At 52.8% G+C, this 60948-nt stretch overlaps 5 protein-coding genes across 5 annotated transcripts; all 5 read left to right on the forward strand.

Annotated features, from left to right (window-relative positions):
* Positions 1-27499: 27499 nt before the first annotated feature.
* LOC311164981 (avidin-like) lies at positions 27500-29584 on the forward strand (the record flags this gene model as incomplete). The annotated part of the gene is made up of 4 exons (XM_084224688.1): positions 27500-27611; positions 27707-27917; positions 28310-28430; positions 29539-29584. Exons 1-4 carry the CDS (start codon positions 27537-27539, stop codon positions 29582-29584), a joined length of 453 nt encoding a protein of 150 aa, XP_084080814.1. The 5' UTR covers positions 27500-27536.
* An 11763-nt stretch (positions 29585-41347) lies between these two features.
* On the forward strand, positions 41348-42770 carry LOC311165429 (avidin-like). Its single transcript, XM_084225396.1, has 4 exons — positions 41348-41464; positions 41547-41760; positions 42177-42297; positions 42627-42770. The coding sequence occupies exons 1-4, from the start codon at positions 41393-41395 to the stop codon at positions 42667-42669; spliced, it is 450 nt and encodes a 149-aa protein (XP_084081522.1). The 5' UTR covers positions 41348-41392; the 3' UTR covers positions 42670-42770.
* Positions 42771-43821: 1051 nt separating this feature from the next.
* On the forward strand, positions 43822-56345 carry LOC311164982 (uncharacterized protein; the record flags this gene model as incomplete). The annotated part of the gene is made up of 11 exons (XM_084224689.1): positions 43822-43891; positions 44359-44369; positions 44541-44788; positions 44996-45057; positions 45153-45258; positions 46159-46271; positions 54555-54663; positions 54708-54828; positions 55341-55554; positions 55973-56093; positions 56246-56345. 11 exons carry the CDS (start codon positions 43822-43824, stop codon positions 56343-56345), a joined length of 1275 nt encoding a protein of 424 aa, XP_084080815.1.
* LOC311165428 (avidin-like) lies at positions 48171-50138 on the forward strand (the record flags this gene model as incomplete). The annotated part of the gene is made up of 5 exons (XM_084225395.1): positions 48171-48245; positions 49133-49225; positions 49328-49541; positions 49894-50014; positions 50105-50138. The coding sequence occupies 5 exons, from the start codon at positions 48171-48173 to the stop codon at positions 50136-50138; spliced, it is 537 nt and encodes a 178-aa protein (XP_084081521.1).
* Positions 56346-58224: 1879 nt separating the features above from the next.
* Positions 58225-59733, forward strand: LOC311165083 (avidin-like; the record flags this gene model as incomplete). The annotated part of the gene is made up of 4 exons (XM_084224822.1): positions 58225-58296; positions 58846-59056; positions 59154-59286; positions 59700-59733. The coding sequence occupies 4 exons, from the start codon at positions 58225-58227 to the stop codon at positions 59731-59733; spliced, it is 450 nt and encodes a 149-aa protein (XP_084080948.1).
* Positions 59734-60948: the final 1215 nt, after the last annotated feature.

Raw genomic sequence — 60948 nt, forward strand, 5'->3', positions numbered from 1 at the left:
GGCAAGAGCATCATCAGGGGCTGCTCCTTTGGAGGAGAAGATTCATGCTCTCCCCTCCCCAATACCACCAGCAGGACATGACACTCACTTCTCATGTGCTGCCCAGCAACTCTCAACTCCTTGCCTCAGCCGCTCTCCTGACACCATCCCCAAAGAGGGTGCCCTCAGGGAAGTCATGTCCCCACTCCTGGCGTCAGGCAAGCGCTGAGGAACGGTGCCAACCCCAAGCCCTTGCACCCCCATCCTCTGCCAGCTGCCTGCAGGCAGCACCCCACCATGCAGCAGGGCTGCACAGCCTCCCCAGCAGGAGCCACGGCAGCAGGGCCAGCCCTTTCCCTTCTCCCAGGCAGAGATGGCCAGGGTGAAGGGGTTCATGGGCGGGCAGTGGTGCAGCAGGACCCCAGCAACCCGCTGGCCGTCCTGCTGGAAGGTGAAGGGCTCGTTCCAGTGCCCGCCGCTGCCGGCCTCCTTCGCTCCCGGGCCGTTCTGCAGGCTGAACATGATGGACACCTCCACGTCCTCATCCCTCTCGTTCTCCACCTCCCAGATGAACACTCCCACTGGCAAGCTGGAGTCCTGGCACAGACACAGAATGCTGCCTGCAGGGCTGCTGCTCCCCAGGCAGCTGCCCCAGCATCATTTCCCCCCTGATCGGAACACCATGCAGGATGCAGCGGCCAGAAGAGCACCGGCAATAATAACTTGTTCTGTGAAATGTCCCTGGGCTGCTTCTAGCTGGATAGCGAGGACAGTGCAGGATCAAGGTGCCTCGGGCAAGCAGTCTCGGGCCAGGCAGCTCAGCCTTCTGGATGCCGGGTGTCTGAGCCCTAAGTGCCCTACAGCCTTGGCTACCTTAGCGAGCTCAGTGATTATCAGCTCTTAGTCATTTTCAGCTCTTTTCTAGTCTCAGCTCTTAGCTTGCTAAGGTGCTTGGCCAGCAGTGGCTTCCACAAAAGCAGAGAGAGAGAAGGCAGCCCCAGTGATTCCACTATGGTTTTATTTGCAGGGTTCACGAAGGGTTCTGTCGGCAGCTCTTCTACCAGAATGGGCTAAGGTAGCCTCTTATATAGGGTTAGGGGGACTCAGGAACTGACCACTTGTAAGGGTCAGGGAGAACGGCCTATGGGGTCACAGAGATATAAGCTAGGCCTGCAGGACCTCAGTGAAGACTTCAGGCTTAGCTACTATGATTTAGGATTCCCTTATCTCTAAGCCTCCACACGCCATGGGGCTCTAGCCATCTCAGCATCTGCTACATTGGTCTTGCAGTCTCTTGCCAAGCTGAGGAGCAGCAGCAGGAGCAGAGGAATTTGGGAGGAAGGCAAGACAAAATTCCAAAGAGAAGCAGCCCTGGGATGGCAAGCACCAGGCCGGGCAGCAGAGGGACGGAAAGCAGCCTTTAGGGCTCAGCCGGGTGTCTCATCACTCATCTGCTCGGCAGGCTGATACCGGCTCACGTGCTGCTGCAACGCCGGGGTAAGAGGAAGGTCAGACGTGTCAGCAGCACAGCTGCCACCCTCGCCTGGGGCTGGCAGCCGGCACGGGCAGCGCTGAGCCATCCCTTGCTGCAATGCCGAGCTCCCGCACGGCTGCGGGGCTTTCCCCGCCCGGAGCGCTGCTGAGTGCGGCCGTGGGGACACGCTGGGAAAGCGGCGAGCGAGCAGCTCTGCCCTCGGGAGCGGGGAAAGGCTGGGAAAGGCGCTCACAAGCAGCTCTGCCCTCGGGAGCGGGGAAATGCTGGCAAAGGCGCTCACAAGCAGCTCTGCCCTCGGGAGCGGGGAAATGCTGGCAAAGGCGCTCACAAGCAGCTCTGCCCTCGGCGATGCCGTCCCCGCCTTACCTTATAGTCATGGGGGATGACGGGCGAGACCTGCCGGCAGGTGAGCACCACCTGCTGCCCCGGCAGCTCGTAGACCAGCCAGACACGGGGGTACAGGGCATGGTAAAAGGCGCAGTGGCCGCAGTAGCCCCAGTTCCAGCCCTGCAGGCTGCCGGGTCTCTCCACCGACAAGACCTGCTGGTGAATGGTCTGCCCCTTGCACCACAGGCACACTGTGAACTTTGGGGGAGAGGAGCACGGCAGGGGATGAGAGGAGCCCTGGGGCAGATGTCCCAGCCGCCCTGGCTGCTGCAGTGACTGGCACTCCCCTCACAGACCTTGCTGCACGCTGTGCTTTGCAATGATTCCATCGTAGCAAAGGCCAGGGTCCAGCTGCCAGAGGCACAACACACCCCACCAACACTTTATCCTTTAGAACAGAATAAAAAGTTGTTGCAACTTTACACATCCTATTTGCTGTCTTAAAAAGTCCTATATGCATAGGAAAGTCAGCTGAGACTTGTTCAGTAACTTCAAGGCTGTTGCTCTTCAGTTGCAAGAGGAGAATTGGCTGCAGACTCCTCATGTCAGCTGGGATGCTCAGAGCAGCTGCTGGATCTGCAACACCTTAAAGGGAGAGGGGCAGTGCAGAACCATTGGGTTATTTACACCCCGTGGGCTGCTGTCACTGCAAAGCTTTCTGGTGGACATGGGCAGGCAAAGGCCTCAGCTGAGTGAAGGGAGGAGTGGCTTTGTCTGTTGGAGGCTGACAAACCACTGCACTGTGTGTTGGGAAATCAGAGGGGAGCTTCAGGTGACTTTGGCTGCTCATTCCCTCCTGTGTTTAACCCAGTGCTCCAGATTGCAAGGCAAGATGTATTCTATTGCCATCTGTATGGCAGCTGTCTTTGGTCAAGGGGACAGTTTTCCTTCTCTCTCTCTGAGTGATCACAGTCACTCCTCCCTGGGAGGGGACATCTGCTGATAACAGGATATTGAATGTCACTGCATGCCTGAGAAGAACTACAGCGTCCCATTGGGAGATGCTCTGCCCAGAGGGAGGAGCCAAGAATTGCTACCCAGATATAATCTGGAGACTCTGGAATACCAGCATGGCTTCCCACTGGATTTCTCAGAGGAACAGCAGCTGCCTCTTCTTCCATTGGATATTCAGAGGAAGAATACAGCCTTTTCTACAGGACTCTCTGCTCCAACAGAACTGACACTCCAACAGCTCCTGACACTCCAGGAAGACTGCAGCCACATTTCCAACTGGACTGTCACCAATACCCTGACCAACAAAGTGTAAGGTTGTGTTCTGACTCTGTCAGTATTGTTTTAGTTTACTGCATTGTTTATTTTTTCTTTTCCCCTTCCCTATTAAAGAACTGTTATTTCCTGCTCCCATATTTTTTATTGCCTGAGAGCCCCTAAATTTAAAATTTATAGCAATTTGAAGGGGGGGGGTAATTTTTCACCATTTCAGGTGAGGCTCCTGCCTTCCTTTGCAGGCACCTCTCTTTCCAAACCAAGACACCCATTGTGGGGCTGTGGCTGTGCCTGGGCTCCAGGCAGGGTGTGGCCCAGCCCTCCTGCAGTAAATCCCTCCTGCAGCTCCTCTTTGGGGAGGAAAGAGTAGATGTGGTGCAGTCCAGAATGTGGCCTGCCTTTCCCCAGCTTCAGCCTCGTGCTGCTGAAGGTGGCACTTGTCCCTGCTCTCTGGTGAGCTCTTTGCTGACTGCAGGTGGGACTGGTGAATTCCTCTCCTCTGTTGACACAACACTTCATGGATTTTTTCCCATGCATTTTACTCCATTGCCTGGCTGGCATCACTCCTGTCTGTGAGCTCATTGATGTGGTGTGTGCACAAGTCAGCAGTGAACAAGTCAGACATGCAACATAAGGACCGCCTGTGATCCAGTCCGGAAGAGAGTGTGCCCAAAAGCTTCTGCCAGAGCAGGGCACCCCAGCCCTTCACTGATTCCCACAGCATCTCCTGGCCTTATGTCCAGAGCCACACTGGGGAAAACTGTCTGCAGATATGCTTGGCTTGAGCACAGAGAGAAGGGATTTGCTGCTTTTGCTTTGGGCTGCCCAGCCTTCCCGGGCAAGGTCCTGCCTGGTGTCATCCCAGCCTCTGCTTCCCCTGACTCTGGTGTCACCAGACTGACAATGAGTGTCTGGCATGTCCCTGTGCTGTGCTGATGAGCCCCATGGCTCTTGTCTCTCTTGTCCTTTGATGCTGTGGTTACTCCATGACTTCTGCAATAACATTTCCTGTCTTATTGGCAATACTGAAATTGTTGCAAATACTTTATTTATATTCAGCTGTGTGCAGGGGATTTTAATCTCATTGTAGTCCTCACTGTGCCGCTGCTCTGCTGCTTTTTGCTGAGCCTCTCAGGTTGTTTCCATGCTCAGAAGCTGAATGGTTGGTTTTGGTTTCTTTTTGTTTGCAGGTTTGCAGCTTTCTTTTTGTTTACTTTGAGGTTCTTTGTTCTCTTTTTCTGTTTTCACAACAGCTTGCACAGTGTGATACTTCAGTCTATTCTGGCAAATATTTTTAATTCTTACTCCAGTTTTTTGATTATGTTTTTCCTTCTAGTCAGAGAGAAGTTTTTGCTTTTTCCTGATAATCTTCTGAAAAAAGTACTTAACCAGCAAGCACAGCTGACCTTTCAGAAGCCTTTAAATTTCCCTTAAGAGAAAAGTTTCAGGTACCTGCAGCCAGACACAGAAAACCACCAGGGGTCATGTGTACCTCAGTCTGACCTCTTCATCCCCAGGCTGCCTCTTCTCTCTCTCCAAGTTGCCCACTCTCAGTCCCAACCGGTTGCATCATGATCCAATTGCAGAACTGAAAGGATTAGAGTACTTTTGGAACTCACTCAGACTAAGCTGTTGTTCTTTTTTCCTTGACCTGTAGCTGAATTTTTCTTGTACTTTCTTTCTCCAAAATTCCCAGCAATTACACAAAAAACCTGGACATTATCCACAACGTGGACTTGGCAGATGCAAGATAAATTCTGATGCTGCCAGACTGGCTTGGCCATCATTTTTGCCTTTGGCAGAAAAACACCTCCAGCCTCACTGACCCTGGGCAGTTCTTTGTCCACCTTTAGCCAGGGTCCCAGCTTTTGAAGGCATTGTGATGCTCCCTGTAGCTGGTGCAGAGGCTGAGAGAACCCTGCAGTGAAGGAGAAAGTGAGGTCCTCAAATAGTCCTTACCCTAAGGAACAAGCATGGTAACCAAAATCGTGATGAGGGTGGTCTGGTTGGCCAGGTCCCCTAAGGCAAAATTTCTGGAGTTGGGAGGGCTTTAACCAGGGACTGTGGGAGGGAAGCTGGTTTTGGAGATGCAAGAGCTGGATGAGCTGTCAGCCTCCCCAGGAGGAACGGGGAATGTAGTTCAACAACATTCTACCAAGCAGAATATTCAAACGCTTTTGGGGGAAAGAGGCTTTTCCACTTCCTCCTGTTATTTTCCTGAGGTGCTATTTAGGGACATCTGACCCAGCAAGCAGTGTGTCCCTTTTCCTCATGGAAAATTTATTCCTGCTCTAGACTGAGCCTGAGGGATCTACAGGAGCACCAAGCCCAAAACCCCCATCTCTGTGCACTCGGGGCACTGATAGCCTGCAGGTCATCCCAGGCATCCCAAACTGCAGCTGGTACCTTGCCCAGAGGCACAGGAGACCTCTGTCCTGCGGGCATTGGGCTGGGTAAGGTGGGCAGCTGTCCTGCAGGGAAAGAAAAGGGTGTGGGTGAATGTGTGTGTGAGGATATTGCAGTAGTGCACTCAGGCACACGGATGCTGTAGTTGTCCTGGGGTGACACTGCACATACTGCCTGGCTCTGCCCCAGCAGGGCCTGTGGCAGATCCAATCCCCAGGGGAGACCCGGCTGCCTGGACAGGGACAATCTGAGCCCAAGGAGCAGGTCCTGGTCTGGTACCATGGCCCCCTCCCTGCTGGCGCCGGGGGCAGGCAGTGGAGCACAGGAAAGGGGACAAATCAGTTCTTAATAAATCTGTGAGAGACAACTGCTCACTTTGAAAATTTAAAAAGGTTGATTAAACCTTAACAAAAATACAGCAAAGGACTACATAAGGAAAAAGCTGCAGCACTGGGAACTGCCCATCATGTACACCACGTGGCCAGCACATCTTCCATATGGATGCTCAGTCCTTTATATCCCTGGGCGTTGCATCAGCCAGCCCTGGCCCCTCCCAAAATCTGTCAGTCAGCTCTTCTTTGCCATTTTTCAGTGGAGACTGCTTTCTTTAACTTGATTGGAGGCCATGTGTTGCCATGCCACACCCCCTACGCACCAAGCTTTTCCATTCCCAACTGCCCCATACAAGGGGCACAGGTGAAGCCTCTTTTCACCTGTGCCAGACACCCCTGGCTGTCTGATGGTAACAATACAGGGGGGAAGGGAACTATGGGGAGAAGAGAGGACATCTAAACTACAATAACATAACTATACATCACTAAAGCTTTTCTTAATATTCACACAAGAGGTATAGTTTAATTTTTATAGCATTTCGGAGAGGTGGGGAAGGTTTGCATTTTCCATTTCAGGGGAGGCTCCTGCCTCCATTAGCAGGCACCTGTCTTTTCAAACCAAGACAGATTGTGGTGCCCAACGTGCAGCTCGAGGGCACTTAAACAAAAAGGGAATAACAGTTCTTGAATGATCTGATTTTTTTGTGTGTGACTATAGAAACCTTGCTAGGCGACACCACGTGATCCAGCGTACCCTGGTTTGGGTGGCACGTGATCGCGGCTGAATTTCTCCCATTTGTAGGCCCTTATCTAAACATGGGTCCTATAACCAAGGCTACTGTGGCTATTATCTGGTTTTTCTTATGGGTGAATAAGGTGAGAAATTGATGGATTTTTAACTTCCTCTGGAAAAGCAGGTGCATGGATGCACAGCTATCACACACTAACTGTATGTTTTTGGGGTTACTTTAATAACGGCACCTGCTGTAAAGAAATGACATTGGGGGAAATCTTCTCCCAATCCTTTAACCATCTTTTCAGGTCTGCCCCACCAGTTTTTGAAAGGATCAGATCCACTCTAAATATTAATGATATCATACAGTGGCTGGTGTTGCTGATAGGCCAGTTCAGTTTAGCATTTAGAGAGAGAGGGAGACTAACCTGGATAACTACCCTGACACCTACCCCAGAACCTAACATGCCACCAGAGTCTAGGGCTGCTGCTGCCCCAGAGTCTGACCCTACCTCACATCCCACCCCAGATGTGAACTACCCAGATCAGGTGGGAGGTCTGGTGAAAGAGATGCGCAAGATGGGCCAGATGCTGAAGAAATACACTTTCCCAGCCGGTGAGAAGCCCTCCCCCTGCCTTGAAGAGAGAGAGTCTAATAGTGCAGCAGCAGAACCCACAGATGTTACAACTGTCCAGGTTCCAGCTGAACTACAGAGGCAGCCACAGCCAGCAGCAGTTGCCCCTGTAGAAACAAGGAGATAGAAGACAAAAGCAGAGCACCCAGATAAGGGAGGGCCCTCACAGCCCACAGGGGAGCCAGAGGTTGCAATCATCACCGAGTCCCCGACGTATGAAAGTCTCCATAATCTGCACAAAGACATTGTACAACGGGGACGTGAAGCATATACAACCTGGCTTCTTCGGGTCTGGGATCTCAGGGGTACAGGTGTCCAGCTGGATGGTGGTGAAGCAAGAAATCTGAGACCCTTGACTCAGGTTAGGGAGCCAGGGTCCCTTTCCCTCTGGGAGCAGCTTTTAATAAGTGTCAGAGAGAAGTTTGTCCACAGAGAAAGAATGCAAGAGCAGCACCATAGAATGTGCTGGAAGACTCTTGAGGAAGAGATCCAACAACTAAGAGAAGTGGCAGTATTGGAGGTACTCTTTAAGAGAGATAGACAGCACGATAATGACCCCGATCAGGTCAGATGCACAGGGCAAATGCTTTGGAGTCTGGCAAATCTAGGGCCATCTCAGTACACCACCTTCATTGCCACAATTAATGCTGATACCAACCGAGAGACAAATAAGCTTAAGAATTATGAAAGTATGATCAATGGCCCCATGCAAGCTCATGTCTCTGCCATGTTCCAAGAACTCAGAGAGGAGATGAAGGAGATGAGGGAGGCGGTGGGAAGGAACAATCCCCATATTGCACCAGTGTGAGTGACAGGCCCCAGATTCAGAGCCCAACCTTCCCCAGCTAGAGAGAGAGGGTACACCCACGGGCTGACCTGTGGTTCTTTCTGTGGGACCATGGAGAAGATATGGGAAGGTGGGATGGAAAACCCACTTCTGTCCTGGCAGCACGGGTACATCAACTCAAGGAGGGAAACACGAACCGAGGGAACTCCAGTAAAGTGAAGGTAGCCTCTACCTCTCATGACCGAGATGCTGAGTATGATATGTCAGATCCCCTTGAAGTACTTCTACCATGTATGCCCAGGAAAGAAATAATAACCAGGGTTAGAGGGGCCCTGCCTCTAGCCAGGGAGAGGCACAGGAAAATCGGATTTTCTGGATGGTGTGGATGCGATGGCATGGCACATCAGAACCACAAAGACACAATGCTTTAGTTGATACTGGTGCACAGTGTACCCTGATACCATCGGGACATGTGGGGGTGGAACTGTTTTCATTGCCGGGGTGACAGGGGGATCACAGCAATTGACCCTTTTAGAAGCCGAGATGAGCCTGACTGGGAAAAACTGGAAGAAACATCCTATTGTGACTGGCCCAGAGGCCCCATGTATTCTAGGCATAGACTTTCTCCGGAATGGCTATTACAAAGACCCAAAAAGACTCATATGGGCTTTTGGCATAGCTGCTGTGGAGGCAGAAAACATTAAGCAGTTGAACACCTTGCCTGGACTGTCAGAAAACCCATCTGCAGTAGGTCTCCTGAATGTGGATGAGCAACGAGTGCCAATTGCCACCTCGGCAGTGCACCGCCGGCAGTATCAGATGGAGACGCCGTGATCCCCATCCACAAAATGATCCGTAAACTGGAGAGCCAAGGGGTGGTCAGCAAGACCCACTCACCCCTCAACAGTCCCATCTGGCCTGTGCACAAGTCTGACCAAGAATGGAGATTGACTGTGGACTATCGTGGCTTAAATGAAGTGACTCCACCACTGAGCGCTGCTGTGCCGGACATGCTGGAACTCCAATACGAGCTGGAGTCCAAGGCAGCAAAATGGTACGCCACTGTTGACATCACTAACGTGTTTTTCTCCATTCCCCTGGCAGCAGAATGCAGGCCTCAGTTTGCGTTCACCTGGAGGGGCGTGCAGTACACCTGGAACCGACTGCCCCAGGGGTGGAAGCACAGCCCCACCATTTGCCATGGACTGATCCAGACTGCTCTGGAAAAGGGGGAGGCCCCAGAACATCTGCAATACATTGATGACGTCATTGTGTGGGGGAACACGGCAGTAGAAGTATTTGAGAAAGGGAAGAAAATCATCCAGATTCTGCTAGAAGCCGGTTGTGCCATCAAGAAGAGCAAAGTGAAGGAAACTGCCAGAGAAATCCAGTTCCTGGGAGTAAAGTGGCAAGATGGACGACATCAGATTCCCACTGAGGTCATCAACAAGATCACCGCGATCTCTCCACCAACTAGCAAGAAAGAAACGCAAGCTTTCCTGGGTGCCATAGGCTTTTAAAGGATGCACATTCCCAAGTATAGTCAGATCGTGAGCCCCCTTTACCTGGTCACCTGCAAGAAGAACGAGTTCCACTGGAACCCTGAGCAGCAACAAGCTTTTGCCCAGATCAAGCAGGAAATTGCTCATGCAGTAGCCCTTGGCCCAGTCAGGACAGGACCAGAGGTGAAGAACGTGCTCTACTCTGCAGCCGAAAACCATGGCTTGTCTTAGAGCCTTTGGCAAAAAGGTGCTGGGGGAGACCCGAGGCTGACCACTGGGATTTTAGAGTCAAAGCTACAGAAGGTCTGAAGCCAATTACACTCCCACCGAAAAGGAAATCTTGGCTGCCTACGAAGGAGTTCAAGCCGCCTCAGAGGTGATTGGCACAGAAACACAACTCCTCCTGGCACCCTGACTACTGGTACTGGGGTGGATGTTCAAAGGAAAGGCTGCCACCACCCACCATGCCACTGACGATACATGGAGTAAATGGATTGCTCTGATCACAGCGCACCCGTATTGAAAACCCAAATTTTAGAGATAATTACAAACTGTCTGGAAGGTGAAGACTTTAGTCTTGCTGATGAAGAAGAACAAGAGCAAGTGACTTGTGCCGAAGAAGCTCCACCGTACAACCATCTACCAGCAGAGGAAACACGCTACGCTCTCTTCACTGATGGTTCCTGTCGCATCGTAGGGATGAACCGGAAGTGGAAAGCAGCCGTATGGAGCCCCACACGACAAGTTGCTCAAGCTACTGAAAGAGAAAACAGATCAAGTCAACTTGCTGAACTCAAAGCTGTTCAGCTGGCCATGGACATTGGTGAGAAATAGAAATGGCCAAAGCTCTACCTTTATACTGATTCCTGGATGGCAGTCAATGCTCTGTGGGGCTGGCTGGAAAGGTGGAAAAAGGCCAACTGGCAGCAGAGGAGAAAACCAATCTGCGCTGCTGATGAATGGAAAGACATTGCCACTCGGTTAGAAAAGCTACCCGTGTAAGTGGGCCACGTAGATGCCCACGTCCCCAAAAGTCAAGCTAATGAAGAACACCGAAACAACAAACAGGTAGATCAGGCAGCAAAAATAGAGGTGTCAAAGATAGACTTAGATTGGCAACATACGGAAGAATTGTTTCTAGCTTGATGGGCCCATGATGCCTCAAGTCATCAAGGCACAGATGCCACCTATAAGTGGGCACGAGACTGAGGGGTGGATTTAACCAAAGACATTATTTCTCAGGTTATCCATGACTGTGAGACGTGTGCTGCCATCAAGCAGGCCAAGCAAGTGAAGCCCCTGTGGTATGGTGGGCGGTGGTCTAAGTACAGGTATGGGGAGGCCTGGCAGATCGACTACATCACACTGCCCCAGACACGCCAAGGCAAGCGCTACGTGCTGACCATGGTGGAAGGCACCACGGGATGGTTGGAGACCTACCCTGTGCCTCATGCCACCACCTGGAACACCATCCTGAGCCTTGAAAAGCATGTCCTGTGGAGACATGGAACCCCTGAGAGAATTGAGTCAGACAATGGGACCCATTTCAAGAATGGCCTTATCAACACCTGGGCCAGGGAACATGGTATTGAATGGATATACCATATCCCCTATCATGCACCAGCTGCTGGGAAAGTTGAACAGTGCAATGGATTACTCCAGACTACCCTGAAGGCACGTGGAGGGGGGACTTTTGGAAATTGGGAAATGAACTTAGCAAAGGCCACCTGGATGGACAACACTAGAGGGTCCATCAATCGAGCTGGCCCTGCCCAGTCTGAACCCCTGCACACTGTAGATAAAGTCCCTCTTGTACGCATGAAAAGTATTTTAGGAAAGACTGTTTAGATTACTTCCACCTCAGGCAAAGACAAACCCATCCGTGGGTTTTTTCTCAAAGACCTGGTTACACTTGGTGAGTAATGCAGAGAGCTAGAGAAAGCTGTTGTGTACAACAGGGAAACCTAGTCTTAAGTGAGAACTGTGTGTAAAGTTTCTTTGTGATGCAGATAGAAACAGAATAAGGGGTGGATAATGTTCCAGGTTGCAAGGCAAGATGTATTCTATTGCCATCTGTTTAGCAGTTGTCTGGTGTCAAGTAGGCAATTCTCCTAATCTCTCTTCCTGAGTGATCATAATCAAGGTCCCTCAGCAGAGAACATCTGCTGATAAGAAGCTATTGAATGTCACCACATGACTGATCTATAACATCCCATTGTGAGATGCTCCACCTAGAGGGAGGAGCCAAGCTTTCCTTTCCAAATACAACCTGGAAGATTCTGACACACCAACGTGGCTCTTCTCCACTGGACTCCTCAGAGGAACAGCAGCTGCTTCTACTTCCACGGATCTGTGGAGGAAGAATACACCCCTTTCCTACAAGACTCCCCTGCTCCAACAGAACCACGCCTGACACTCCAGGAGGACTGCAGCTCCTTTTCCAACTGGACTGCTACCAACACCCTGACCCACAGGCTGTCAGGTTGAGCTCTGACTCTGACGGTGTTGTTCTAGTGTATTGCATCATTTTATCCTCTTATTTTTTTCCCCCTTCCCTAATAAAGAACTCTAATTTCCTGCTCCCATATTTTTGCCTGAGAGCCCCTTTTTTAAAATTCATAGCAATTTGGAGGGGTGGGGAAGGTTTGCATTCTCCATTTCAGGGGAGGCTCCTGTCTCCTTTAGCAGGCACCTGACTTTCCAAACCGAGGCACAAGTCTACAACAAAATTAAGGCACAGTGTGAGAATGTAAATAGCAACAGTTTGAATGGGTTGCTTCGTATGTCTGTCATAAACTAAGTTGAACTCTACATATTGTACACAGGGAGTTGGGGGCTCCTCTGGTCAGTAGAGCTCAGTAGTGATACATACACACTGACACACACACAAACACACACATCTGTTTTCTCAGGTGAGACAGCAGCCGAACGTACGGACCTGTGCACCCAGAGCCGTGTTCCTGGGCGTGCTCAACCTATGTCACCATGTAAGGGTATGTGCAGGGCTAGTAGACACACACAGGTATTTGTATACACGTATAGAGCCTTGGCATACAGAGGTACCTGTTAGCAGCACACACTTGTACACACGCACGGAGCTGTGCACGCTCTGCTTGCACACACTAGTACACGAGTGCCACAGAGGCACTCACCTAGGTACAGTCTCTACCAGCACATGCTCACAAACACAAGACTTGCTTGTACATAGAAGTTGTATACATTAACACAAGCATGTAAATCTGTGTACACTAATGTGAGTAATGTTCTCAGCACACACATCTTACATAGGGCTATGTTTACACTTGCAGAGCCTGTGCACACTCACAAATACAGGGCTGTCTACTAATACAGTTATACTTGAGAGGAAAACTTAACACACATGCACATAATAATGCACACAACATGCATACACTTTGGTACTTGTGTGTGCACTCAGAGCTGTGCACGCCACCACACTAGGTATTGCACGTGCAGATTCACACACTTTGGTACACATGAACCCATAGATACACACTGGCACGTAGGTGCAAAGCCCTCCCTGGAGCTCTTTTGGGAAGAGACTAGTAGGATATTTACTGTTTGTTACCACCCTGCCACTTCTAGGTAGTATTTTACCCTCAGTGCCTTTGGGGTGGGATCAGACAGTGTTGTTTTAAAGGAAAGGGTAAAGAAAGACTGTGCTGGGCTGTCATCCCCATCTCTCACCTTACAACGCAGGGAGGGCACAAAACGGAGCCCTTTTTCTTGTTCTGTTCTCCTGCCATAACAATGAAAATACGGAGGCACTTCCTAGCAGGGAGTGAAGGCTTTGAAATGAAGACGTGCTAAACCCTCAAGCTTTCAATGTTTTCACGGCACACATCAACACGTCTTACCTTGTACCTCCACTCTTCCGAGGCCAAGTAGACTCGTGGCATCCTCTCGGGAGAGGCTAACAAAAAACTAATCCTAAGTCTCCTTCTTCCAGCCACTCAAACATGAAGCTATCTCTCCTCCCTTGCCAGGTAAGATTTTAAGAGCATTTCTGATCTAATGAGCAGCACTTAGAAACACAACACAAAACATTCCCATCAAGCTGGTCTTTTAACTGCCCAAACTATTTAACAGAATTAGGCAGGGCATCAAACCACCCACACAGAGAGAATCATTTGGGCTCTGATACTACTAAGATGTCACACTGCCTACAGCATTCCTGTGCAAAGTCTCTATTAGGCACGCGGAAACTGCTTTCCTTGGAAGCCTTGCAAGTTCACAAATGAAGTCATCCCAAATGCACTAATGATTTTGGCATGTCATCAGATGCATCCCAACCCATCCAACAACATCAATTTCAACTGGATCTGCACACAAAACTGACAAGTGATGTAAAACATCTAAATATGTGACAGCGAACAAGAAATCTCTACAAATGCGCTGCTCAAAGAGTAAATAAATAGGTCATGGTATTCTCTACCCCTTTTACACCACTGCTTTGAGATAACTACTAGTTCTCTTGAAAGAATTTGTCTCTGTCATTAGTTAAAAGGAGAGAGAAAGGAAGAAGGAAAAAGGGAGAAAAAGAAAGAAGAAGCTTTGCCTTCCTCTTGGAAAGTAAAAGCAAATCATGTTCTCGGAATCTCAGTGGAAGCAGCTGCTAAGCCCCTCACACGTTGCTCCCGTGACTGCGCGGCTCTACACTGATGTATATCGCAGGGGAGTTTCTGCAGCTGGATGCCCTGGCCAGCCCCGTGGGGCGCAGCTGCCTCCCCTCACCCCAGCAGTCCTGAGCCTCCACCGGCTGTGGTGCCTCGATTACAACGATTTGTCACATGTCCTGCCTCTCGCTCAGCTTTGGGTTTCAGCGAGACCTGCTGCTTGGGGATGGGTTAAAGGTCCCACGGCAGTGCTGCCAGGCTGGCGACTGCTGTGATTTGCACACAACTGAGCCTGCTCACTACTCTGACTGCACCTAAGAGGGTGTCCCATCGCCAGCAGCCTGCACTGACAGACCCTCAGCTCCAAGCTCTAAACGCCCCCATCCCCTCAGTGCCGAGTTCAAAGGCCCTCGGTGCCGGTGGTCCCGGGCCTTCAAACTCCTTTGGTCCATGAGCGCAGCCTTTGGTACCGGCAGCCCTGGGCTCCAGTGCATCTGATGGCCGTGGTCACCCTCAGCTGGGTCAGAACTGCTGAAAGCCACCGCGCCAGACGCTCTTGGCTCACTACCGCCCATGCAGGTCCCCAGCCTGGAAATCCTGCGCACTCTGCCAAAGCCGCTGCCGGCAGCACTCCTGCTGCCTCCAGGCACCATCCCCCATGCAGCGTCCCAATCCCACGGCCGGCTCCCACAGAGGAGCTGCAGTGGACCTCGTGCTCCGGCCGGTCTCTGACTGCCAACAGCGCCGTGCACAACCTCAGCACCGCGCCCCTGGTCTGGAAACTCTTCGCATTCAGTGAAAGCCACTGCCAGCAGCCCTCCCGCTACCCATGGTCCCCTGTCGCCTCCAAGCACCATTTTCTGCTAAATGGCGATTTTCACTATCACTTTAACACCAGGGCTCTCAACTTGGTGACTTTCAAGTGCTTTTGAGCTTTTAAAAATTCCTTAATATCATGCCTCCCACCAAGCCAGGGGACCCTGCTTTTGTCTTTTATGCATCCTGCCCACTGCATTTCAGCCGTTCTTTTCCACGCATTCCACCAGTTACCGGGTTCCCCCCTTCTTCTTATAAGTGTTCCCCCCTGCTTCCAATCATCCACTATCCGGAAGCTTTAACAGACCAGGATATCAGCACAGGGCCTGCAATGCCTCTCTGGCGTTCAGAAGCCTAAGACAGAAAAGCCTAGTCACGATGAGTGGACCTAAGAAGCTCCTCTTTTGCTTTTGGACCCTTGCTTATCTGTCTCTCAAACTAAAGGTCATTTTCCCCTTGACTCCCATTGTTGGGCAATTTCTAAAACTGCTGTACACTATATAAAGAGCTACTTTTGCCCAGTTCGGCAGAAGACACTGTCCCTTAAAACCTTTGCAGGAGACTTCAATAAAGACATCCCTATGGAAACTCATACAGCTTTCTCCTCTCTCTCTCCCTGCGTTCACCTGAGGCACTCAGCAAGGTAAAGAGATGAAATCACAAATGAGCTGATAATTTCTAAAGAGCTGATCTCACTAAAGAGCTGAGCTTGCTAAGGTTGCCTGTGGGCTGGGAGCTGCCTGGGAGCCCAGGCAGGCTGTGCTGAACAGGACTGCACTATCCAGACCTGCCACTGCCAGCCAGGGACACCCTTAAACCCAGGTGAGGCACGCTTTAGGTTGGCATTCCCAGTTGGATGCTGGAACTCTGGCACTTCAGAAGAGCAGAATTCATTGTGAAAAGTCTCTGCCTTGGTTTGTCAATAAACCCTGAAGCAATGTCCTCTGTTATAGAAGAACTTCTCTGAAGGGCCATCAGTTGGCCCTCACAGTTGACATCTGGACGAGTGTCCGAGGAGACTGACAAGGCAGACCACCCCACCAGGAGGCCTTTGACCTACATCTGGCTGAAGAAATGCAAGTTTTAAAATGGCCTTTATTGCGTGCATTTACCTTGAGTCCTTTTTTTCTTTTTTTTCTTTTTATCTCTTTTTTCTGCAAGCAAGGAATCGGGAAATATGGGGATGGGGTCAAAAAGCAGTACATTAAATCAATTGCAGAACAAGAGGCTTATATTCACTAATCCTAGAGCTCCCATCTCCTAACAACATTTTTTCTTCTAAAGGCAACCTCTCAAAACCTAACTTGAAAAAATTTATAAACTGGATTCTTTCTCACTTTCACTTACACACACACACACTATTACTTTAGACTCCTTTTGGGATACAGGTGGGACCAGGATATAGACCCTCCAAACTAATCAAGATTTTTCTCTGCACCCTATGGGGATAGTTGGTCCACCTATTCCGCATCCCCCGTCTTGGACACAGCAAGCACGAATTCTGATCCACCGGTTGTTCAACCCGCAGTATCCTGTGAGCACGCTTCCCCGGCGCTCTCTCCCAGCGTAACTGCGCCGGTTTCTATCGCGTCAGTGACACCCACCAGCCCTGCTGTCACTGCCCCCACCCCTGTCACAACCACCCCCATCCCTGCCAGCCTGCTCCAGCTCCAGTAAAGTGCACCGTGCAGCCCGTACTGCCCGCCGTTGCAGGGGCACCCCATGCCAATCCCACCGCCTCCTCTACCCCACTTCTCCCTTGCCCCCAATCCCCAGGCTTTGCAGCCACACGCCCACCCTCAGAGTCTCCTGAACAGAACCTCCAAGGTCCCGTACGGAGACACCCCACTTCCCTACGCACCTCAGTATTAAAGACTGTTTCTTCAGCATTCAACTGCACCCCTAGGATGCTCCACAGTTTGCTTTCTTTGTTCCCTCTCTTAAAAGAGAGGCTCCACGCAAAAGAGATCATTGGCGTTTTCTTTCCCAAGGACCAGAGAACAGTCCCACAATATGCCCGTGGTGTGTTGCTCACATCCTGTCTCCCGTTTGGCACCTATTCCCAGATGCAATCATCCACCACTATAAGGATGGTATCCTGCTCTGTGCATCAGAAAAACCTGACTTGAACAAAACAGTTCAAAAGACCATCAAAACCGCAGAAATGGCAGGATTTGAGGACAAAATACAGTACACCAACCCATGGACTTACCTTGGAGTCCAGATCCGGGAAAGGACCATCGTACCCCAGCAGCTCGCCATCCAAGACCACCCAAAAACCCTGAGAGACTTACACAGTCTGTGCGCATCCATCAGCTGGGTACATCTCCTGCTAGGACTTACAACTGAGGACCTTGCTCCCCTGTTCAACCTTCTTTCTGGCAAGGAAGACGTGGACTCTCCATGCACTCTCAGAACAGAAGCCCGAGATGCCATCACCAAGGTCCAAGAGAAGCCCTGTCTTCACGCAAAGCCCATCGCTCTGAGCCCAGCCTGCCTTTCCAGTTGGTCATTCTGCAAAAACACCTCGACTCACTGGACTGATTTTCCAATGGGACATTCAGCTTTGAGACCCTTTACTAGTACTGGAATGGATCTTTACCAGCAACCAACCTACAAAGACAACTACCACCTTCCAAGAAATCATGGCACATCTAATAAAAAAAGCTCGAACTTGCGTCTGCTCTCTTGCAGGGTGTGAGTTCACATGCATATACTTGCCACTGACCTCTGGGGATCTGCAGCATTTGCTCCAGACCAATGAAAATCTCCAGTTTGCCCTAGGTAGCTACACAGGCCAAATTTCAAATTTCATCCCACAAGTCAGTAATGACATGGAAAGACCCTAAGACCCAAAAATAGGAACCTAGCATCCAAATAGTGGAGGGATCTCCACAGATTGCAGAACTAGCAGCTGTTGTCAGAGCCTTTGAGAAATTCAAAGACGAACCCTTTCATCTGGTCACAGATTCAGCTTACGTTGCTGGTATAGCTATGAGAGCAGAACGTGCTCTTCTCAAAGAGGTTTCCAATCCAAAGTTATACAATTGATTTCTACATTAACACGATCCATCTCCCACAGAAAGCAACCTTACCATATAATGCATGTGAGGTCACACACTGGCCTCCCTCCTCACAGACGGGAACAGGACAGCAGACACATTGGCCATGGCAATAAAAACTGCTAATGTCCCTAACATCTTTGCCCAGGCAAAGTTGTCACATGCATTTTTTCATTTCAAAATTTGCCTGCCCTTATCAGAGGGTTCAAGCTCTCAGAAGACCAAGCAAAAGCTCTTGTTGCCACATGCCTGAACTGTCCAAACTACCAGATACCATCTATGGGGATTGGAGTCAATCCCCATAGGTTTGAACTGCTGCCAGCTGTGGCAGACAGATGTGACTTGTCAGAACCCAGGACATCCCTCTTGCTGTCCTGAGCAGCCAAGACCCCTGCCAGGTGTCTCAGAGACCCAGGCACAGAGCCCAAGATGCCTGTGGTTTTGATTATGACCCATGGAGCAGGTTACCAATCTTAGATGAAGATGGGCAAGCCACAGCAAATTAAGTAGAATGATGTTGAATTTATCCCTGGGCGAAAAAGTAGATTTTGGGATTTCTAGAATGGGGGTTCAGAGGGCAAGATGGAGAGATCTGGGTATGTCCTGCCTTTCTCCTTCTTCTTCTTGGCCTCTGTCTTCTGCTGTGATGTTGGCACTTTTGGATTGGTTTAGAGTAGAAGGTCACTGTCTAAAAAGGGTGATAGGTATTGGAAAGTAATTGTAAACATTGTATATGTAGTTTTTAGTATAAAGACATAACAGCACGCTGGGGGCAGGCAGAGTGCCATGTACTGTCTAGCTGAATGGACCTCAGCTGGACAGGAGAAAAAAATTTATAAATAAGGAACAATAAACAACCTTGAGACCGAGATCTGCATAGCTCTGACTCCATCTTCGAGCACCGGGCTGGGAAAAGGGACTTTCTAACTTTTTTCAGGGTCACTCTACCAACAAGAGGCCCTGAGACAGTGACTCACTTCCCACCTTTTGGGAGATCAAAATATGTGCACGTATCGGTCGACATGTTTTCTGGGGCAGTATTTGCATCATCACATCCAGGAGAAACTACACAGCACTCATAAAATATTTCCTCCTTGCCTTCGCTACCCTAGGAGTCCTTAAGGAGGTCAAACCAGATAATAGATGTGCCTATACCTCTCGTAAGTTAGAAGAGTTCTTCATTTAGTGGGGAATAGAACACAAGAAAGGCATACCTGCAAATCCCACAGAACAATCCATCGTAGAAAGGACATATCAAACCCTCAAAAGAGTCCTCAATCAGCAGTTAAAAGTGTCTTGGTTTGGAACGACAGATACCTGCTAAAGGAGACAGGACCGTCCCCTGAAATGGAGAATGCAAACCTTCCCCACCCCTCCAAATTGCTATGAATTTTAAATTAAGGGGGTCGCAGTCAAAAATATGGGAAAAGGATATAACAGTTCTTTAATAGGGAAGGGGAAAAAAATAAAAGGATAAAACAATGCAATACACTAGAACAACACCGTCAGAGTCAGAGCTCAACCTGACAGCCTGTGGGTCAGGGTGTTGGTAGCAGTCCAGTTGGAAAAGGAGCTGCAGTCCTCCTGGAGTGTCAGGCGTGGTTCTGTTGGAGCAGGGGAGTCCTGTAGGAAAGGGGTGTATTCTTCCTCCGCAGATCCGTGGAAGTAGAAGCAGCTGCTGTTCCTCTGAGGAGTCCAGTGGAGAAGAGCCACGTTGGTGTGTCAGAATCTTCCAGGTTATATCTGGGTAGGAATGCTTGGCTCCTCCCTCTGGGCGGAGCATCTCACAATGGGATGTTATAGTTCTTATCAGTCATGTGGTGACATTCAATAGCTTCTTATCAGCAGATGTTCTCTGCTGAGGGACTTTCATTATGATCACTCAGGAAGAGAGATAAGGAGAATTGCCTACTTGACACCAGACAACTGCCAAACAGATGGCAATAGAATACATCTTGCGTTGCAATCTGGAACAAAGAGAAACAAAAATCATATCTCCAGCTGAAAGACTTTGCAAGGCTGTCTACATCATCCACTTCTTAAATTATACAACATCAGAGCCTGACCCCCCAATACTTTGCCACTTTCCAAAGAGCACCCAAGCAAAGCTCACTGAGAAACCACCTGTGCTAGTGAAGCACCAGAAACACACCAAATTTCATGGCCTTTCCAACTGATCACTTGGGGAAGAGGGTACACATGTGTTCTACTACCATTGGCTCCAATATGGTACCCAGGAAAAAAACATAAAGCCATACCTAAGCACTGCAAACACTACTCCCACAAAGACTGACAAAAATTCCCCTGAGTCAAACACAAGACCTCCTCAAAACCAAACCAGCTCTGCCTGGAGACGAAGACGTTGCCAAATACCCAGCTGCAGAAGAAAAGACCCTTCCATCACATGACAGCAGACAAAACAGAAAGCTGAACAGCATACTGCTGCATCAAGCCATAAGCCAGACATAGCCTAAACACAAAACAGTTTTCTGAATTATATGTTGTTACTCCTTTTCACCCTAAAAAACCCAATTATTCCCCTTTCTCAACTCTACCCAAAACCCCCTAACCTTATACCCACTCCCCCAAGATTAGCTTATAGAGAAAAAAAAAAAAAAAAAAAAGAGGTGGCGGGGCGAAGGAATGGAGGAAAGGAACAAGGGAGAAAATCCTAACCCTCCCCTCCCATCATAAAGATAACAAATTTTGCCTCTATGCCCTACCAGAAACCCCATTCCTGTCCAAAGATGAAAAATATCTCCGTTGGTGCTGTCCTCACTGCTGCCTGGATGTTCTTCACCGTACTGCATGCCATCGGCTGGATTAGCCCACAGCCTAGCCAGAATGTTTGGGTAACCTTAGCAAGGACATTAAAACAGGATAACATCTGCCCATCCATGGGAAGCATTGATAACCCACTTTCCACGTGTCTGGTAGGAATTCCCCTTGTAGTCAATGATTGGCCTCAGAGCTCCTGTGCACCACAGGTAAGAGACCCAACCTGGTTGATAGTAGATGAGGGACGAGTAGACAAAATTGCTGCCCAATGCTCTAGAGGAACCCCAAGAACTGGACCTGTTGGGGTCCTCCAAGGCCACATACTGTGTCAAATTTTACTTTAGAGCTCCGAAAAACAATTGGCCAGAAATTGACCGGACAAAAAACACATCCCGAAAAGACAAATCACCCATTAACAAAGCCTGTAACTATCCTGACTGGTGTAATTACACCGCTCGTGTGACCTCTGTGTCCTCTCTCCGCCCCAAAGTATTACCCAAGGGAACGTTTCTCATCTGTGGTGACCCAGTATGGGCTGGGATCCCCTTGTGGCTCCAGGGAGGTAGGTCCCTTCACCCTTGGAAAACTTCCTACCCTCACTCCAAATGTCCCCTTGTTACAGAACTGGAGAAAAGAAAGGGAATTAAAACGTCACAAAAATCCTACATGGAATTTGATGAACATTGCAATGCCAAATTTTATGATTGTAACAAACCAAAAAAGATTGCTGTCTACCTATTCCTACCATGGGTAGCTGCAGCTAAAGCTCTTGGTGAAATAAATCACCTTGGGTGCTGGCTCAGTAAGCAAGCCAACGCTACATCGGCTGCCCTGAGCAATCTCTTAAAGGAAGAAGAAAGGTCAAGACATGCTTCACTCTAAAATCGAGCAGCAATTGACTTCCTACTGCTTGCCCATGGACATGGCTGCCAAGACTGAAAAGGGATGTGCTGCTTCAATCTCTTTTCCCACTCAGAATCTATCCATGGAAACATCCAGAAACTGAAGGAACTTGTGAAAGACTTCAAAGTAGAAAATGACCCAGACTGGGTCAATGTCCTTTTCGGTCAATGGGGATTAAAAGGATGGGTTGCATCTTTGGTTAATGGAATGTGGTGGAATTTCCTCATAATTGTCATTGTATTAGCTAGGTACTCATGCCTCGTTCATTGTTTCAAAGGAACTGTAGGAAACGCTTTTTTCTAAATACAGAAAGTGGAGTTGTAGCAGGCACAGGGCCTGCAATGCTTCCCTGGCATTCAGCAGCCTGAGATAGGAAATGCCTGGTCATGATGACTGGACCTTAGAAGCCCCTTTTTCTGCCTCTCGACCCTTGCTCATCTCTCTTTAAGACTATAGGTCGCTTTCCTTTTCACCCCTATTGTTGGACAATTCCTAAAACTCCTGTACCCTGTATAAAGAGCTACTTTTGCCCAGTTCAGCAGATGAGCTGTCCCTGAGAACCTTTGCAGAAGATTCAATAAAGACGTCCCTGTGGAACTTCATACAGCCTTCTCCTCTCCTTCCCTGTGTCTGCCTAAAGCACTTAGCAAGCTAAAGAGCTGAAGTCACATAATGAGCTGATAATCACAAAAGGGCTGAAATCACCTAAGCTTGCTAAGGTAGCCTGTGGCTGGGAGCTGCTTGGGAACTCGGACAGGCTGTGCTGAACAGGACTGCGCTATCCGGACCCGTGGCAGCCCGCTGGGATCCCCTGAAACCCGGCCAAGGCCACATTACTGCTGAACGATCTTATGGCTGCTGCTTAGTTTTAATCACAGTTCTGCTGTCTCTGAGGCCCACCTTTTGCAGCTTTCCCAAAACCCTCTGGTATTTAAGGATTCCCACAATTTCGCCTCTTGCTTCACCTCAAAAGAAACCTTCCTAACCCTGTCATTTATTATCTACTTTGTGTTTTGTAGCTTTACTATAATATATCTGCTTATGACTTACTTAAAGTATCTTTTTGCTCACTCTAAGCATTGCTATATTACGACCCAGCAATTTGAATGCTGTGAAAGTCCAGTCAGTTCAAAGGGCATAAATTATGTCTAATAACAATAACAAGTCGTTGTTCAAAAAAGTCTGGTTGGTTCCAAGATCTTAATTCAAAATTTTCCTCCATGTCTATACCTTTATCCACCATCTCTGTGAGATTTCAAAAACTCTCTGTGAATCCATTTCCTACCTCTCTTGCTTGTATGTTGTACGTTCTTTGATAGTTTTGTCCATCATTTGTCGCACACCAAATTATGCAAGGTATTCCTACTAATTTGTGTCTGTTGACCCAGCAAGCTGTGTTGCCCTTTTCCTCACGGAAAATTCAATCCCACTCCAGACCCAAGCCCGAGCATCAAGCCCGTCTCTGTCCCCCCAGGTTTTCCCCAAGGGTCACGTTCTCAGTGCGCTCAGGACCATCTTCGAGAAGAACGTGCTGGGCTTCGCAGGCGGCACCATGGGCGCCGTGAACGGCATGAGGCCCGACGGCAAGCCCGACACCTCCAGCGTGCAGTCCAACGAGGTGTGGGTCGGCGTGGTCTACTCCCTGGCTGCCACCATGATCCAGGAGGTGAGCAGGGGGGATGCTGCTGCTGTGCTCCCCAGCTCCGTGTGCTCCGTGGGCGTGCTGATGGCCCTGTTTTCTCTCGTGCAGGGCATGGTGGAGGAAGGCTTCCGTACGGCGGAGGGCTGCTACCGGACGGTGTGGGAACAGCTGGGCATGGCTTTCCAGACGCCGGAGGCCTATCGGGAGAAGAAGGTGTACCGCTCGCTGGCCTACATGCGGCCCCTCAGCATCTGGAGCATGCAGCTGGCCCTGGAGCGCCGGGCTGGCCGGGCAGCGGCGCCTGCACAGCTCCCCCAGGAGCACAGCCACCCTTGAGCCTCGTGGCACTGGGCAGGGCACCGGGGGCTGGGGGGTGCAGATGGCAGGCAGGGACCCTCCCCTCCCTCTCTGTGCTAGTACTCACATTGCTGTTTTCCTTCCCTACCTCCACTACGTGCCCTTGACCTCAGAAGGCTTCCAGCTGCTGATGCTGAGCACAAGAGGGAGCCAGAGGTGTGGGGGATGTGTCCTCAGAGCGTGGTGGCTTAAGGAGTTGCTGCTGGAGCCTGTGCCTCCCAACTCTCATAGCCTGCAGGCCATCCCAGCCATCCCAAACTGCAGCTGGTACCTTGCCCAGAGGCACAGGAGACCTCTGTCCTGCGGGCATTGGGCTGGGTAAGGTGGGCAGCTGTCCTGCAGGGAAAGAAAAGGGTGTGGGTGAATGTGTGTGTGAGGATATTGGAGCGGTGCACTCAGGCACACGGATGCTGTAGTTGTCCTGGGGTGACACTGCACATACTGCCTGGCTCTGCCCCAGCAGGGCCTGTGGCAGATCCAATCCCCAGGGGAGTCCTGGCTCCCTGCACAGTGACAATCTGAGCCCAAGAAGCAGGTCCTGGTCTGGTACCATGGCCCCCTCCCTGCTGGCGCCGGGGGCAGGCAGTGGAGCAAATGAAAGGGGATAAATCACTTCAGTTCTTAATAAATGTGTCCAGCTGTGTACTCTTGTTCTTCTTTGGTGTATTCTTTGGCACAGGACCAAACTGGAAGAGGGAACTCTTGCAATTCTTCCCCTTTATCTTTCTGGACTAGCCTGGAGGGCTAGGGAGGCAGGGAGGGGACAAGTCCCAGTAGTGTCTGGCTCTTGTGGAGTTTTGCTGAAGGGAGCAGGATCTGCCTCTTTACCTACTTTTCCAGATGTAATAGCAGCAGGTAAGACCTGCTTCTTGCTTGGCTCCTGGCTCTGCCCTGCCTTGCAGGCGACACAGGAGAGAGCATTCCTCCTGAGAAGGCCTCTGTGGGCAGCAGCTGAGCCCCAGGGCTGCAGGCCCTTGACTACATCGAGTCCCTTCTGCCCAGAGCTGGGCACCTGGCTTCCTTTTCCTTCTTTCTTGGCCACTGCAGCATTTGAAGGCTGCAATCCTGGTGTGGGAAGGAAAGGAAGGAGGGAGCTCCTGTTGTGCCCACAGAAAAAACAGATCTCCTGGACAGATGGGTACTATATCCCTTGGACAGGGAGATGGACACCCCAGTCCCATTTCTGTATCAGGATGCTGTGCCTGCAGTGGGGGTGAAATAGCTTGAACAATTCCCAACTTGCAAGGGTGAATGGAGAAAGGGGTGTCATGCTGCTTTTGGTATCGAATAATGCTGAAATGAGTCTGACTCATCAGTGCCTCAAGTTCCACATCATGAAAAGCGATGTGAAGGTGTGATGGAACTGGCAAAGAACCAAAGGGAAACCAGCGAGGGATACTATTGATAATGTATCTAAAGCTGCTGAACTGCTACAGCTGACATCCTGCTGATAGTCAGTCACATTATACTGTAAAAGCTTGCCCCCAGTTTCTAAGGTCAAGGTCCTCTAAAACCCTCCTTCCCAGAGTGTGTGTGGAGATTCCTCCTCTTGCATGGGGATGCCCCCTTCTTTTGAGATCCCCTTGCATGGGGATACCCCCTTCTTCTGAGGCTGAACCAGAGAGATTTGCCCATAATTACTGGTATGGGTAACTTCAGGGTCTATTTTGTAATTGGCTTTGCTAGTTTTAATATAATGAATACTGCTTCAAAATACTGCATCATACTATAGAAATTGTTATGGCTTTTAATCTGTAGTAAATAATTATAAAGATTTTTTTTGTCTAATTATCATAATAAATTCTTTGTTTTTATATAAATAGATCTGATTTGGCATCCTCAGTGCTGCGGTACTATGTTGTACAAAGTTTCTATTACACCTGTATAATCCCTTAGACATAATCCATTGACAAAATCTGGGGCTTAGTTGGGTCTCGCTGTGCCCAAACTTTTCAGGGGGCAGGATTCTAGAATGCAAGAGAGTGCTTTCTGAACCTTGTGATTCAGTGGGAGGGCTTATTTAATAAACATTGTCTGAAGCTCCCATTCTGCCTGTGGCACTGTCACAGACAGACGCCCCCACAGTCCCATGTCCTGCATCCCCTCCATCTCCCCAGGCAGGAGCAGATGCACGGGCCAGTTCTGTGCCCACAGCCAGGGCTCCTCTGGGTGCCACGAGGGACTGGGAGCGCCAGCCAGGGGACTCCCCACTCCCAGCAGGGGCAGGGGGTGCTGTCACTGCACAGTGAAGTCAAAGGTGGGCAGCTCTTGGCTGCTGGGCTCCTTGCAGGGGTGACAGCAGGATCTGCTTGTGGATGGCTGCAGCTGTGCTGTGCCAGGAGCCCAGGAAGGTCCCAGCTGTGTTCAGGGCCAAAAGGGTCATGTAAGGCTCGTTTCTCCACAGGCCCTGCAGGTGACTCTGGGGCTTGTGTGGATGGCTCAGTCAGTGCACAGTCCCACACTCAGCCTGGCTAAGCAGGGGATACGTGTCCCATGGCACAGCCCCTCTCCTGGCAGCTGGGACCAGCACATGGGCATCAGTCAGGAGAGCGACCCTCAGTCTCTGGGCAGGGCAGCAGAGCTGGCGGTACCCTGTGGCAGGGCTAGGTGACCCACGGTAGCCCCAGGGAAGCACAGCCAGAGCTGGCAGCCTCCTTGGTCAGGGACACTGCACTGTGGCATGGCCCAACACGGTACAGGATGGTGCACCCAGAACATGCAGCCCCTCAGGCCAAACCTCTGTGCTGGGGTGGAAGAGCATGGCACAGAGAAAACACTCACCACAGGGATGGCCTGGCCAGGGCGTGCAGCCCTCACCGCCCACCCTGCACCTGGGACAGCTCAGCTCGGCACGGCTCGGCATGGCCAGACCGCCCCAGGGCTGCTCTCACCTCCCTGGATGCAGCACCACAGGCCACGAACAGGGCCAGGACGAGCAGCAGCAGCACCCATGGTGCCCATGGTGGCAATGGCCGTGTGTGGTGCCCAGGCTCTGCTCCTTTTATATCAGAGGGGGCTGAGCCTCCTACCAAGGGACAGGAGAGCCCCGACCCCTCTGGACAGTGTTGGAGTCTGGGGGGACACTGAGTGAGCTGCCAGGGAGCACAGTGAGGGCAGCAGGTGAGAAGGGCATTAAAGACACCACAGGCAGGGTGTGGGAGCTTTGAGGACACCACAGGAAACACATTGGATCTTTGGGACACCACAGAAAGGGTGGAGGAGTTCTGGGGACACCACAGGAAGGGCGATTATATCTTTCTGGCCGTGGCAGGACTTCTTTTGTGCCAAACGCATCCTTAATACTCAATAGCTGTCAGGGCTGGCAGATATGAAGTAGCCTGTCCCCTCCTCTCCTCTATGACCATTCTTCAGCAGACCATTATGCTGCCCAGGTGCTGCCATTGACGACAAATGCCTTTTTTTTTCTCCCGGGGGAGAATTTCTGAGCAGAGCAATAATGTTATATGGCAAGGGCAAGCTCCCATATGTGGCCCCCCTGCAACCACTGGTATCTTCCCATGCCAGAGCCCACAGCAAATGAAGAGGGACAAAGATGCAAAGAAGCTCTCCCTTGAGGTCACTGAGGGAGGCTGGAGGGGTACTGTGGCACCACATTACTGCAGCATCTCAAGTGTGCTGTCCACCTGCATTTATCTTGGAACAAAGGCATTCTGGGAATATCAGCTGTCACCAGCCCCTCTGATAGCTGATAAATCAGGGGACACCCAGATTGCACAATGTCCTGGCCAGAGCTGCCACGCACCCATCTGGCAGCAATAAAAAGGAGAGGGAGCAGGAGCCTCAGCAGTGGCCTGCAAGGAGCACATCCCCAGGTTCATCAGCTGTCTGCCTGCTGCAGAGATGGTGCAAGCAACTCCCTTGCTCCTCGCGCTCTTCCTGGCCCTGGGGGCTCACGGCCTCCAGGGTACAGAGCAGGTACCATCAGGGCTGGGATGCACAGGGTGGGGTGGGCAGGGGGCTGCGGCTGCAGGCTGTGCTGTGCCACAAGTGCTGACTTCTTTCCTCTCCAGTGTAAGCTGACTGGGCAATGGGAGAATGACCTGGGCTCCAACATGACCATTTATGAAGTAAATGGAAATGGTGACTTCGCTGGCAAGTACCTCACTGCTGCGTCATTGTCCCCATTAAGGATTGTGGAATCACCTCTGCGGGGGTTCCAGAACACCCTAAAAAAGAGCAACCAGGCCACCTTTGGTTTCACTGTCCACTGGAACTTTGCAGGTATTTAGCCTTTTCTTAGCATCCTTGTTGTGTCCCCAGACCTCCCTTCTGCCCTCCCTGCAGTGTCCTTGCTGATTCCCTGCCTTCCCCTGCACTGTCCCCACTGCTCTCCCTCTCCTCCCCCTGCAGCTCCCTCATCCCTGTCCCTGGAGCTCCTCGGTTGCTGTCAGCTCCCAGTGCCAGGCTGCAGGAGAGGCAGCAGGGGCTGAAGCCTGCACTGCCTGCCCATGTCTGTGTGACACCCCAGCCCTCTGAGCCCTCCTGCTGCTTTCCCCATCCCCGCTGTCTCCAGAGGCCGGGGACAGCAGGGGTCTACTGTCCCCTGTGCTGGGGCAGCCACTGACCTGCCACCTCAGCCACGCTTCTCTCCACCTCCTGTCCTGTCCCCACAGCCTCCATCAGTGTTTTCACGGGCCAGTGCTTTGTGGATGAGTATGGAAAGGAGGTTTTGAAGACCATGTGGCTGCTGAGATCACACGCAGGGAACCTCGGAGAAGACTGGACAGCCACCTTGTGAGCTCTCTGTCCCCTGTGCACTCCTGAGGCTTGGGGCTGTCACAAATGAGTGGTTTAGGTCACTTAGGAGTCCCTCTCACAGGTGTTGGCAAAAGGAAGTTTAATATCTGTTTGCAAACACAGGACTTAGCAAAGCTCCATGCCAAGGTTCACTTGGTTACTCTGTGCAGGGAAAAAACAGAGGAAGGAAAAAATGGGTTAAAATCAATCTAGAATGATTTACATGGAGGCTGGAGATGGAAAAGGAGAAGAGAGACCCTTTAAATGAATCACAAAGTTCAGGGGGGTACCCACTGCTTTCTAAACTACTGATGGATCTGAGCCGGGCCTGATTCCACTCTCCGTCTCAGACCTGCTCAATGGTTTCTGTCTAAAGGACGTGGCAGCACTTAACCATTGACTAATTTAACATTTGTAAGGTGATTAGGGAGGGTTTACCACAATTACAGCAGAGATTTAAATATAGATCCAGGCTGGCAGCAGTCATACTGCACTTGCTATGGGGTGTTCATATCCCTTCAGCCATGAACTCGGTGGGAGATGGTGGCACAGCCCCTGCAGTGGTCCAGGAGAGCTGAGGGGCCTCACTTAGGAACGCTGTGGTAAAGTCATGGGATGATTGACCTTAGTCATCCGTCAGTCTCCATCCTGGATGTAGCTGAGATGGTAATTACAGGAATTTTTCACAGTTCCAGTAATGATAACATTGTTGCACTTGGACTGTGGTTCAGGCAAGTAATTCCCCAAGCCTTTTGAAGTATTGGTTTCCTTGATAAGATACCCGAAGGACTTGGTGTGCAAAGTGTGTGTGACAAGCTCAAGGGAAGCTTCACCTCCTGAGAGGCATTTCCAAAGCCAAAGGCCTAAGAAGGAATCCTGAATGGCCCAAGGGTGGGGATGAAGGCTGGTGCTCCCAGCCTGTGGTGCTCAGCACTTGGCAGAGCTGCTGCCAGTGTGAAAGTCAGGGAGGACAGGGTGCTTATGCACAGCTTCCCTGGGCGTCCTGACAAGGTGCAAATGTTTTGGAAGGATACAGGACTGCTGGGTGGGCATTGGGCCACTCCCATGTCCCACCCTTACATTTCCTCTCTCTGTGTCCCCTCAGGGTTGGCTCCAACACATTCTGGCGCAAGCAAGAGCTCATGGATTGAGGGCTGGCAGCACTGGAGCTCCCAGAGAAGAGGCAGTGCCAGGCTGTAGCCCATCCTCCTACTTCAGCACCTGCTTCAGCACCTCCTTAACACCTCCTTTAGCACCTCCCTTAGAACCTCCTTTAGTGCCTCCACCAGCACCTGCTTCAGCACCTTCAGCACCTTTATTCTCCCAATAAAGCTTTTTTGCAAGCACACACTGTCTCCTCTCTTTCACAGATCAGTGCCCCTCTTCCCTTTCCTCAGTACTGGCCTCTCTGGCCACTGTCCCTGAAGGCCATTGTGTGACCCCTGCTGTGACCCTCCATGGCTTGGGCTCCTCTTTGTCAGCCCAGCCATCACATGGAGCTCCTTGGGACCCCAGCTGCTGCAGGCCAGCAGGACCCTGCTCAGCCTGGAGGCATGGCCCGTGGCCCATCTCCCACTGGCAGTCTGCAAACAGCTCCGTGTCTGCTCTGCAAGGGGCAAGGACAGAGCTGGGAAGACCAGGGGCTCCCCCAGGGCAGGCAGAGCCAGCTGGGCACACCCAGCACGGCAAGAAGGCACCCCCAGGGCTGGGCACAGAGCTGCTGGGGCAGCGACATTGCAGGGCTGCAAGTGCTGGGCACAGCAGAGCGGCTGGAGGGGGATGCTGGCCCCAAGGCACACATCTCTGCAGCAGCAGCAGGAGCAGCAGCTGTCCCAAAGGCTCTGTCTCTCCCTGAGGTGAAGGCCTGAGCAGGCACCAAGGCAGGGCTCTGGGGACACTCACCAATGTCATACTGCAGGCTGATCTGCAGCTTGGGCCACAGCATGAGGAGGGCGAAGGAGGCGTAGAAATGGACATCGTAGGTGTTGTACATCCGGTACTCCTGGCCTGGCAGGACAGGGCAGGTGGTGAGGGAAAGGAGACTGCCATGGGGAGGGGAGAAGGGGCAAAGCTCCTCCCTGCACAGGGCCCTGAACAGGGGCATCTTTCCCAGCCCAGGCAGGGGCTCCCGTTCAAAGAGGGTTTCATTCTCTACACCGAGCAGCAGGCATGTGGGGAACACTCCGTGCCCTATCCTTCAGGGCTGCAAGGGCTTTTCCTGGGAACAGAACTGCTCCCTACACACACTGGAGTGTGAAAAACATCCCCAAGGCAGGTTCAAAACACACCATGGCTACAGTAATGGGAGGGCTTGAGTTTGGAGAATGCCCCACATCTTTGTGAGTTACCTTCCAAATAAGCAAACCTTCCGTACTCCCGCAGGACAGGAAGGAGGTGGGAGAGCCCCGCCCCCGTCAGCCCCTGCAGGTCCTGGGCACAGCAATCAGGGGGCACCTCCATCCAGATGGTCCCTCCATCCGTCAGGAAGTAGAGCTCGTTGAACAGGGCTGACTTGTACCAGGAAGGCAGCTGGCTGCAGGAAAGAGGGAAGCTCAGCCTCGGAGGCCGAGGGGGTGATGCTCCTGTGGCAGCCAAGCCCAGGAGGCCACTGGGAAGGTGCTCTCATCTGCCCTACCTGTTCTCCAGGATGGGATTCTGCCACGCTTCGATCTTCCTCTCCCTCTCCTCGTAGTGTGTCAGGCCATCACTAACAGTCAAGAACAGCCCCAAAGCAGTATGAAAAACTTTTCAACAACCACTGCAAGTACAATCTTACATTGTGGTAATTTTCCAATAGACAAGCAATAAGAAGTTTGGATACAGCCTAAATTTGGGAACAAGCCACAGCATCCTGGGGAGATTCTGAACAGCCAAGGAGGCTGGAGGAAAGAGCTCTGCCCTGGCTTGGGTGCCCAGAAGCAGCATGGCCACCCACTTGTCCTGCTTCCCCTGCAGCCGCCCCAGGGTGGATGGAGGCACTCACCAGGGGGTGAATCCAGCCTGCCATCCTGCAGAAGGTCCTGCCACACCTCTTGGCCCAATCCCGTGGGATTGAATGCCGTCACACGGGTGACTCCCGTGGCAGCCTGAACAAGGCAAGAGCATCATCAGGGGCTGCTCCTTTGGAGGAGAAGATTCATGCCCTCCCCTCCCCAATACCACCAGCAGGACATCACACTCACTTCTCATGTGCTGCCCAGCAACTCTCAACTCCTTGCCTCAGCCGCTCTCCTGACACCATCCCCAAAGAGGGTGCCCTCAGGGAAGTCATGTCCCCACTCCTGGTGTCAGGCAAGTGCTGAGGAACGGTGCCAACCCCAAGCCCTTGCACCCCCATCCTTTGCCAGCTGCCTGCAGGCAGCACCCCACCATGCAGCAGGGCTGCACAGCCTCCCCAGCAGGAGCCACGGCAGTAGGGCCAGCCCTTTCCCTTCTCCCGGGCAGAGATGGCCAGGGTGAAGGGGTTCACGGGCGGGCAGTGGTGCAGCAGGACCCCAGCAACCCGCTGGCCGTCCTGCTGGAAGGTGAAGGGCTCGTTCCAGTGCCCGCCGCTGCCGGCCTCCTTCGCTCCCGGGCCGTTCTGCAGGCTGAACATGATGGACACCTCCACGTCCTCATCCCTCTCGTTCTCCACCTCCCAGATGAACACTCCCACTGGCAAGCTGGAGTCCTGGCACAGACACAGAATGCTGCCTGCAGGGCTGCTGCTCCCCAGGCAGCTGCCCCAGCATCATTTCCCCCCTGATCGGGACACCATGCAGGATGCAGCGGATGGAAGAGCACCGGCAACAATAACTTGTTCTGTGAAATGTCCCTGGGCTGCTTCTAGCCGGATAGCGAGGTCAGTGCAGGAACAAGGTGCCTCGGGCAAGCAGTCTCGGGCCAGGCAGCTCAGCCTTCTGGATGCCGGGTGTCTGAGCCCTAAGTGCCCTACAGCCTTGGCTACCTTAGCAAGCTCAGTGATTATCAGCTCTTAGTCATTTTCAGCTCTTTTCTAGTCTCAGCTCTTAGCTTGCTAAGGTGCTCGGCCAGCAGTTGCTTCCACAAAAGCAGAGAGAGAGAAGGCAGCCCCAGTGATTCCACGATGGTTTTATTTGCAGGGTTCATGAAGGGTTCTGTCGGCAGCTCTTCTACCAGAATGGGCTAAGGTAGCCTCTTATATAGGGTTAGGGGGGCTCAGGAACTGACCACTTATAAGGGTTAGGGAGAACGGCCTATGGGGTCACAGAGATATAAGCTAGGCCTGCAGGACCTCAGTGAAGACTTCAGGCTTAGCTACTATGATTTAGGATTCCCTTATCTCTAAGCCTCCACACGCCATGGGGCTCTAGCCATCTCAGCATCTGCTACATTGGTCTTGCAGTCTCTTGCCAAGCTGAGGAGCAGCAGCAGGAGCAGAGGAATTTGGGAGGAAGGCAAGACAAAATTCCAAAGAGAAGCAGCCCTGGGATGGCAAGCACCAGGCCGGGCAGCAGAGGGATGGAAAGCGCCCTGTAGGGCTCAGCCGGGTGTCTCATCACTCATCTGCTCGGCAGGCTGATACCGGCTCACGTGCTGCTGCAACGCCGGGGTAAGAGGAAGGTCAGACGTGTCAGCAGCACAGCTGCCACCCTCGCCTGGGGCTGGCAGCCGGCACGGGCAGCGCTGAGCCATCCCTTGCTGCAATGCCGAGCTCCCGCACGGCTGCGGGGCTTTCCCCGCCCGGAGCGCTGCTGAGTGCGGCCGTGGGGACACGCTGGGAAAGCGGGGAGCGAGCAGCTCTGCCCTCGGGAGTGGGGAAATGCTGGCAAAGGCGCTCACAAGCAGCTCTGCCCTCGGGAGCTGGGAAATGCTGGCAAAGGCGCTCACAAGCAGCTCTGCCCTCGGGGATGCCGTCCCCGCCTTACCTTATAGTCATGGGGGATGACGGGCGAGACCTGCCGGCAGGTGAGCACCACCTGCTGCCCCGGCAGCTCGTAGACCAGCCAGACACGGGGGTACAGGGCATGGTAAAAGGCGCAATGGCCGCAGTAGCCCCAGTTCCAGCCCTGCAGGCTGCCGGGTCTCTCCATGGACAGGACCTGCTGGTAAATGGTCTGCCCCTTGCACCGCAGGCACACTGTGAACTGTGGGGGAGAAGAGCACGGCAAGGGATGAGAGGAGCCCTGGGGCAGATGTCCCAGCCGCCCAGGCTGCTGCAGTGACTGGCACTCCCCTCACAGACCTTGCTGCACGCTGTGCTTTGCAATGATTCCATCGTGGCAAAGGCCAGGGTTCAGCTGCCAGCGGCACAACACACCCCACCAACACTTTATCTTTTAGAACAGAAGAAAAAGTGATTGCAACTTTACACATCCTATTTGCTGTCTTAAAAAGTCCTATATGCATAGGAAAGTCAGCTGAGACTTGTTCAGTAACTTCAAGGCTGTTGCTCTTCAGTTGCAAGAGGAGAATTGGCTGCAGACTCCTCATGTCAGCTGGGATGCTCAGAGCAGCCGCTGGATCTGCAACACCTTAAAGGGAGAGGGGCAGTGCAGAACCATTGGGTTATTTACACCCCGTGGGCTGCTGTCACTGCAAAGCTTTCTGGTGGACATGGGCAGGCAAAGGCCTCAGCTGAGTGAAGGGAGGAGTGGCTTTGTCTGTTGGAGGGAGACAAACCACTGCACTGTGTGTTGGGAAATCAGAGGGGAGCTTCAGGTGACTTTGGCTGCTCATTCCCTCCTGTGTTTAAGCCAGTGCTCCAGATTGCAAGGCAAGATGTATTCTATTGCCATCTGTATGGCAGCTGTCTTTGGTCAAGGGGACAGTTTTCCTTCTCTCTCTCTCTGAGTGATCACAGTCACTCCTCCCTGGGAGGGGACATCTGCTGATAACAGGATATTGAATGTCACTGCATGCCTGAGAAGAACTACAGCGTCCCATTGGGAGATGCTCTGCTCAGAGGGAGGAGCCAAGAATTGCTACCCAGATATAATCTGGAGACTCTGGAATACCAGCATGGCTTCCCACTGGATTTCTCAGAGAAAGAGCAGCTGCCTCTTCTTCCATTGGATATTCAGAGGAAGAATACAGCCTTTTCTACAGGACTCTCTGCTCCAACAGAACTGACACTCCAACAGCTCCTGACATTCCAGGAAGACTGCAGCCACATTTCCAACTGGACTGCCACCAATACCCTGACCAACAAAGTGTCAGGTTGTGTTCTGACTCTGTCAGTATTGTTTTAGTTTACTGCATTGTTTATTTTTTCTTTTCCCCTTCCCTATTAAAGAACTATTATTTCCTGCTCCCATATTTTTCATTGCCTGAGAGCCCATTAATTTAAAATTTATACCAATTTGAAGGGGGGGGGGGTAATTTTTCTCCATTTCAGGGGAGGCTCCTGCCTTCCTTTGCAGGCACCTCTCTTTCCAAACCAAGACACCCATTGTGGGGCTGTGGCTGTGCCTGGGCTCCAGGCAGGGTGTGGCCCAGCCCTCCTACAGTAAATCCCTCCTGCAGTTCCTTTTTGGGGAGGAAAGAGTAGATGTGGTGCAGTCCAGAATGTGGCCCACCTTTGCCCAGCCTCAGCCTCGTGCTGCTGAAGGTGGCACTTGTCCCTGCTCTCTGGTGAGCTCTTTGCTGACTGCAGGTGGGACTGGTGAATTCCTCTCTTCTGTTGCCACAACACTTCATGGATTTTTTTCCATGTATGTTACTCCATTGCCTGGCTGGCATCACTCCTGTCTGTGAGCTCATTGACGTGGCCTTGGTGTGTGCACAATTCAGCAGTGAACAAGTCAGACATGCGACATAAGGACCGCCTGTGATCCAGTCCTGAAGAGAGTGTGCCCAAAAGCTTCTGCCAGAGAAGGGCACCCCAGCCCTTCACTGATTCCCACAGCATCTCCTGGCCTTATGTCCAGAGCCACACTGGGGAAAACTGTCTGCAGGGATGCTTGGCTTGAGCACAGAGAGAAGGGATTTGCTGCTTTTGCTTTGGACTGCCCAGCCTTCCCTGGCAAAGTCCTGCCTGGTGTCATCCCAGCCTCTGCTTGCCCTGACTCTGGTGTCACCAGACTGACAATGAGTGTCTGGCGTGTCCCTGTGCTGTGCTGATGAGCCCCATGGCTCTTGTCTCTCTTGCCATTTGATGCTGTGGTTACTCCATGACTTCTGCAATGACATTTCCTGTCTTTATTGGCAATACCAAAATTGTTGCAAATGCTTTATTTATATTCAGCTGTGTGCAGGGGATTTTAATCTCATTGTAGTCCTCACTGTGCCGCTGCTCTGCTGCTTTTGCTGAGCCTCTCAGGTTGTTTCCATGCTCAGGAGCTGGATGGTTGGTTTTGGTTTCTTTTTTGCAGGTTTGTAGCTTTCTTTTTGTTTACCTTGTGGTTCTTTGTTCTCTTTTTCTGTTTTGACAACAGCTTGCTCAGTGTGATACTTCAGTCTATTCTGGTAAATATTTTTAATTCTTACTCCAGTTTTTTGATTATGTTTTTCCTTCTAGTCAGAGAGAAGTTTTTGCTTTTTCCTGATAATCTTCTGAAAGAAGTGCTTCACCAGCAAGCACAGCTGACCTTTCAGAAGCCTTTAAATTTCCCTTAAGAGAAAAGTTTCAGGTACCTGCAGCCAGACACAGAAAACCACCAGGGGTCATGTCTACCTCAGTCTGACCTCTTCATCCCCAGGCTGCCTCTTCTATCTCTCCAAGTTGCCCACTCTCAGTCCCAACCGGTTGCATCATGATCCAATTGCAAAACTGAAAGGATTAGAGTACTTTTGGAACTCACTCAGACTAAGCTGTTTTTCTTTTTTCCTTGACCTGCAGCTGAATTTTTCTTGTACTTTCTTTCTCCAAAATTCCCAGCAATTACACAAAAAACCTGGACATTATCCACAACGTGGACTTGGCAGATGCAAGATAAATTCTGATGCTGCCAGACTGGCTTGGCCATCATTTTTGCCTTTGGCAGAAAAACACCTCCAGCCTCACTGACCCTGGGCAGTCCTTTGTCCACCTTTAGCCAGGGTCCCAGCTTTTCAAGGCATTGTGATGCTCCCTGTAGCTGGTGCAGAGGCTGAGAGAACCCTGCAGTGAAGGAGAAAGTGAGGTCCTCAAATAGTCCTTACCCTAAGGAACAAGCACTGGTAACCAAAATCGTGATGAGGGTGGTCTGGTTGGCCAGGTCCCCTAAGGCAAAATTTCTGGAGTTGGGAGGGCTTTAACCAGGGACTGTGGGAGGGAAGCTGGTTTTGGAGATGCAAGAGCTGGATGAGCTGTCAGCCTCCCCAGGAGGAACGAGGAATGTAGTTCAACAACATTCTAGCAAGCAGAATTTTTCAAAAGCTTTTTGGGGAAAGAGGCTTTTCCACTTCCTCCTGTTATTTTCCTGAGGTGCTATTTAGGGACATCTGACCCAGCAAGCAGTTGTGTCCCTTTTCCTCACGGAAAATTTATTCCTGCTCTAGACTGAGCCTTAGGGATCCACATGAGCACCAAGCCCAAAACCCCTATCTCTGTGCACTCGGGGCACTGATAGCCTGCAGGTCATCCCAGGCATCCCAAACTGCAGCTGGTACCTTGCCCAGAGGCACAGGAGACCTCTGTCCTGCGGGCATTGGGCTGGGTAAGGTGGGCAGCTGTCCTGCAGGGAAAGAAAAGGGTGTGGGTGAATGTGTGTGTGAGGATATTGCAGTGTGCACTCAGGCACTCGGATGCTGTAGTTGTCCTGGGGTGACACTGCACATACTGCCTGGCTCTGCCCCAGCAGGGCCTGTGGCAGATCCAATCCCCAGGGGAGACCCGGCTGCCTGGACAGGGACAATCTGAGCCCAAGGAGCAGGTCCTGGTCTGGTACCATGGCCCCCTCCCTGCTGGCGCCGGGGGCAGGCAGTGGAGCACAGGAAAGGGGACAAATCACAGCTGTTCTTAATAAATGTGTCCAGCTGTCTACTCTTGTTCTTCTTTGGTGTCTTCTTTGGCACAGGACCAAACTTGAAGACTAAACCGGAACTCTTGCAATTCCCCTTTATCTTCCTGGATTTGCCTGGAGGGCTAGGGAGGTAGGGAGGGGACAAGTCCCAGGGGTGTCTGGTTCTTTTGGAGTTTTGCTGAAGGGAGCAGGATGTGCCTCCTTACCCACTTCTCCACATGTAATGGCACAAAAGACCTGACCCTTGCTTTCTTTTCTGCTGCCTGTAAGGCAAGGTAAGGCCAGGAGCCAGAAAATACCTCTGTGGGGAGCAGCTGTGCCAGTTAACCAAACCCTGTGCCCTTCTGCCCAGGGCTGGGCACCTGGCTTCCTTTTCCTCCTTTCTGTGCCAGCTCAGCCTTCCAAGGTTGCACCAGCCAGGTTAGGGAGGCATGGGGATTAGGGAGGTCTGCTGCCCTTCCTGTTGTGTTCCTAGACAATGCTGCGAACTGTGAGTTTTGATGGATGCCTTGGTCACCACTGAGTCACAGCCACTGCTCCACCCTCCCTAAGCACCGGGACATGGGTCCTCCATGTGCAGGGCCAGCATGGCCCCTTTTTGTGTCACCAGGGAGGAGTGGCATGAGCACCAGCTGGGACAGCACCTCTCCCTCCCCAGGCAGAGCAGGACAGAGCTTAGAGTGCTGGGTACTCCCCTATACCAGGAGTAAGTAGTCAGCAGTACCCACAGAGACAGCACAGCCAGAGCTGGAAATTCCCATGGTCATGGACACTGTATCAGGCGATGGCACTGGAATGGGGTGGGATGGTGTGGGATGGCACTGGATGGCATTGCAGGGCCCAATAAGAGCATACAGCCTGTGAGACAGCATGGCACAGCACAGCCAGGGCCTGCAGCTCCTCACCCTGCACCCAGGACAGCGCAGCTCAGCTCAGCTTGGCATGGCCAGATTCTGCCCAGGGCTGCCCTCACCTCCCTGCCTGCAGCATCACAGGGCCAGGGCAAGCAGCAGCAGCAGCCTGGGGTCCCCACGGCAGTGCTGGCTGTGCATGGTGCCTGGGCTCTGCTGCCCCACGCCCACCCAGCCCCTTTTTTATAGCAGGGGGGATGAGCGTCCTGCCAAGGGACACCCATGGGATAGGACAGCCTTGTCCCCTCTGGGGGTACACAGGGGACCTGTGCAAGGCAGGGACAGGGAGCTCACCTGATCTCGGATAGAGCTGGACAGAAAAAGAGGATGAAGGGATGAAGGACATCACAGGGAGGGCAGTGGAGCTCTGTGAACACCACAGGTAGGGCAGGGCATCTCTGAGGACATCACAGTGAAGGGCAAGAGGGCCCTGAGGACACCACAGGAAAGACTATAAGCTCTTTCTGTCCACTTTAGAGCTTAGTGTTCCCTAAGTCCTTAGCAGCCTTTAGGACTGGGGTGGGAAGCAGCCTATCCTACTTGCTGTGAGCATTCTTCCCCCACTTTTCTGTCTCGGGAGCTGCTGCAGGCAGGCGATCACCAGGGTGGCCCAGGGCTGTCACTGGGTGACAAATGGCCTTTTCTTCACTCTCCAGGGGAATGTTCCTGCAACCACATAAGCAGACAAGTAACAATATCCAGGAAGGACAGGTTGTCCTGGATGCAGCACTCCCAGAGCAGGCGGTGCCATCCTTACATGGCAAAGCCCACAGACGATGGAAAGGGATGGAGATGCCATCCCTTAGGGTCACTGTGGCAAGGTTGGTGGGACAGGGGTGCCAGCACATCAGTGAGAAACACCTGGGGTCCCCACCTCCATCCATATCCTGTTGGCAGGTTCCAACAATAGCAGTGATGTCCCGATCCAGCTGGCAAGGAACAAGAGCAGGCACTGAAGACAGCACAGCTTCTGCCTGGACTGGTATTGCTTTGACACATCAATACTGTTCCTTAACCCCAGGCAATGTGCCTTCCAAAGGTTGGGGCTTAGTCTGTAAAAAGGGATATTTCTGATTTCTCTTTCACTCTGGGCTGTATCACCTCAATTAATCTTGTATCTGATAGGCTCAGCTTTCGTCAGCTTCTGCATGGATGGAGCTGAGGGCTGAGAGGACAGTCCCTGGTCACAGACATTTTGCCTGCACCACTGTTTTTCAGGGCTGACTCAACCCCAGTTTGAGCAGCAAGTTAAATTGTTCATTAACTGTTTCTTCCAATTATTCACCAGCCCTTATTTTTCACAACACCCTGAATGTACATGGGTTTTAAACCACAGCCCTTACGACTTTTAACTTCTTCATTGCTTCCTGCTTTGGATTTCTTCCCTGCCTGCTGGTTGCCCCCACTTCCTGCTGTGCCAGGGCTCAGGCACGGCATTGCAGAATTTAATCCCGCTGATGATTGCCAGCTCCAAGCCACTTTACTCTCTGGTCTTTGGAGGGCGCCTGCCCCAAGGAGACACCTCAGCACTCAGCTGAGATCGCTCGAGAATTCTGCCTGCTTGAGCTCTGAGCTGGCCCCTGAACCTGTGAGATGAGCCACAGGGATTGTTAAGTACAGGAAAAATAAAGATTATGTGAACAAATAAACAGTATTATTTGTGTGCTGCAAAAATACACCTACACCTGTGAAGGAGCTGTGGGCTGCCATGAGCACCATGGAGAGTTTGTGTTGTCCATCTACAGGGTTCCTGCAGGACCCCCCTGAACCATGGTGATGGTGAGGGGGTGATGGAGAGGGGGGGTGGTGGAGAAGGGATGATGTCTGCCCCTCCTGGCCCCCACAGCCTTCCCGGGTTGACCTTACTCATTATCCCAAACATTGGCAATGCTCTGGGCAGCACCTGCTTGCCAAAAAACTGTCAGAGCAAATGGCAGGTACGTGGGAAAACACACCCTGTTATGCAGTTGATTTCTGAGGCAGAAAACACTGGGGCAGGAACGTGCAGCAGCCAGCTCTCTCAACAGGGATTTCTTCCAGGCAGGGTGCAGAGGGCTGTAGGGCTCCTGTAGGCAGGAGAGGAGGCTGTGGAGATGCCAGCAGCACAAATATGATGCTCTCCAGCCTGGATAGCAATAAGTTTTGCTGTCAGAGAGAAAGCAGGGCTCAAAAGTGAAATTTAAGGGAAGCAAACACTGAGGGAAAAAAAATATAAATTGTTTATTTTTGAGATGTTGCAAAGAGCTACCTTGTCTCCAGTTTACAAGAAGTATTATTTTCTGGTGAAGGGGCTCCATCAGCTTTTGCTATGATGACTTGGGGAATGAAAACATGTATTTTAGGAGACTGCCTTGAAAACCATTTAGAAATGGGTGAGAAACTCTGCGCTGAATCCATTCACTTCAGCCTCCTTGGCCAGCAACAAGTGTAACATAAGGGGAATTATGAAAATTTGTTCTTACAGTTGTCTAAGAATCCTTGTGTAAATACAGCTTTTGTCACTATTAAGATCCAATGTCCCAGATGTTCAGTCAATGTTGGCTCCTTATTAAGTAAATAATTCCCTTCCAACACAAACCAGCTTGTAAAAACAGCAGCTTACCATGCACATCAGACCTTCGTAGACCCATCAGTCTGGGGGTGGGGGGATGGGAAAGCCAAGTCCCAAAAGAATCTGGGTGGTGGGTGAGTTCTCATGAGCATGCCTGGTGAGGAAGAGCAGGGTGAGCTGTGTACTGCAGCCAATCCTGAGGTCACCTGGTTTAAGGAGCCTCAAAACCTGGGTACTGAGCTGATGTGGCAAAGGAGTGACAGAATGGACAACAGCTCCAGAGAGGGGTTTTCCCCACTGACTATTTCCTGGCAGTCACTGATCAGCAGGAGCCAGGGCCTCTCTGCAAGGTGCCAGGGGAGCAGGAATCAACATTTTCAGTACTCCATCACTCATTTCTGGGAATGTTTGCTGCAATAACCCCCTCTTATGGCTGGGAACCACAGATTTGGAAACTGCCAGATTGCACAATGCCTTAGCCAGAGGTGCCACCCACAGACCTGGCAGCAATAAAAAGGAGAGGGAGCAGGAGCCTCAGCAGTGGCCTGCAAGGAGCACATCCCCAGGTTCATCAGCTGTCTGTCTGCTGCAGAGATGGTGCAAGCAACTCCCTTGCTCCTCGCGCTGTTCCTGGCCCTGGGGGCTCACGGCCTCGCTGTGAAAAAGGTACTGCGAGGGTGGGATGCACAGGGTGAGGTGGGCAGGGGGCTGTGGCTGCAGGCACCAGTGCTGAATTCCCTCTCTCCAGTGCTCCCTGACTGGGCGCTGGGTCAATGACCTGGGCTCCAACATGACCATCAGGACCGTGAACGCAAATGGTGCCTTTGATGGCTCCTACCACACGGCTGTGACAGCCACCTCCAACGAGATCAGGCTGTCACCACTGCAGGGATCCATGCAGAAGAGCTCTAACCAGAGGGGCCAGCCCACCTTTGGCTTCACCGTCAACTGGAGCTTTTCAGGTACTTCTTTCCCAGCCTCCTTATGGTATCCTGGACCTCCCCTGCCCTCCCTTTTCTGCTATTGAAGTTTTTCTGCCCTCCCTGCAGTGTCCTTGCTGATTCCCTGCCTTCCCCTGCACTGTCCCCACTGCTCTCCCTTTCCTCCCCCTGCAGCTCCCCCAGCCCTTTCCCTGGAGCTCCTTGGTTGCTGTCAGCTCCCAGTGCCAGGCTGCAGGAGAGGCAGCAGGGGCTGAAGCCTGCACTGCCTGCCCATGTCTGTGTGACACCCCAGCCCTCTGAGCCCTCCTGCTGCTTTCCCCATCCCCGCTGTCTCCAGAGGCCGGGGACAGCAGGGGTCTACTGTCCCCTGTGCTGGGGCAGCCACTGACCTGCCACCTCGGCCACGCTTCCCTCCACCTCCTGTCCTGTCCCCACAGACTCCGTCACTGTTTTCACGGGCCAGTGCTTTGTGGATGAGTATGGAAAGGAGGTTTTGAAGACCATGTGGCTGCTGAGGTCACATGTGGAGAACATTAAAAATGACTGGAAAGCCACGAGGTGAGCCCCCAGTCCCTGCCCTGCACATGTCCCCTGTGCACCCCTGAGGGGTTTGGGCTGTCACAAGTGAGTGGTTTAGGCTGCTTGCAGAGCCACTCTCACAGGCATTGGCAAAAGGAGGTTCACTATCTGTTTTAAAAGCACAACTTAACAAATCTTAATGGCAGGGTTCGCTTGATTGCTCTGTGCAGGGGTAAAACACAGAAAGGAAAAATACCATCCCCTGGGGTCCTGCCAAGGCGCTAATGTGGTGTGGGAATACAGGGCTGGGTGCGTGTTTGGACACTGTCTCATCCCTCCCTCACATCTCCTCCTTCGTGTTCCCACAGGGTGGGCAACAACGTCTTCACCCGCCTGCAGTCACAGGAGTGAGGCGGCAGCGGGGGCTGCCCGGGCCGGCAGCAGCACCAGGGCTGTGCCCCTGCTCCTGCAGCACCACCTACTTCTCTCAATAAAGCTTTGCTGCAAACGCCCACAGTCTCCTGTCATGGTGTTGCACAATGTGGGATAAGTAAAACATTTCCTTAAATGTTTGAGGTTTTTAATGCTTTCAAGTGTAATCAACAAGAAAGGACATTTAGCCTGTGAAACTGAGAGCAGCAAACAAGGTCTAAGCTATGTCCAGGTGTTAGAAAGAGAACTTGGTAAAATTGTCTTTTTAAGGTTTAGGTCTTGATGGGTTTTAATGATCTCAGACCTGGGTGCAGGTTACAAGACTTAGGATGAACAATATACCACTGGTGATGGACACAAAGAGTGCAGAATTTACACGACACTTGGCAGAACCCCCAAGATAAAAAACTAATAAAGACAACTGGATCAGGAAAAACTCAGTGCTGAAGCAGCTCTGACTGGGTAGAAAGTAAATTCTGGCAGGGGTAGAGCATTACTTATGGCCCACTGAGTCAAGAAACCCACCAGCTCAAGAGAAGAGAAAGGCTGTGCCTACAAATTAATTAGCATCAGATACAAGAGAATTCTTAACCAATAGGAGAGAGAATGGTAATTAATAAAAGAACTAAATAACTCCTAGCCAATGAACATTAATGCCTGTGTTTACTAGAAGTGTAAATAACAAAACGTTTTGATTGTTGGTGTGCTTGATCTTTGGAATAACACTGAGGACTCGGGCTTGTGGAACTAAAACAAAAAATCAATGTCTCTCTTGGGTGTGTAATTACTGCCTTGTTATGCACCAGGTAACAAATCCAATTTTTCTGGACAACTCTCTCATGGCTCAGCGCACACATTCCCAGTACCCCCCGTGGTGTCTTACAGTCCCTTCTGTCACCATACCCAAGGTGTCATGCGTGTCCCCTGCTGTGACTCTCGGTGGCACAGAGTCCTCTGCAGCCTGCCCACCCCAGCAGCCCGTTCAGCCTGGAGCAGTGCCCGCCTGCCCATCTCCACCCAAAGGCTGCCCCTTGGCAGGAGGCCAGGTTTCGGCAGCACTGCCCCCTCTGCTGTAAAAGGGGCTGGGTGGGTGTGGGCAGAGCCTGGGCACCACACACGGCCATCGCCACCATGGGCACCGTGGGTGCTGCTGCTGCTCGTCCTGGCCCTGCTCGTGCCCTGTGGTGCTGCATCCAGGGAGGTGAGAGCAGCCCTGGGGCGGTCTGGCCATGCCAAGCCGTGCCGAGCTGAGCTGTCCCAGGTGCAGGGTGGGCAGTGAGGGCTGCACGCCCTGGCCAGGCCATCCCTGTCGTGCACTGGGAATGACCAGAGGGTGGCCTGATCCTGCTGTGCTATCTGGTGCCATGTCATGCCCTGCTGGGCCGTGCCACTCCATGCTGTGCTGTGCCGTGCCACAGACTGCTGTGCCTTGCTGTCCTGTGCCACGCTGTGCCACCCCTGGGCCACAGTGTGCAGGGCTGACAGGGTTGCATGTTTCTATCATGCCGTGCTGTACTGTCGTGTGACACCCCAGCACAGTGTTTCTCTGCTCCCATTGTGTCTGGCTGTGCCATGCCACACCACAGTGCAGTGTCTGTGACCAAGGAGGCTGCCAGCTCTGGCTGTGCCGTCCTTGGGGGTGCTGTGGGTCACCTCTCCCTGCTATAGGGGGGTACCCAGTACTCCCAGCTCCGCCCTGCCCTGCCCAGAGAGGGAGAGGTGCTGTCCCAGCTGGTCTCAGTTGCCACAGAGAGGGCCATGCCATGGGACACACATGCCACTGCTGGTGGGGGGAGAGGAAACTGTGGCTCAGCACCGCCCAAGCCACCCACACAACCCCTGGTCCCCAGTGCGACCTGCAGGGCCTGTGGAGAAATGAGCTGGGCTCCAATATGACCATCTTGGCCACAAACATATCTAGGACCTTCTCAGGCTACAGCCACACTGCAGTAGCAGCCACCAGCAAGCAGATCCTGGTGTCACCCTTGCAAGGGGTCCCGCAGCATCCCAGTGCCAAGGGACACCCCCCCTTCAGCTTCACTGTGCAGTGGCAGCTCTCAGCTACAGCAGTGACAGTGATCCTCTGCCCGTGCTGGGAGTGGGGACCCCCTGTCTGGTGCCCCAAATCCCCTGTGGCACCCAGAGGAGCCCTGGCTGTGGGCACAGATTGGCCACATGCACACATCCCTGCCGTGGGAAGTGGTGGTGGGAGAGCTTGTCTGTGATGGGTTTCAGGGTTGTTTGGAAGAGGTGATGGGGGTGTCTGTCTGTCCAGAGGCAGGCTGATGACCAACTCTCTGTCCAGTGATGTGGAAGTGGTCCACCTGGCCAGTGTGGCAGGGAAGTCCATCTCTCTGTCCAGGGCATGTTTGTCTGTCTGTCTGCCAGAACCAGGTGGCCCAGGCTTCCCTGTCTTGAGGTGCAGGCTCTCACCCTGCTCTGCCTCTCTCAAACCTTGCCAGACTCCACCACTGCCTTCATGGATCACCAAGGGAAGGAGACACTGGAGACCATGTGGCTCCTGCGGGAAGAGGTCCTGTCACACAAGGATACCTGGAAAGCCACAAGGTGAGATCTGCCCCTGCCATCTCACCCTACAGCCCTCCCTCCCACCCTGCTGACACATCTTCCCTGCAGAGTTGGCTCTTCCATCTACACCCACATCAAGTGATGGGAACAGGGACTAGTACTGCCTGCACCCTGCTGTCCTTCTGCATCTCCAAGTCTCCCCACAGTCCCAGTCCCAAGCTGGGCTCTTAGCAAGGAAACACAGCCTCGCTTTTCCCTGCTTCTTCCCAGTGCCTCCCAGCAACCTGTTGGTGGAGCTCCTCATTCCCACACTTGCTGCCTTCCCACATGGAGCCAAACAAACCTTTCCCCACACGGCAGAGAGCTGTGTCCCTGGGGTACAGGCAGCCATGTGTGGGTGTCTCCCCATCTGTGGCCATGGGGAGACCGAGGTGCTGGTGGGGGGACAACAGGGAAGTGTTTTGGAGGGGATGGGAAAAATGGGGTTGGGGGACAGCAATTCTGCTTCCTGATGATGGCTTCAGGCCTCAGTAGGGGCCTTCTTGCCTGTGTACCCATTTGGGACATTCACAGGGCTGGGTGGCTCCAGGCAGCGCCCCCAGTGTGGGGCAGCAGGACGCCCCAGGGCTGAGGGTAGGGGTGAAAGCCGCATGCAGGCAAGCCAGCACTCTTCCTCTGGCCTCATCCAGTGTCTCTGCACCCCTCTCCGCCTCATCCTCCCATCAAACTCCATTTCCAGCTACTGCTCTGCTTGGGAGTCTTGGCATTGCATGCACATGTAGGGGAGAGCAGAGGGAACTCCGGGGTGTTGGGGCGGTCCAAAATCCAGGCTGGATGCTGGAGGAATCAGGAGAGAGGCCGGGGACTCCAGGGGGAGCTGCTGGGCAGAGCGGGTGGCCAAAGCCAGGTACTGCAGGTGTGCCTGTTGTGCGCATGAAGGCACAGTGTACTTCCCACTGACCGGCTGTACCTGATCAGCTGGGAGGTGGAACAGGATACGGATCCTTTCCTGGTGTTCATGTTCACAGAATGTTATCTGAACATTAAGCTTAGTCAGCTCCTTAGGAAAGGAAACAAATCAAACACTGGCCCGATGCCCTTTGCACCGGTCTGACACTATAATTCACTAATCCATCATTTCAGCAGCTCATGAAGTTTCTAACTCATTAGTTACATAATCCACGATTAACAGCTCCTAACTGCTGCTCCTGAGCACTACATGGAAAAGCTGTGTGGGCAAGGAGAGGTGCAAAGGATGTAAAGGACAATGCTGCCTGGCGGCTGCAGGGCTGCTGAGACAAGAGACTGCTGGATGGGGCAGAAAGCACACAGTGCCCTGAGAAAGTGTCAGTGCCTGTCTGCCATCCTCTTCCTCTCACAGTGTGCCTGTCCTTCCCCAGCCTTCCACAGCCTTTGCTCTTTTCCCTCATTCCCTGCTGGGTTTTTGGGCTGCACACAGAGCACACAGACCTGAGGCTCTCCAGGGTAAGCTTGTACTGACTGACCACAACCGGTTGATGTGCCTGGTGGTCCAGCTTTTGGTCAAAAGTCACGGTGCATCCTCATCCTCACCCTTGCACCCTCATCCTCATGCCTGCATTCCGCACAGAACCCTCAGTTCATCCCCTCTGATCCTTGGCACTGCCCTGGTTGTGCTGGGGTTGTTATCCTGCATCCCCTCCCCAAACACCCACTGTGGCTGTCACCAGCGCCATAAGCACCCAAAGAGTTCTCTGGGTGGTCTGTGAGGCTAAAGGCTCGGGACCCCAGTGTGAGTGGAGGATGAGGCTGGGAGCCCTGTACAGCAGGGCACGAGGCCACTGACAACCATGTTGGCCCAGGACAAAGATTTAATTTAATATAATTTCTGTCATTTCATTACCCCCACAACTGCAAATTTCCTGGCTCCTGGTTCCTCCTAAGAAGGCAGCCAGTGGGACAGAGAATGATCCAAGTGTTGTGCTTGCTTAATTAGAAAACTGAAAGTAAAACTGTAGAGTTTTACGAGCAACCAGCACTGGGGGTGCCAGTGCTGATTCACAATCTGTATATCACAATCTGTGTTCATCAGCTATCCTAACTACCCCACATCCTGCCCCTCACCTTGGTGTGATCCTGCCCTTTTATTGACATTTCATTTGCCTTTTCCTCTTGCCTGGTACATGCAACCTGGGCTGCTCACTTCCAGCCTGTAATGCCCTACTCAGAGGTTTTCCTACTGTTGTTAAGGCCAGTTTGCTTCATTCATCTCCCAGTTCCCTGGATCCACTGCAGATCACCTGCTGTCCCTGCACACATGCCTTGCCCAGTCCTCATGACTCTCTGTCCTTCTGTCCATCCTCTGCGGTGACCAGAGGTTGCTTTTGGACACAGGAGCTCCAGCAGGGCAGGATGGAAACTTAGACCCAGCCCTCAACCAGTAGACATGGGGCTAAATACCCCCAGACTGGGTGGTGGCAGTGGGCAGCCCCACGGAACCCCTCCTGCATCCCTGTTCTGCCCATTCCTGCATCCACCCCTGTTCCAGTCCGCGTGTCAATCTCCACCCCTGCCTCTAATCCCTCAACCCTGCCCCCCTCCCTGCCCCATCCCCATCCCCCCCACCTTGCTTCCAACTCCATCCCTGCCCCTGTTCCCGTCCCCATCCATGTGCACATCCCCCATCCCTCATCCTTGCCCCCGTCCCCACCCCAGTTCCTGTTTCCATCCCACCACAGCCTCTCCCTTTCTTGATCCCCAACCCTGTGCCCACCCCCGTCCTTGCAACCTGTCCCTGTCCCGACACCTCATTCCCTTCCTGTCTCCTTGCCCTTCCTCTGGCAGTATGGGTCCCTCCCTCAGGTACCACCCGGGGCTTTCCCGGAAAGCAGTGCCGGAGCCGAAGGATATAAGTCCGTGAGTCACTGGCATGGTGTAGCTCCTCGCCGCCGCCGCATCCGAGCTGCATCCCGATGAGCCGCCGCGTCCTCTCCGTTCTCGCCCTCTCTGCCGGGACGTCCGTGGCCGCGGCTGCGGCAGGCTTCCAGGTGGGAGCTCCTGCTGGGAGGCAGGCGGGGGAAACTCGGCTCCGGGGAAGTCTGGGTGGGAGCACGCCTGGGAATCCCGGTGTTCGGGGAGGGACACGGGTGGGAGACTCGCCGGAGGGGTTGAGTATGAAATGGGAGCTGCAGCGCTTGTTAGGCATGGGACACGCGTGGGAGATCCATCTGCGGGGGAATACTCGGCAACAGGAGAGTCCCCTGCTCCAGCGGGTACCCAGACGAGAAACCCTGCCGAGGGAGATGAAGGAACTGATGCTCCAGGGTAATCCGTGTGCCCGGGAGGGATGTGCATGGAGATTCCTTCCCTGTTGCAGGAGCCATGGATGTGGAAATGCCCCACTTCTCCTGCTCAGGGACTTGGAGGGGCATTGGGGCAGGGGAAGCATGGGGACCCTCCTCCAAGGGGTGACTTGCCCCTGTCTTGGATGGTACAGTGTGGCAGAGAACAGGCAGCACTTAGAACTGCTGGTGGGATGTGCAGGGCTCTGGTGAGACAGAGCCCACAGAGGACCTGGGGGCTATGCCCATCCCAGTGACCTACCCTGTTGTGCTACACGTGTGCTGAGCACAGCATAGGTACTTACAAACACGGGCAGATCTGCTCTGGACTCACACAGCTCACCTGCCAGGGCTATAGCAGGGGTCCCACCCATGTTCCTGCCTGTCCAAGGCTCCCACCTTTTACTTTTCCTCTTCACCTCTCCCCTTTGTTTGGCTTACACCAGCTTTTGGCCCTCTTGATGTAGCTGACATAGCAGCAACTTTGTGAATCAAGTATTTAAAAAATGAATGCTTGAGCACTCTCAGGACTCCAGAAACACTCTGCTGTGCCACCATCCACAGCCTGACCTGTGTTTGTGTTCTTTTCCAAGCTCCTCTGCCAGGGAGTTGAGCACCCTGGGGAGAAAAAGGCCAGCAAGAAAGAGGAAAAGGCAACCATGGGGAAGAGCAGAAGGCCCATCAAGGTGAGTGCCAGCCCCAGTGGGCACTGGGGGGTGTGGGCAGGGGGCTCAGCCTGTAAGGGCAGTGTACAGGCAGCCCCCAGGGACACGTCTGCTTATCCCCAGCCGTGCAACCTGGCCGGCTGGTGGGAGAATGATCTGGGCTCCAAGATGCAAGTGTTCGAGGTTGGCAAGGACGGAACCTTCTCTGGTGAGTACCACACCGCCGTGTCAAGCACCAAGAAACCTATCCAGCCATCCCCACTGACTGGCTCCCAGCACCTGGATGAGGATGGACAGTGCACCTTTGGCTTCACTGTCAACTGGAAGAAGTTCTCAGGTCTGTAGTTGCAGGATGGCTGTTGTTGGATGGCGTGCTGGGATGGAGAGGGGAGCTCAGGCAGGTCCCAGTGCTCATCCCCATTCCTCTGTTCTCTTTGCTGTCCCCTGTCTTTCCTTCCCTGATCTCTTCCCCACTCTGGATGGTGTCTGCAGCCAGCAGTACACCTCCCAAAACAAGGTCTGGGTGAGGCAGCAGCTAGGGTTGCTTTGACAACACCCCTGCCACACACCATTTCCCTGCAAATACCGGGATCCACTCAGGCTCCATGAGCACTAAACTCACTGATGCGTGTGAAGCTCCAAAATCAGCTGGGGTCCTGTTGGGATGCTAACAGCCACCACTGCTTTAGACTCCACAGCCGTCTTTGTGGGCCAGTGCTTCAATGGGGATGATGGGAAGGAGGTCCTGCACACATCCTGGCTGCTGCGGGAGAAAGTCGACTCAGAGCCGGATGACTGGAAAGCCACCAGGTGAGCCAAGGTACCCCCAGTCCATCTGGGATCGCTGGGATCCCTGCCCTGCTGCTCGCTGGGCACCAATGGGCAACTGCTTCCTCACAGGACTGGGCACAACACCTTCACTCGAGCGGGCTGAAAGAGGGAGAAGCATCTTATCCTGTCCGCACCTGGGAGACTGGAGTCCCCTCAGCAGGATCAGTGTGTACCAGCATGCCCTGATATTTCCAGCCCTGGAGGAAGATATGCTAAGAAACACCAAATAAAAGCAAAGATATTTAAACACAACTTTGTGCAGTCTGGGGATATGTCCTGGAAAAGCTGGGCTAAAACTCGGTGGGGGGCAGGTTCGGGATGAAATTCTCATTCCCTTATTCTGGGAAGAGACTGGCCCCAAGAAAGTCCCTTTTCCAGCCCAAACAGGATGGTGCATCCCCAAAGTAACCCTATGACAATAACTGTGACCAGCACTCACTCCTTCCTGCTGAAAGGCTGGTGAGTCTGATGGGAGGGTAGGCTGGGGAGCTCTTCTGCATCCCAAAAACCTGGCTGGGAGGCCCCCGACTCTGACACACCCTTCAGCAGGCAGGTGAGGGGCCTTGGCTGCGTCCACACCCCTGGGAAGTGCCAAGTGCTGCTCTGTACCAGCCACACAGGGCCAGTAGCTGCAGTACACCCAGCCCAAAACTCTTTCTGGGAAATGTGATTTACTGAAAAGCTAATGGCCAGCAAATACAGCCTCTCAAATCTCTGCCCAATGGACTACGTGACTGACCAAATCAGGAGTGCCTGTGCTGCCTTAGGCACACCTCTAAGCTAAAGAGAATGATTTCCAGGAAATCAGCTCTTGGTCTGAATCTGAAACTTAGTCCTTGTGCCTTTGATTCCCAAAATAACTCGGGACAGTGCTGCATGCCCTGAGCTGGCATACTGCCCGGGATTTGATGAATTTAAAAGTAGGACTGGCCTGCTGGGGCCGCCACCCCCCTCTGCTCCCCTGGCTTTTCTGCCACAAATGCTGTGGGTGGGAGAGCTTTGCTAACAGCCGCTGTGGCTTTAGCAAGTTTGCCTGCTCTGTGTTTTCACCTGCCTTGTGGCAAACTCACATATGGTTTGCTTCTCACATCTTTCTCCCTGGGGGTCATCTCTTCTGTTTCCAGAGCAGTGCTGCTGTTCCTTTCTCCGTGCCTTGCTGGCATTTCTTCAGCTTTTTCAGTTCCCCTACAGCACTTCTGACCAGAATGTCTTTACACCAGCCCTCTGCTATGCATTTATGTATCTGCACGGCTTTTTACGTGCTTTTAGAGGAGTCTGAGAAGTGGGAAAGTGAGAGGCAGAGGGACCACAGGACTCTGCTCTCACCTGAAGCCTGGCCAGCTCAGCAGTGAGGCGCCCCACTAAACCTCCAGCCTCACTGCATGCATCCTCCTGACCTCGTTATTGCCTTCATGCCAGCATTTCCCCAAGGCAGGGCTCTCCCAAGGCTGTGCAGCATTCCCAGAGTGCTTCACCAAGGCAGCAGTGCTGACCACAGTCGGAGCATCCTGCAAACCCCAGCAGGCAGCCACAGTGCTGGTGAGGAACATGGCAGGCATGAGCTGGCAGAGCTATTTCCGAGGCCAGTCCCTACCTCAGGGCACCCAGCCTGGCTGCAACACATCCCTGGCACACCTCGGGTTTGGGGTGACAGGAGATTGGACCTGGGGGTGACAGCAGGTATCTGGGAGTGGTTAAGGATGGGGATGTTTCTCCTGGACATTCAGCACATCTCAGCTCTGAGTTTTATTCGGCTGCAAACCTGCTTACGGTGTTGGTCTGCAAACCCTGCACCGTTTGTTGCCATCTAGCACAGCCTCATCAGCAAGGCAAACGTGAGCCAGGCTTCCCCTTCAGCCCCACTGCAGGAAAACCCGCTGTTTCTGCTGCATGATGAGCTTGATCAGGGTCATTCACACATTGTGAACGCCTCCAGAGGCAGGGGGAGCTGGTGGAGGCAGGAGGCACCTGAAATCACATGGGCATGGCTGTGTGGCACAGCTGTTCACACACATAGTGTATCAGTTAAAAAAAAAACAAAAAACAAAAAACAAACTTATTAGGATCTTGGCATGGGGTGATGTTTGCATAAGGATCAAATCTCTTCAAGCACTGAAGTCACTGTTAGAATGGAGAAGGAGTTTCAACTGCAGGGGTCCTCCAGCACTTACATGTCTTAACCACATGTGGAAAACTCTCCTGCGCAACCATTTCTGTGGGGACTGCTCCTGTCAACCGTTTACAAATGTCCCAGCATTGAACATCTTGGTGCCCAACATCTCCCACTGCAGCTGTTGACCCACCTAAGCAGACAGAGGCAGGGAGTTCCCGGGTTGCTCAAGGGACTGCATGGTTGGTGGGTTTGGGTGTACCAAAACCTGCTACCCTCCACTCTGCAGCAATCACAAAAGAGTAATTTGACTTTCAAGCCATAACTTCACTGATGAGTGGAGACACATAGCTCTCACCCCCTCCACTACTTCTACATGGTCCTCTGGTCAGGACCACATATTGTTCTCTGCTCTTCTGCCTCTCTCCCTCTCTCCCATGACCCTATTCCAGCTGTAGCCTTGCCAACCACAGACTGCCATCCTGAGAGAATGGAGTAGCTCCTTAGTTATGTTCTCAGCCCTTCCTGGGTCTGGTTTGGAACCAGGGCACCCTCCCAGATGTGTTTTGCCTCCCTACCCTACAGATGAACTCATCAAATTTGTCAGTATAACCCTTTGTGTGGATGAGGAACCTGCAGCTTGTCCAGCTTGCCCTACATGGCTCAGAGGGTTACTCACTCCTGCCACCCTGCCCCACCCAGGCTGTGCTGTGCCACCAGGGCTGAGTCCCCTCCACTGCCCTGCACCCTGACCAGGCAGCTATCACTGACCTTGGCTCCAGTGTATCCATCTTGGCTGTGAACAGAAAAGGCAACTTCACTGGCTGCTGCCACACACCACGAACAAGGCCTGGGTATCACTGCTGTAGGTGACACATTCGATGAACCAGAAGAGCCAGCTCACCTTCAGCTATCAACTGGAGTTTTTCAGGAGCTTCTCCATCCCCAGCCTCCCTCTTGTATTCTCAGAGCTCCTCCAGTGTCCACTAGATGACCTTGGAGTATCCCTGCCCTTCCTGTGATGTCCAGCTCAGCTGGGCTCATGCCACCATGCCCTGCAAATCCCTTGCCTGTTCAAGGTCCCAGCAGGACAGGAGGCTGGGGAGGGAAACATCACCCACCCACAAGCAGCCTTTCCCACTGACAAACTGGGTGCCTAAGAGGGACAGCCCCATCCCATCCCATCCCATCCCATCCCATCCCATCCCATCCCATCCCATCCCATCCCATACCATCCCATCCCATCCCTTCACAGACTGCAGACTCCATCACCACCTCCATGGGCCAAAGCTTCACAGATGAGGAGAGAAAGGAAATACTGAAGGACCACATGGATCATGCAAGATGAGGCTGACCTGCTCGAGGATGACTGCAAAGCTAGTGGGTGGGCTGCAGGGCACTGTCCATCCTTGCTCTGTACTGGTGCTGCCCCTGTGGGTGTTGCATGGAGCCCACAGGGGAGAGCCAAGTCCTGGGTGCTGGGAGCCAGCTGGGCAGCAAGCAAGAGAGAGCAGTGTCAAGACCCCAAGTGCTTTTGCAGCAAGTCCCCAGGATGAGAGTTGAACACAGCCCTATAATTTTTTATTAAAAACAAAGTTCAATTTGAACATAGGATCCTGCTCCCTGAGGAAGAGGAGAGTGGGTTTCCTTGTCTTCAGGCCCAGGAAAGACGAGAAGGATTTCCAAAGCAGATCTCACCCCTTGTGCTTGGGCAGGGGCTAGAGAGGCACCTCATGACCTGGACACAGCCAGATGCCACTTCTGTCTTCCCATGCGGGGACATGTTCACCTGGTTAGAGTGGTGTCTTAGGAGATGGGTCTGTGCCATGCCCTGTGCAAATGCCAGGCAGTCTGAGCACCCCCACTACAGTCTTGCACCATCAGGAACTCCTTGGGAAGGGTCAGACAGGGCCCTGCCCAGCCTCAGAGCATACGGCATCGCCTCCCATGGTGTCTAGGGAGACACCGTGCACAGAACACACCCTCCCACAGGAATAAGCAAATTTTAACATCTACACATCTTCCAGGAAAGCCCTTCTGCACTTGCAAAAATGGGTGATTCAAGAGCTCCTGCTGCAGCGACAGTCTTAGGTCCCAAACCCGAGGAAAGCCCAGCACAGCCAGGAGGAAAACAGTTTAGAAAGAGCAGCAGACACTCACAATGTAGGAGGGGAGGTGACAGGGATGAGCCCCTGCGGGCATTCCCGTCACCAGCCAGTGCATCAGGGCACAGCTGGCCGGGCTGCTCTCGCTCCAGCCTGTGTTTAGGTGGCAGCACTGGGTCGGTGGCAGTGGGACAGTGTCAGGCCGTGCCCGCCCCCAGGGCTCCGGCACTGAGCAAGGAACGGGGCGGAGCCTCTTGGACAGTGGATGTGTAAATCATCCCTGCATCCCCACCTCCCGACACAGCCGTGCTCATCCCCGCGTTCCTCCGGCGCTGCCCAGGTCAGGCAGACCTCGTCACCTCACCTGGCCTGGGCACGCTGACATCAGGACACTCAAGCCGCAGCTGCCAGCCGTCATAGCTCCGGTTACAGCTCTATAAAGGGGTTCGGGATGCAGGGCAGAGAGGCAGCTGGGCCGGGTATTTCGCAGCCCCGCAAACATGGGGGGCGGCGCTTTCATCCTGGTCCTCGCCCTCGCCGTGGCCCTGGCAGAGAGTGTTGCTTCTGCAGAGAGGAAGGTACGGGGATGGGTGACAGTGGGAGTGTAGCAGAAATGGCAAAGGGATGCAGTGTGGGCAGCCAGGAGTTCTCCCTTAAATGCCATTTTAGGCTTAGACAAGCAGGAGAACCTTGCAAGAACCAAGTCCAGGTAGAGGCAAGGTATCCCTGAATCACCCTCAGCCACCTGGTACCACCTCCAGAACGATTTGTTCCTATGAGGGAACCATGCACAGGGCATTCCTTCACTTGGGGTTTGTGCCTGGGAGCACCATGCCTGTGGCATCCCCTCGATGTCTGGGGTCTGTGTCTGGGTGTACCCTGCATGCTGCAGGGCTGGGATATTCTGGCTTTGCTCCACCATCTCCTCAGCAGCACCCTGGGGCAGCATTTCCCCAAAGTGGGATTAGGGACAGTCAGCGCCCTGCAGCTGCACTCACAGCAGGGCTGTGGCTCCCCTGGTATGGGGCAGCAGCAGGGACGTGGTCCCTCTGCATGTGGGGGCACTGAGTATGTGACTCTATTCCTTCAGTGCCAGCTCAGCGGACTGTGGAGGAATGACCAGGACTCACTGATGGAGATTTCGGTGTTGAGGGACAATGGGGACTTCCATGGACAATACCTCACACGAGTCACCCTCTCCGGGGGCTGTGCCCAAGTTTCCCCCCTGAGGGGTGCCCAGCAGCAGCTTGGAGAGGAGGGCTGGCCCACCTTTGCCTTCACTGTGCGCTGGGACAAGTTCTCCAGTAAGTGCCAGGACGCCTGGAGATGTCACAGCAGTGTCAATGGAATTCCTGCATGCAGCCAGCAGGAATTTTCTTTCAGCAGGAATTCAGCTGGGTGATGCTTTGGGGCAGCTAAGCAGCGACACATGCACAGTGTGGTGCTAAGGGGCAATGTTGGGCTTGAACAGGGGAGCCTCTCCTCACCCAGCATCCTCGGGGCATCCATGGTGGGTCCAGACCCTGTTAGCACAACTGGGATGTGCTAACAAATCCTGCCTTACCTGAGGGAGCCACAGGGAAGGGCAGGACGCCCCCAGCATGGGTTTGGTGGTCGGTTGTGTGGCCATTGGAGCAGGAACACAGCTGTGTCTGGGACGACAGTGGGGGAGGGGAAGAAGCCAGTTTCCCCACGGATCTCCCAATAAGTGCTTCCTCCCAGATGCCACCACTGCCTTCGTGGGGCAATGCTTTGTGGATGCAGGTGGAAAGGAGATGCTGAGCACCATGTGGCTGCTGCGTGAAGCTGTCGGGTCCCTTGAGGAGGACTGGAAAGCCACAAGGTAGTGGGGGGATATGAGCAACACTAATCCTACAGAGGGGTCCTCACTTGAGGAAACTTGGGGGGAATTCAGGGACACCCCATCAGAGCACTGGCAGCTCTGAGTGGGCAGTGTCTGTGGGTCATCCTACAGGAACTCTCATCTTCTCTCAGGGTGGGCAGAAACGTCTTCACACGCAAACGCACCACAAAAGGAAAGATTCTGCCGAACTTGTCCCCTCCCTGCGAGGCTGTGTCTTCACCAGGCCCTTGATGGGGTGCCCTGGCTGCAGCCTAACCCCCCAACAAGGCAAGAAAAACCTGCCTCCCAGCTGCAAATAAAATTTTAAAATAATCATCTTTTGCTGCCTTTTCTTAGAGTCTATTCTTGCCACACCTTCTGTCCCCAAAGATACACCTGTGGAGGTGAGGTCTCACCACTGCCCTTCTGCAGGGACATCTGCATTGCTCCCTTATCCCACCCATCTGCCTCCCTGGGCTCATTTCCCATCTCATCTAAACCCAAACTTCCATCCTGTGTCATCATTTTCCACCTGCCTGATAGTGGCAGGGCTAGCAGCAGCATCCTGAATTCAGCTCACTTCCTTGCAGTGCTTTCCTATCCATTCCCACCAGACCCTTTCCAGCACTGGGAATCCATGCTCTGTTGGATTGGGCAATTGAGGTAGCAATACCAGTAGATTTGAGATGCCGATTAACTTTGTGCTGTATGGCACCTCAAGTAAAATGTGCAAATAAAAGTTAAAGACCCCATCCTGCCCTGTCCCATCCTATCCCCTTGGGTCAGGGATTTCCCCCTTCTCTGCCATTAAATTTTGGCAGTGCCTCTCTATTTGTCACTGTAGACACCTGCCAAAGTTAGTCAGCTCTTTTGACACAAAGCTTTTGCCAGATCCGTGGGTGAAGAGAAAGCCTCTTGCAGAAGTGTTACAAAAATACCCCAGCCCCAGGGATGACAGCACCATGGCCACACAGTCCTTTATGCCTGGCCCAGCTCTAGCAAGGCTACAGCAGGGTGCCATGAAGTGGGGAGAAACATGGCACCACTCTGTGATCTCTAACAAGGTTGCTTGTCCCTGTCAAACATCACAGAAAGGCAGGAGCTGGTGTCAGGCCAAGAGAACAGAGTGTGGCTTCCAGGACAACAGCAAAAGACTCCCCAGGGGTAATTTCTCTGAGTACCTGGGATAGGCCATGAGTTTGGGACTGAAAAAGGCAAAGAGGAGGGATGCGTTAGGAGAGGGGTGTTTTCCACTCAGCCCAGCTTTTGAGGTTACCTAGATGAGAGAGAGATGTGCTGAGCACAGGGTGCCAGGATGTGCCAGGGCTAGCAGTGGGCACTGAGAGGTGCCACCCCAAAGGGTGGGCACTCCCCCACCCCTAATTTGCACACTGCAGCCTGTTGTGCGCCAAACACTGTTGTCTTGAACACAGCAGGTGTTAATTCAGCTGAATCCCAGCTGAATTTTCAGACATATGCCTGCTCCAGGCATCACAGCAAAGGCATGGCTCAGTAAGACAGGGACAGTGCATGCTGCATTTTTCAAATCAAAGGTCCTTTAGAGCCGCCAATACAAGGAAGAAGTGTGAATACAATGCTGGTTATCACACTCTGTTTAGCAAACACACTCACTGGGACCTCAGTAACGCTTCTGTGTTTACTCATTCCTTTAACTCTCATAAAAGTAAAAGCAAAAGCATCAAAACCAGCAGCTGACATCCAGGAGAGGCTGGAGAAATGGTACTACTTCTAAAATGACTAGCTGCAGCAGCGCTGCAGCATCCTCGTCAGGCAGTGGCAGCAGCAAAGCAGGGAGGGGGTGAGTGTTGAAATAGGTGGTGGTTTCCAGCCTTTGTGCATGGGAGACAGATTCCCAAAGAAGGTATTGATGCTTTCCAGGCTACTATAGGACCTTATAAAAAACTTGTGTCCCAACCCCTCTGTCATGCTTATTCCTGCGCTCCTTCCACCCTGACCAGGTCATGCAGACCTGCTCACCTCCCTCGCCTGTCCCGAGCACCCTGACATCAAGCCATTCATCTCACAGCTGCCATCCTGGTGCTGGTGGGGCTCCAGTTACAGCCCTATAAAGTGCGGCAGGCTGCAGGGCTGGGAGGAGCTCCTAGCAGCCATGGGGAGAAGTGCTTTTGCCTTGGTCCTCGCCATTGCCCTGGCAGTGTGTGTTGCCCCTGTGGAGAGGAAGGTATGGGGACAGATGACAGTGGGGACGTGGGGCTGACATTCTGCTAGACCCCAAAGTCTGTTGCTGGGGCATCATAGCTTAGCAGGGAGCCAGGGCTGGGCTGCTGGAGCTGGTGGCAACTGCACTGTGCTGCGCTGAGGGAAGCTGCAATGAGGTTGGGAGGAAGGGACTGCTCCTGCAAGGACGCTTCTTGCTGTGGGAAGTCATTCAGAGGAAGGTAAACAGAACCCTATCACAGACAGGTCCTATTCCCCCCCCACCCCACCCCTGCCCAGAATGCAGGGAAAACAGTGCACCTGCTGCTTCAGCATGGGGGGGACTCCCTCTCCCTTGGGTGGGTGAAACTATCCTGGACAGTGGCTGAGCTGAATGTGATTATAGGTCAGGCATGATGCTCACACTGAGATGGTGATGCCAGTGGCACATCAGGTCTGTGGCACACCACCCACTGCTGCAGACATCTCTGGGCAGAGCCAGGGTGAAGGGGTGCGGGCAGGATGCTTCCCCCCTCTCCCTCCCTCCCTCCAACCCACAGCATTGGCCTTGCAGTGCCTTCTCTCCGGGTCGTGGCGGAGCGACACCAGCTGCCGGATGGTTGTGTCCACCCTGGACAAGGACAACAGATTCTCCGGTTTTTACCTGCCAGGACCTGCTGCTGGCTACTCAGAACTCCTCACATCACCACTGGAGGGGTCCCAACAAGATACAGAGCTGGTCCCACAACCCACCTTCTCCTTCACTGTGAACTGGAGGCTCCAAGGTAGGCAGCAGGGGGCCATCATCCTGTGGGCAGGGATGCTAGCAGGACACAGGGTGACCTTGTGCCTCTCTACCTGACTCACCTTAAACCCTTCCAGACTCAGAGACTGCCCGGACAAGTGTCTTCTTGGGCCAGTGCTATGTGGACACCAAGGGGGAGGAGACCCTGCATGCCCTGTGGCTCCTGCGAGAGGCAGCCGACAGTCCTGCAGAGGACTGGAAAGGCACCCGGTGAGTGCTGGGTCCCAGCCACTGCTCTGCCAGGGTCTTCTGCAGCTCAGGCTGGAGAAGGGAGAAATCCCACAGGGTAAAGCATGGGAGAACTGTGAGGGTGGAATGGGTTCGTCACCAGTGATATGCAAGGGCTATGGAGCATCCGTGTAACATGGTCCACCCCTGCATGCCAGATGTGCCTCAGGGTGGGGGATCCCTGGATGGGCTGTGGCCACAGAGTGCACTTTCTGGGACCTTGTTTCCACTCTCCACAGCAGGAAGACAAGGAAAAGATGCCAGCACCTGGCACAGCCTCTGCCACAGGCTGTTGGAACCTGTAGTACCTCAGTCAGCCACACAATGCTCCCCCTGAGTTTCCCCTGTACCCTCCAAAGCATGCGTGACACCATCTGATTTAGTGTTTTCTGCAGGATTGGCACCAGCACGTTCACACGGATAAAATAATAGCAAGTGGGAAAATCCAGCAGACTTAGGATTGCAAGGAGTGCCTTGGCAGACTTTGTCCGCACCAGCCTGCTGCACTTGAGGTGCAACCTCAGCCCAGAGGTTCATGCTTTCTTAGGCAAGTTCACCAGATGCAAAATAAAGGTTTCTGTGGGGATGCAGGGCTTGGCTCTGTCTTCTGCCCTGCCTCAAACGTGTGGGGTTTGTCTCACCCAGCAGCCACCCTCCCACAGGGAGGTTTCATGCTGCACTGAGACCAAAAAAGACAAGGCTGAGGCGAGCAGAGTCCCTGGGGATGGTGACTGTCCCAGCTCCCCTCCCTGGCAGTGTGCAGCAGTACTGTGCCTGCAAACTTGATGCTATGTCTGGCTAACATGTCCCTAGGGGTCACTCCCAGATGCCCCTAGAGATGGGGGACAAACCAGGCTGTGGCCAGGCAGAAGGATAAGGCGCTGCCGCGGCCAACGCTGCAGAGCCCTCCCCGTGGGAGACGAGCACAGGAAGCTCTCGGGTGCCCGAACGCACGGGACGTTGCAAACAACTCTTGCAGAGCCGTCAGCCCCGGTTCCCAGCCCTGGCGGATGTGCAGTGCTGGCCGGCTGCCAGCTGCCTTCCCATCCCAGGCTTGGGGAAACCTCCCAAATACCCTGCCCCAAGAGTCCCTTTGGCACGGCTGTGTCCCCCGAGCAATGCATGGGAGCGTGTCTCCAGCCAAGATGTCCAGACACGGCCAAAGAAAGAGAACAGGAGAAGGGCACATCAGGCACTGGCTGGATGTTTTTAGGCATCACAGCCGACCTCTCTGCCTTGTGCCCTAGACTCTTTGCCAAAATGCTACTAACACGACCCCTGGGGCTTCAGCAGGCCCAGGGCTGAGGTGCCCAGCTGTGAGAGCTGGAAGGAGGCAGTGGCTCCATCACTATATTTCCAGCTGCTTTTTAAACCAGTTTTCAGATTTCTGTTAGTTTTCCACTAATATCCAGCAGCTGGTGCTAGCGGATAAAAATAGGATGGATGATGACACAGGATTTAGATTTCCCTTGAAGAGGTGGATGCATCTTGTTTCTTCTACTGACTGAATTTTCCATCTCTCTGAGAAACCCTAATTCATTTTTTTAAAAAGGGCAAATGTGATTCCTTTAAAGCCATGATCAGGAAGTATTTTGCATTGATTACACAGCCCAGAACTTCCTTAGCAATAGAAAGCAAATTTCA

The sequence above is a fragment of the Fringilla coelebs genome, assembly GCF_963513975.1.
Source record: "Fringilla coelebs genome assembly, chromosome: Z".
Lineage (NCBI taxonomy): Eukaryota > Metazoa > Chordata > Aves > Passeriformes > Fringillidae > Fringilla > Fringilla coelebs.

What these genes read in the sequence shown, in the direction of transcription:
- LOC311165429 (XM_084225396.1), top strand. Translation starts at nt 41,393, where the DNA reads ATGGTGCAAGCAACTCCCTTGCTCCTCGCGCTGTTCCTGGCCCTGGGG. An exon ending in ACGGCCTCGCTGTGAAAAAG is followed by an intron (nt 41,465 to 41,546) that starts GTACTGCGAGGG and finishes CCCTCTCTCCAG; the next exon opens with TGCTCCCTGACTGGGCGCTG. An exon ending in CGTCAACTGGAGCTTTTCAG is followed by an intron (nt 41,761 to 42,176) that starts GTACTTCTTTCC and finishes CTGTCCCCACAG; the next exon opens with ACTCCGTCACTGTTTTCACG.